The sequence below is a fragment of the Amborella trichopoda genome, chromosome 4 (assembly GCF_054954075.1).
Source record: "Amborella trichopoda isolate Santa Cruz 75 chromosome 4, AtrichopodaSantaCruz75HAP2 v2.0, whole genome shotgun sequence".
NCBI classification, from domain to species: domain Eukaryota; kingdom Viridiplantae; phylum Streptophyta; class Magnoliopsida; order Amborellales; family Amborellaceae; genus Amborella; species Amborella trichopoda.
Window position 1 is genome coordinate 7,844,259 of NC_142339.1, and position 71,874 is coordinate 7,916,132.

Here is a 71,874-nt window from a genome sequence, read left to right on the forward strand (position 1 = left end):
ACGGGAGTCTTAGCTCATCTAATGATCCAAGAAATGAGATTGTTAGAGGAAATAGTGGATTGGCATCCGGTTCTGTCCATTAATGGTGTGGTAAGTATGATTGCCAACATTAAGGCATAACGCCAATTAATCCAACAGATTTTACAGGTACAAAAGAAAGATCCTCAGCTTGTAACAATTGTGGAAGAGGTGAAGCTGGGAAAGAGAGAAGAATTCTCTATATGTAGTGAGGATTTGCTAAGATTCAAAGGTCGGGTTTGTGTCCCGAATGATGAGAGTGTGAAGAAAGCTATCTTGGAAGAAACACATCACTCTCGTTATACGATACATCCCGGTAGTATTAAAATGTATCAGGACCAAAAGAAAATCTTTTGGTGGAATAATATGAAAAAAGAGGTAGCACTATTTGTGTTTAAGTGCCTAAGATACCAGCAAGTAAAAGCTGAGCATCAAAGGCCCGCTGGGTTGTTGTAGCCTTTACTCGTGCCAAAGTGAAAGTGGGAGCACATCTATATGGATTTTGTCTTTGGCTTGCCTAGAACAAATTTAGGACATGATAGCATTTGGGTTATTGTGGACCGACTGACCAAAGCTGCCCACTTTTTGCCAATTCGCACGACGTATACTTTGGATTGACTGACTCAATTGTACATTAAGGAAATAGTGTGGTTGCATGGGGTTTTGGTCAGTAATGTATCAGACAGGGATACTCGGTTTACTTCTAAATTTTGGGCTAAGCTACAGTCAGCCATGGGGACGAGACTCACCTTTAGCACTGCCTTTCACCCCCAAACGGATGGACAATCGGAGAGGACCATTAAAACCTTGGAAGATATGCTAAGGGCCTATGTCATTGACTTTACAGGAAGCTGGGATAACCATTTACTTTTGATTGAGTTTGCTTATAATAATAGCTTCCAAGCAAGTATTCAGATGGCACCATATAAAGCCCTGTATGGAAGAAAATGCAAGTCACCCATCTGTTGGGACGAGGTTGGTGAAAGAGAGCTTTTGGGGCCAGAAATTGTCCAGGTAATCACAGATAAGATAACATTAATTCAAGAAAGGCTCAGGTCAGCTCAGATTCGACAAAAGAGTTTTGTCGATAACCGAATGAGAGATCTTCAATTTGAGGAAGGTGATCGAGTTTTCCTAAAATATCACCAATAAAAAGCATTATGAGATTCGGGAAGAAAGGAAAGCTGAGCCCACGTTATATCAGACCATTTGAAATCTTGAAAAGAATCGGAGGTGTCGCTTATAGACTTGCCTTACCACCCGAATTGACAAACGTTCACAGTGTCGTCCATGTATCATCACTACGAAAATATCAGCCCAACCCATCCCATATATTAAAATATGAACCTTTACCGATCAGGAAGGACCTATCCTTCATTGAGCAGCCAATTTTGATACTGGATAGAAGGGTATAAGTGTTTCGCAACAAGGAGATTCATTTGATCCGTATATTATGACAGTACCATTTAAGAGAGGAGTTGACTTGGGAACGAGAAGACGATATCAAAGAAAAATATCCCTATCTTTTTCAATAATCAGGTACATAAACTTAGAGGACTAAATTTCTTCAAAAGGGGAAGAATGTAATAATCCTAAAATTTCAAAAAAAAAGAAAAGAAAAAAAGAACTTTTAATAAGTGATGCTTCATATGAGCATGATGGTCCTTAGGGACCATCACTACTTTCAAAAGCTTTTGGTTAAAGTTTTTGCTGCCTTGCCACGTCCTTTAGTGGACGTGGGCTTTAAACGTTAAGGTGTAATATAATTGTTACACCTCATGTATGAGGTGTAACTTAATAAGATGATATAATAAGATATCTTAAGAATTTAAATAGGAGAGGCGAGGACTCCCACCCTAGAAAATTTTTGAGATCTTTCTCTCTCTAATTGAAACGCAGTGAGCTCTTTCTCTCTAGCCAAATTTTTATCGGAAGCTCCCTCGCAAATATTTTAAGTAAGTGACTTCATTATCTTGAAAAATAATCCGTTCTTTTTAAAAATAAAATGAAATAATTATTTCTGCTTATTATCATGAATTTTAGGCGCGATAAATTTTATGCGCAAGCGACCTCATTATTTTGAAAAATAATCTTTTTAATAAAATTATGATATTAGAAATTTTAAATGCTCTAAATTCTTAGAAATAAATTTATTTATTTATTTTTCTTGCCTATTGTTAGAAAATTTTAGAAATAAAATTATTAGAAATAAATGTGATAGTTCTGCTTTTACTAAAATTGTGAGATTTCTTTCTACTGTTTTTGAATATTTAGACATTGTAAAATTCATGTGCAAATGACTGCCTTATTATCTGAAAACTGATATTTTTGTATTTGATTATAGCATTGTCTGTGAAATGTTTATTTGCGAATTGACATCCCATAAATTGTGATAATTTCGTATTCTCGAATTTTTATAAGAGTTTTTCTATACATATTAGATTAGCAATTATGTTATAATGTCTTTACGAACTGCTACCTTTCTAAATTTGAGCCCAAAATATTTGACTGGTTAATTTTTGAAATGTTATTGAAAGCGAATGTTATTAATGGTTTCAGTGAAATTTATATTAATAATTTCAATGATATGTTGAGTACATGATATTGCTGCTTTCGAATGTTTAAAGAGATTTAGAAATACTTTAATTATGCAAGTGGACTCATCCGGCTCGCAATAGAGGTATAAGTGGACCTATCCGGTACGGCGGTAGGGATTAAGTGGACTCATCCGATATGCTGGTGAGGTATAAGTAGACCTGCAGGGATTAAGTGGAGCTATCTGGGACGCCGATAGGGATTAAGTGGACCCATCGCTGATGGGGTATATAGGTGACGTACTTGGGATGCCAATAGGGTATTTTATGAAATCCTTTAAATTATGCACTATTGTTAAAATGTTACATGTATTTCAATTATTCGGATTATACTTAATTATGCATTTTTGAAAGTGAAACTGTTAATGCATTTCTTTTAATAGATCTCATTTTCGAAAATATTGATATCTTTCAACCATGATTATTTTTAGGATTATGATGATCACTTACTGAGTAGCCAAACTCATCAAATTATGGTAAACATTTTTTTTCAGGATAACTGCAGTTTCATTTTGAGTGCTCGTCAGGATCAACTCTGGAAGATATTGTAGTTGTACTTAAACTTTTTTTTGTTACTTTGTAAGAATTCGCCACTGTAAATTTGTCCTATCAAGAGATGTATATATGTTTTGACTGTCACATCTCAGAATATCAGTATTGTAAATTCTTGGGGCGTGACAACCTGTATTTGATAACATGCTGAAAGACTAAGAAGTTATGGGTATCTGTGTTGGATTAACGTTAAACTTAATAGGCAAGATGTGAAATGTTAAGACTGAGATCTAGATATTAGTTATTATTAATTAATTTTTAGATTTTTATTTTTTGGGATAAAATATCAATTGAAAGTAAAGTATGTTGGATTGAGAGAGAGAGAGAGAGAGAGAGAGAGAGAGAGAGAGAGAGAGAGAGAGAGAGATTTTTATTGATGAGTGAGAGAAGCGTCCTAGAGAGAGATATATATTTGTACAACAATTGAAGCAAATGTTGCATGATAAACTTCATTGCACCTCAAAATTCAAGCAGTCTCTAGACAATGTCAAATACAACCTCAATTAAATATTGTATAACCAAATCACTAGTTTCCTAATCCACTCTCTTAAAATAGAAATCCCACTCTCTTAAAATAGAAATCAATATATTGGTTAATCTCTTATTTGATAGCTTAAGGCCCTTTAATACTAGCAACATGTTTGTTAAACCACTTTCTGCCCCATTTTGTATCATTTTTATAATAATTGCATCTTATGTAATTTTTATCCAAATGATTCGGGTTATATCCATATTTCCAACCCCGATCACTACTTCGACTAGATCCTGAAAAAGACATTTTAAAATAATACAAGCATTTTAAAACACAATGTTTTGCACTTACATTAATTGCTCGATCACCAAACTTGCACATATGTTTTTTAGTGCAAAAATCCTAAAAAACACCCTATCCTAATAAAACTCCAAAATTAAATCCAATCTTAACCTAAAAAACTCCAAAATTAAATCTAATCTTAATGTAATATTTGGATTCATTTTCCATAACTTTGAGAAAGACTTCAATCCAATTAAAATTGTAAAATCTAGGTTTTTTTTGTTTTTTAGGTTTTTCTCTCTCTCAAATAAGCTCTGGTGGGTTTAGTTTTCCTTTGTAATTACAACATAATTAGTGAGAAGCTATATTTCCATCAAACAAATTTATTGATAATTGCAATGAAGGGGATACTTTTATAGCTTGTTTTGAACTCTCTCTCTCTAACATGGATATAGATATGAGCTCTTTGTTTGTCTCCCCCAATATGAAGGCCCTATGAAGCTCACCCTCTCTCCCTCTAAAACTTCTTTGTCCTTGAAAGACAATTGAAAACCCTCAAACCATTGTTATTTTATGCTCTTCAAAAGGCCAATTTTATATCTTTGCAATATTCGCAACCCATTATCTCCGTTTTCTCTTCTCGTGCCTCCACTCTCGAGGAACTAACCCCATCTGCCCCCTTTTTCTCTTGGCTCTATAAAGACATTGTTTTGGTCATTAATCCTTTTCATATGCTAAAAATAAATACACATCAAAAGTAAGTTTTGATTTGAGGATAAATGCATACGCAACTTGTGATTTTGTATGCATTCATGCCTACACCAGGAATTAGAAATTATGTTTTAGTAAAAGAAAGAATTAGTCATTGATAAGCATGTTTCATTTCTCGTAACCTACTAGGTATTTGAAGTTCATATATATTTATGCCCATCAATGATCAACGATGAGTGTGGTCTCTTTATATCAAAAGTAAATGATTTTATTGTATACATTTCCTATGAAATTTGGTAAGGCTGTCGTAATTTGATTATGATGTTGCCAAAATACTTGCTCTCTACTATTTTTGTAATCCTCATTGTTATCGTAAAGGATATTTATCTCTTGATTTGATGTCATTGATATGAATCTCTTGTTTATGATAAGATTATGTGCCCTTGATATGTATAATAAGTGTCATTGTTATCTTTCTATAGCTGCCATGATTGGCTGTATATTTATACTAATCTTGTATATTTTTTATTACGGGAAAGCTTTTTATGTTCCCTTTACAACATAGAAGTTCTATCCTCCCCCTACCATCCAGCCGTCCATTTTTTATCAAGAGAGCCACTCACCGTTTGATCTTAGATCCGACGTCTCAAAGTATTTTATTTTTATTTTTTTTAATACAATTTTTTTGAATATAAAATTTGGTACGTTCCATCTTCTCATTGAGGTGCACCTATAAAAAATATTAACAATAATTTTTCGATAAAAAATAATGACCAAAATACCCCTTGAATCTTTTAGGGGTATTTTGGTCATTTTATTTTATTGAAAATATTTTTTTTTTATATATTTTTTTGTTAGTGTGAGTTTAATAGAGGAATGAATGTCCAAATTTTGGTGTCAAAATAGTTTATAGAAAAAAAAATTAAAAATAAAATAGTGTAGAGACGTGACATTGTGATTGGGGCAATCTTAACCCTCCATTAAAAAATGGATGGTTGGATAAGGGGGAGGATAGAACTTCTATGTTGTAGGAAAAACATAGAAAGCTTTCCCTTTTAATACATCAATATACATAGAGTTCTCTAGTAGGGGAACCTAGAAAGCTTAGATTTTTTGATATCTACAGTCGAATTGTGAACCTCTGATCTGAGCTCCATTATCGAATCATGTTTTGACTCTCCGCCTTCTATACTTTTCTTAGTGCAGTTTGTTGTTTTCTTTGCCTGCATCATTGTTTATTGACTACATCAGCAGGGATCTGGTCGCTCATAGTTATCAGTCCCAAGATCCGCAGTTGTTCGCTATGTTGCTACCCAAGATCTCGTCGCTCAAAACTGGAGTGGTTTCTTGCTATCGAAGATCAGCAGTTGTGTATTGGACGGCCCTTTCTATGTCTTGGTATTCAGTAGTTGTGAGTTGCCTCGTCTTTTCTCTCTCTTGGTATTCAGCAGTTGTGAGTTGCACCGTCTTTTCTCTCTTTTTCTTGGTATTCCATCGCTTGATGCCCCCTACACTCCAGGCCCTCTCTTTCTCTCTAAAAAAAGCTTGATGGTGGTCCATTCCTCACTGTGATTGTCCATAGTTGAATTTGATGAGGAGAAAAAGGTTTAGGGCCCCTGGCTCTATTTGGAGCTTTTACAAGGGGACCCAATGCTTTGTAAATTCGGAAGCCTTCAACAATATGCATAAAAAGTCAGGTCTGACCCACGTCAGAGAGACAGACGAGGGGTGGGTAATCGTAGGCCATGAGAGGTAAAACAGTGCCCATCACAAGAGAGGTTAAAGGTCAATATTAGAGAGTTTATTAAGAGAGAGCCCTGAGATTTCTTAGGTACGGGATGGAAACCCTGTAAATCTCTTTTTGTGATCTGTGAGCCATCCCTCTGTGAGCTCAACCGAACCCACAGTAAATTTATTCTGTATTGCTGCCTGTCTCTGTTTGAGTTGTCGACATCGTAATTACATAGAGGCCAACTTTGAAGTTGATGCTCTTGTGAGTAAATTTATTCTGTATTGCTCCCTGTCTCGTTTGAGATGTTGACATTGTAATTACATAGCGGTAAATTTATTCTGTATGGCTCCCTGTCTCGTTTCAGTTGTCGACATTGTAATTACAAAGAGGCAACTTTGAGGTTGATGCTCTTGTGAGTAAATTTATTCTGTATTGCTCACTGTCTTGTTTGAGTTGTCGACATTCATTCTGAGGCCAACTTTGAGGTTGATGCTTTTGTGAAGGGTGGTGTTCATCGTTGGTGATTGCATCCTTCACATGATTGTACCTCCTCTGAATTTTTTTGCTTATCTTATTCTTTAATAAAATTTATGACTTAAAAAAAAAAAAAGAAAAAAAGAAAAAAAAAGGAGATGTTAATCGATCATTATTGGTGATTGCATCCTTCACATAATTGTACCCCCTCTGAACCTTTTTTCTTATTTTATTCTTTAATAAAATTTGTGGTTAAAAAAAAGAAGAAGCAAAAGTTGAAATTTCCAATTCAAGTACTAAAAGATTACCATATCTTTATTCTCTTTAGTATTTTTGATAGCACTCTTAATATTCTAATATTTCTAGATGATATAGAATTTTCTATAATTTGAATTATATAAGGTTGTATGCCCTGTTTGATAGGATCATATGGTATCTTCTAATATCCCAAAAGCCCACAAATCTAGGCAATTGGGTTTCTGGAAAGAGAAACAAAGTATCAGCTACACGAAAACCCTCTTCTTCTGATAGCCACCATTGATTCAATTAGGTCAAGGTAAGAGTCTCTAAAGTCCATTAGAATCACTGGATCTTTTCTCTATCATTTGATCAACGAAAGACCAGAGATTTTGATCGTTGAGGTCTATGCGTTCTTCAATTTCGTTACAGAGAACTTGAAAGGAATCAAACCAGAGAGAATTGAGCATCTTTTGATTGGAGCTGAGCTCGATTCTGTCTCTGATATTTCTAGAAGTGTTCGATCATTTATCAATCACGGTGTTCCCCATGAAAAACTAGAGTTTTGAGCAACGTCAATCTAAAAATGATTGCTGATGAAATTGTTGGTAATCACATTTTGGAAACAGTATACAACCAAAGGTGTTCCGGCATAATTCAACGACCTCCTCGATCTCAAAATTATTATCATCCCTGGAATTGATTTTATCTTGAATTTGTCCAAAGAATGGAAGCTCAATGAGAACGTCAATCAATCAATTCCCCCATGTCTTAGGCTACACAGTCGAGCATTTGGAAATGCACTGGAATTTTTGCAGAGGAGAAGGCTTCTCTAATGATGAATTCTTCAAGATTTTAGAGGTTTATCCTCGTATTATCAGTATATACAATTAGGATATACGAAAAACAGAGCAATGTGTTTATTTAGATTTTTTAAAATTTGAATATTTAGATCCTGTTTTGTCAAACATGTAGTGCAGTATCACTTGTTCTATGCAAAAGAGGGGCCATGCGAATAACCAAAAAAAGGAACCATTAAGCTTAATAAATTAGCTATTAGATTTCATTTTTCAGCTAAAAATATAGCTCCTATGCAATCTTAAAACCTCACCTACCTTCTATTACGTGGCAAAAAAGAAAATAGTCAAGAGAGAGAACCAATTAAAGGAATAGGCTTGGACATATGTTTAGAATATTTATTAAGGAAAAGGGAAAATTAAAAAAGAATCTACGTGTGTCTCGGTCGGAATGCTAAAATCAAAATTAAAGATTCAAGAGGTGTAATATAATAATAAAATTAGGAAAAAAAATTATATAAGGTTACAATTTTAAAATGTAGAATTAAAGGTACATGAAAAATCCATCATAAAAGGTTGTTTGAAATACATTATTTAGATTGTCCATTTTCAAGATTTTCATGCGTTTATAGATCTACTTTATTTGAACTATGTTTAGAATTTAAAATTTTATAATTAAAGATAAAAGTAGATTCTCAAGCCATCCTAAAAAAAAATTTATATCAAAATTACATTTATGATAAAAGTTAGAGGTACGTTCTAATAGGATTAGGATTGTTCAAGGCTGCAACCTTATGCAAACCACTCCTATAACTGTTTTCTTAAAAATCCCTATTTTAAATAAAAAGGAACCAAAATAGTGAACATACAATGGGAAGAAATAAAGAAATAAACATTAAAATTCTGTCAAGCAGTCAGTGGCCAGTGACTAAGCTTGACATCTTGAAGAGGTGTAAGCTTGGCTCTCCCACCATATTCCTCCGGCAAAGTCCCTTCTCCTATATCTTCCAAAATTGTCCTCTTGCCTTCTTCATTTCCCACTATCACAACCTGCTTACATTAACTTTGTCAATCTCTCTCTCTAGGGGTGGCAATGGCCCGGTCTGGTCAGCCCGGCCCTAAAAAACTAGGGTTTGGGCCAAGAAATGTGGCCCTAGGGCTGGGCTAGGCCAGAGCAACTATGTCTCTACGGGCTGGGATTGGTCGAAGGCCACCCCGGTTTGGCCCGGCTTGTCTTTTGTTTTTGTTTGATTTTATTTGGCCTGGCCCGGCCCGACCCTGATAGGGCTGACTAGACTAGGATATGTCTGACTAAAAGGCTCCTTGCCAGGGCCCTAAAAAACTAGGGCTGGGGTAAACCCTGGCAAAGGAACTTTTTGGTCGGTCAAGGCTGAGCTGGGCTTGGGCCGGTCCTATGGGGACTAGGGCTAGGGTTTATCCCGGCCCATTGCCAGCCCTATATCTGCCCATAAATTAAAATTGTAGGAGAGGTAATAGGGACAATGAAAGCTTACTTTCTCTAGTGTTGCTTTCTCTAAGAAACGCGATACCATCTTCCAAACACTAACAAAAATCCATGGCATGTTTAATAGGTATAATCTTGCTAGCCGCTCAGGGTAGTATGCCTGCATCATTCCATACCACAGAAAAATAGCAAATAGAAAATGCTTGTTAGATAACATGTTTGGTTGGGTAAGAATCATTCTCAATCGTTAGTACAAAATCCGAAAAATTGAAGTACGTCACAATATTTGAGAAATTTTATTTTAAACTTTGTAAGCAGTCAATGATACATCCCTAACCACCTAATTTCACATCCACTAGTCAATAATGATTGTAATATTTTTGTGCCAAAAATAAATAATCTTACTATATGCATTTCTATTTAAAGATATTAGATATAAAGGACTTCATCATTCATATAAAGGTCATGGCACAAAGTTTTAAAAAATGGATCAACGATGACCCTCTGGATTTTCAATCCGGTTTGGGGTATTGACGATCTAAAAGAAAAATTTGAATTTACAAAATTAAGTGGTGTCGGTTTTGATCACTTCTCTGACACAATCGACCATTTATGTCAGAGAACTGGTCGAAACCGGTTAAAACATGCTGTCTAATGATTAAAACAAACAACATTAAAAAAATATGGTTCTGTAAGAGAACCGGTACGAACTAATCAGTTCATAGGGGAAACCAGCCGATTCCCAATATTTTAAGTGATCCATATCGGCCTAATTGATTCTTGATGCGGATTGGGCAGTTCGATCCATATTACCAATTTTTTAAACCTTGTGATGCCCTTTTCATTCATAAATGTATCAAAACGTATATTCAATAGGCATTTTTCATAGAATGCATACATAATGGAATTTAGTGCCCACTTTTCAATAATTCAAAAAGGCACATTGAAACGAAAATGGCATGGGGCCTTGGTGTTAGTATTGCCGAGCCCCATGAAGAGGTCTTCCATTCTCACCAAAGGGTAGGGGCCCAAATCCTTGCTAACTCATCACTTTTTTCCGTTCTCACCATTCCAACCGAAGGGTTGGGGCCAAATCCTTTTTCTATTCTCCCGATTCCAACCGAAGGGTTGGGGCCAAATCCTCATTGACTCACCATTTTTCCAAATTTTCAGGATATCCCGTCTCTGACAGATGGCCGTTTTAACTAACTAATCAGAAATACAAAGCTAGCTGAAAGAGGAAGGAAAATCACCCACTGCACCAAACCATCAAACCATTCTCAGTAACGTAACTTGTGGAGCCAAAGCCAACGAGAATGAGTGGAGTTTAAACGAGTTTCGTTCTATGCTAGTAAGCTCGTTTCTAGTAGCGCTCAACGAAAACAAGTTAATTCCTACGAAGGGTAGGGGTCCCCTCTCCACTGACACACTAAAAAACGAAAAAAGAAAAAAATGGCATATTGGATATTCTGACAATATATAACAAACGTTGTAAAACTCGAATCACGAATATTAGATTGTAGGCGATTTGATGATATAGATGTGCCAAATGTTTTCTTCATAAAATCAATTTTTATTTTTTAAAATTCATTGATTTTTTTTGTATTTATGATCTCCGTGTTAGAGATTATGTCCTTAAAAATTGGGTAAAAAATCAATCTTAAAAATAGAATTTTAAGAGTCGACTCATTTATATATGGACTCATAGAAACCATGTCCTTCTAGAAAACAAAACTTGTCGTCCAATAGGTTCAAATTTTGCATTTGGTGCTACGGTCCTGGAATTTGGGATTTTTATGATCTGAATTTTTTCAAATAATTTTTTATTCACCTTATAACTAATAAAAAATAAAAAAAGAAGAACAAGATTTTGAACCCCAAACAATCCCATAAAATGTGCCGTCCAAATTCAATCGGATTCTCTTTATGAATTTAGAGATCATCAAATCAAATATTTTGTTCTTCTAAATTGATCTTAGAATGAGATAAAGATGATATGCGATTTCTAGGGTCCAACAAATCCCTAACATTTCATAATCAAGTGCACAATTCTTTCCCAAAGGACCGCCTAAAATTTCCCATATTAGCTCGTATTACCTGTGTTGGGAGGTGTGAAATGAAGGATGTTTCTCACAATTACAGGAAGGTTGGGTTCTGTATAAGGTTGAGGCTCCGAACAATTAAAGTAAGGCGTGCTTCTAAATGGTATCAAATATGATTTTTCAGTACCCAAAATCTTTGCAATGACCTTCAAATCTATTTCATCTCTAATTACAAAGTTTAATGTTTCAAAAATGGTGTAGATTGAGCTGATGTGTAAACACTTGAAAATATTAAAAATTGACGGCCTATATAATGTATTACAAGAAGCACTATTTTTCAGACTTGAAGTCTATTTTTTTTCACGGCTATGCATCTCGAGGTGATCAATTTGAGATTTTTTTGACATCAAAACAAACTTTTCTAATAAATTTTTGAGGTGCGCCTTAACTTGATTGTTTAGAGCCTCAACCTCGTATAAACTTTTTTTTTTACAAAAAAACATTTTCAATTTAAGTTGTAAGTTTCCCATAAACAAAACTAGATGATAAACAACGACCTAATACGAGATACCAAAGAATCAAGTTGAATTATTATGAACTGAAGAATTTAAAATAAGGATCACCCACTTGCCGACCTCAATGTAGATCAACTGGGAATTATTATGAACTGAAGAATTTAAAATAAGGATCACCACTTGCCGACCTAAATGTAGATCAACTGGATTAACAATCTGGACGAGTGATCTAGAAAGCTTAAAAAAATAAAAATAAAATAATAATAATAATAAAAATCCTAAGTTTGTGCCGTTAGAAGTGGGCTTCGAATCTCCAAAGTACAAACTAATGCATTGCAACTACATGCGCTATCGAAAAAGCCGCTATAGTCATATGACATATGATTTATATATTATATCTTATATTAAATTTGGAATTGGTCTAAGCATGGGGTGAGGATGTTAAACTTTTCTTTAATCCCTCCCAAGCCTCGTTAAAGGACATAGGCTGTGTTAGTTAGGCAATTAACATAAAATTTTATCAAAACTTATGCGAGTTGGTCCAAGAGGAAAGCTAAAAAATGACAAGGTCTATGCCCAAAAAGACATATACAGACTAAAAAGCCTCATTGAGGATATGATTTTTGATAAAACAGAATGACGGATCCTGATTCATATAATCGATCCCAAATAGTTGAAAAAAAAAAATGGTAATAATAAAAGCAATCCGATATTAAATTCAGAATTGCGGATTCCTAATAGGAGCAGACACCATACTTAATCGTAAGCAATTCAAATATCTCCTTGTCAAATCTTCTGGTGGAGAGGGCTAAGGCAAACAAAGTTATATAACCCCCTCAAGTGTTTCAAAAATCGAAATTGGGTCAACCCCCTCGGCATCCGATTCTCTCTCTTGGGGTCAAACTTGGGTTATTATTGAGTTTAATCGGGTTATATGTAACAACAAAATCAAAATAAAATTAAAAAAAAAACTAAAAAAAGGAAGATCCGACCCTAGTGGGCCTCCACAAAGAGGAGCCTCCTGATGATGAGTCCGATTAGGTGATTCCAAGTCAGCTCGGGTGATTAAAACTCCTATCTCATCCATTCCATATGGTTGTGAAATTGAGTGTTTGTGCATATCTAAGAGTTTTATGATAATGCTTGATAGTTAATAAGAAACCTCATTGCTGACGAAAAAAATTCATTGAAAAAAAACTTACCTGTAAAAATTGAAAACCAGTAATCAATGCGCGAGGGTCAATGTTCTGGAGAGTGAGACTCTCGAGGTCAAGGATTGCTACTAATTTTTCATCTCCCTTCTCTTCTCCACTAAACGAACTGAAAAAAAAAATTCACCCAAAAGTATATTAGGAAAAAAAAAAGGAAAAAAAGTAATGTGTCAAATAAAAAATAAGATTTTCAAACGTGATTTTATTTTACCTGGCAATGGTCTTGTCGAGCAAATGAACCACAAACTCTGGTGTCAAAATTAAAAATAAGAGAAACTTTATACAGTGCTTTCTTCTTGAAAGGATGAGAAAAAGAAAACAAACAATGAACACACACACACACACAAAATAAAAAAAATAAAAAAAATAATAATAAAATTCAAATTAAAGAAAGCAAGAGAAATAAATGGAAAGATGGAAGGAAAATTAAAAGGATATGTAATTTACTCTTGAACTGTAAGTGATCTTTTGAAGGGAAATGCTTTCTTGCAAGAACAATGAGGAGAGAGTAGCCATTTTTTGAGAGGCCCTGCAAATAGATTTTCTTGCTCTCTAGTTCTTGGAGAACCTCGTCATCTGGTATATGACCACGTGGCACAAAATCAGCCCTCCATTTCGCCCACTGCACGAACATACGAGCTGCCTTCTCAGGGTCCATTGACCTTGCCACTAAGAACCTCATGAGAGTTGCATCTTTTTGTTTCTGAAAAGTGGTTTAGAGAGAGAAAGAGAGATTTTGATGTCGGAGCATTGGTGAAATGGCTATGAGAGAGAGTGTGCACATTCACATTTCTGTAAAAAATCCCATTTTTCTCGATTGAGTTTCTGGTGTGGTGCAGCATGAATTCTAGAGAGAGAGAGAGATCTTACCTCTACTGAAGAACCTAACTTCTTAATTGAATTTCTCATGCGTTGAACTGCAATTTGATGGCTTTCTTCCATCTGAGCTTGAGGGCTGTGTGGTCTGATTGATCCTCAGTAATGTTCGTTGACCTAAAACTCCCACCCCTATCTCCATTTATAAACACCTGTTTAACTGGAAAGTAATAATAAAATTATTAGGAATGGGGATCAAATATACTATGCTCCCTTGGGAGTATATACTATACTTCTAGTCCCTCGGGCAAAACACTAATTTGCTTGACCTTTTTTATTTGGAATATTGGGATCCATCTAATTACAAATTTATAACTAAATGATTATTTTCCAAAAAAAAAAAAAAAGGACTATGAACTCTTAAACATCTAGATTGTTCCTCCCAAAACTTGGATGGTTCGAGAAGAATCTTGGGATGCCACTTTCTTAGGCTGATAGAAATATACCATATATACCACTGTTGTATCGTAGTATAATGCAATCAAATTTCTAGAAAACCATTTTTGTAGTATTTGCATGACTCAAAATTTTACACACACACTCTATTCATCTCAATAATCAATCAAAAAAAAATTCAATTTGAATCCTAGATATGATCAAAATGAGTCATCTCCAACAACGAATCTATACCATTCATTTGGTGAATTTTTACAAACTCAAAATCATTTTTCTCTTTTTTAACATTGTTCGTCTAATGATAATAAAGCCATTTAAAAATTTTAGAAAAAAAAAAATCCTTCTAAGTCCTAGATCCAAGCATCTTATCAAAATGGATGGCCTGTGTTAATTGGGCTAGAAAAATACTTTCTAGGTTTCATATCAAATTTTTGTTTGTCGTGATTGTTCATTAGAATGTAAAGAGTGTATATTTTAAAATTTGAATAAAACAAATGACCCTAACATGGTTTTTGAAGATTGTTGCATTATATTACTATATAACTGTTGCATGAAAGCATGCCTATATATATATATATATATATATATATATATATATATATATATATATATATATATATATATATATAGGATTTTGTTAGGTTACACCACTGGGTGGTGTAGACCCTTAAAGTGCTCAACATTTTTATACACTAAAATCCCCCTTGAATTGTAATACAAATTTTTTCAAGTAGAGACATTTTTTTTCATTTAGAATGGTAGAATTGATATTTTTATAAAAAAATAATAACATTATATTAGTAGTTAAAAACAATTAATGCATCTTGTGGATGATGTCATATACCATATCAGTGATGTCATTATCCACTATTGTTAATAAATGCTTTTGTTTCTATTAGAAATTTTTAGTTAATCATTAACTAATTACTTAAAATATTCTTAAGTAAAAAGTTACTATACTATAGGATAAGGGTATCTAAATATCTATAAATATTGAACATTTTAAAGGTCTAACAAAACCTATATATATATATATATATATATATATATATATATATATATATATATATATATATATATATATATATATATATATTGGTTGTAGGGTTCTAAAGATTACATCCCAAATTTTGGTGCGTAAAAAAAGGTATTTGGTAGTGTAATTTTTGACCCAGTCGAACAAATGCACAGTATATTCTTTGGCTGGGATAAAATAAGAAATAGGACAAAGAAAAAGTTCATTTCACATGTGACTTAGATTAAATTAAAAATTTATCACTTGGTCAGCACTACATTTAATAAACCAAAAGATTTGTGTTCCCTATATAACATATACTAGTTTTACTGTTACAATTAAGGAAAAGTATACAATGAGAATGCTTATCTTTGGTACAAGATGGTCACAATTAAATTTGATTATTGGATTGACTGCATTTATTCTCTTGACTAAGCTCAAACTTCAAATTTTTTTTTTTCGAACTTTACGACATACTCAAACTATTAGATTTCTCTAAGTAAATGTGACATCAAAAATAAATAGTCTCATTAAATATAATCCCTACAATTAAAACCCTAATTAGACGTATCACTAGAGTTTAAACTATGAGAATTTAACCTACTCAATCAGCTACCAATTCATAGGTCTGTGCATTTGCTAGATGAAAATAACATCCCAAGACATGATCCGAATTTTAAATAAGGGAAATTTGTTATATTACAGTTAAGGTATTAACAATTTGACATTCCATCCATATGTTTTAGTTTAATTTCAAAATACCCACCAAAACACAGAAAAAAAAGAAAAGTTATAAAATATAAATAGTTGAAAAATGAGATATATTTTTGATAAATTTTCCTTTAAATAATTATATATAAGTGTTTGCGTACTCAAAATCTTATTTTTTTCCAAAAGTACTTATCAACCGTTCTAAAATAAGAGATTTAAAAAATCTCCTTAAGTTGGTCTTTTGCTCTGGGAAGTAGAGGTACAATGTGATCTATGGGAGCACACTGTGTGCCTCACAATTTGAAGGGAAAGAATCTGGTTGATGAGAAGCAGACAAGAAAAGGCAAGCAAAAGGAATCAACTCGTGGTAAACACAATTTACGTCGACGAAAGTACCCCTTGAACATTTCTTGAATGCATAACGCATCCTTTTCAAATTATGAAGTAGTAGTACACTTTTCTTTCTCAATGTAGTGGTCTACACTAATGTTGTCGTTTGGAGTCTTTAATAGTTTTAATAGTTTAGGGAGAAAAATAAAGTAATTTGGTGTTTCGAAAGATTCAATAAACAACGATTATGAATTTTTTTAAAAAATAATTAATATAAATAAATTAAATATTTATATATAAATATATTAAATCATATAAAAAATTAAAACTAAAAAAAAATAAAAAAATTTATATAGCCATTTCTTTGCTAGCCGAAGCATACCCAAATATGGTCGAAGCAGTCCGAATCTGACTGAACCAACGGCACTAAGTTTTGCTTCACTTCGATTTATTCCTAAAATCCAAAAGCTCGGCCTCTTTGGCGGAAGCGAAAAGAATTTGATAAAATCAGTCTACACTTGTAAATTGCCACTCATAAATTTATGCTATCTCAAATCATCATCATAGCCTTCTCTATGATTTTCTTTTGAATTATTTTTGCCTCATACAAATGTGGTTTTTTTTATTAAAGTTTTTAAAACAAAAAGTTTTAGAGAAATTTCTCTTATAACTACAATTAAATATTTTCAAACAAATATCTACGAATAGTAATCTATAGAGGTCAGCTTGTATGCATATTGTTCTTACGTGCTGTTGCACTGAGAAATCGGCATGTTACAAATTTAGATTATTCTTTTTGACCTTTCTTCTCATATCTCACCAAAAAAGTACTTGTGAGTTGTGACACTTAAAATTCCACCTCCCCATCTTTAAATAATCTACAAAAGCATCATGGAAAATATCTATTGAGATTTTCATTTTTAACTCTCGTAGCTCTATCAAGTTGTGACATTTGTATCTATTTACTTTGTGAGCATAAATAAATATTTCTATAAAGAAATTAGATACCAAAGAGACCTAAGTCTTAAAACAATTCAAAATTTATTTTTTTTCTCTTTTAAAAAGAGTCATCAAATTCTTAAATAACTCCCAAAAGGAAAATAGTTTCATGTGGGCTGAACTGTAATTCTATAATATGCGGTTCAGAGGTATAAAGCATCCAATTTAAAAATGGATGTAAATAGGTGGTCTATCTAAAAACAAATGTAACTAACGGTCAAAATGTTTTTTTAATATAATTATTATTTTTAATTTTTAATTTTATTTTGTTTTCATACTCATGATCTCCATGCTAAAGATTATATATTCTTTAAAAATTAGGATAGAAACCGTTTGCTTCCTAAAAATCCGGATAAAAGAATATTCCCAAATTAGTCTTGTGTCTATTGGAGTAAGTGCATAGTACACTCGTGGAGGAGCATAGTATACTCTCCCATGACATTGACACGACTTCTTGTGGGGATACCATATCGTTTTCGTTGTCAAACTTTATGCAAGATATGAAAAGGTGGTCCCATTCTTTAGGTTCGGACATATGGAGGTTTGGGATTAGGTGTATCACTAATCCACCCTTTAAAATCCATTTTGCAAATAGATATCTAGTCCAAATTTTTGGAGGTGTTATCACCTTAAACATCGCTGAATTTTCAAAGAGGGAAAAAAAAAGGAAGAAAAATAAAGTAAGAAATGAATTTTAAGTCTTACAAATGGTCTATTTTGTTCATTTTAGTTCTTCAAAGTTCATTATGAATTAATTTGAAGTTTCAAATTCATTGATCTAAAGTGAAAATGGATCTTATAGTTATCTCAAATACGAGAAACCTTTTCTTTAGCAAAAAGGAGCAGGAGCATATTATTCGTTTACTCCCTTGAGTACCCCAATATGTAACATCTTCGTCAATCTAGTGACCAGTCTTAAACAAAAAAAAAAAAAAAAAAAAAAAAAAAGAAAAGAAAAGAAAAGGGCTACTCCATGTATACCTAAAAAAAATATCGTTCTAACACTCAACAAAGACGATTATGCTATAACTTAAGGGGAAAGGTTTCTATACTTCTCCTACAGCATAGAAGATCTATGCTTCCCCTACCATCTAGCCATCCAATTTTGATTAAGAGAGCCACTCACCGTTTGAAGTTAGATCCGATGTCTCAAAGTATTTTATTTTTAGTGTTTTTTATAAAAATTTTATGATTATGAAATTTGGTACATGCCTTTTTCTCATTGGAGTACAACTATAAAAAATATTAAAAATAAATTTTTGATAACATATAATGACCAAAATACCCCTTGAATATTTCAGGGGTATTTTAGTCATTTTATTTTATTGAAAATATATTTTTTATATTTTTTGCTAATGCAAGTTTAATAGAAGATTGGATGTCCAAAATTTGATATCAAAATAGTTTATAAAAAAAAAATTTAAAATAAAATAGTGTGGAGACATGACATTGTGATTGGGGCAATCTTAGCCCTGCATTCAGAATGGATGGTTGGATAAGGGAAAGCATATAAGTTTTATACAGTAGGAGAAGCATAGAATACTTGCCCTAACTTAAGAGCATGTAAATTTAGTTTTTTAAATACACATTTGATAAATTTTAGGTGGATCCCAAAAATATCATAGCGTCTAAGTAGTTCCTTTGGCAAAGGGAACACGTGTATAATGTGATCACAGTGCAGGTCATGTTCATCATTATCATTATCATCAAAGTTTTTTTTCAACTATTTGAGATCGGCTGTAGGAATCTTGGTCCGCTATTTTGCTCTATCAAGGGCCATACCCTCAGTGAGTCCATAAATCCCCATATTTTTTCTTACTACTTTCAACCGTTTCCTTTAGACCTACCGCTTGTCCTTATTGAGCCTTACACTTGAACCAACTTGCACCTCCTAACAGTTGTTATATTGGGTCTCGTTACATATGGTTAGCTTACCTAAGTCTAATTTATCTCATCTTATCGCCTATTGGAGGTCCACGAAAGTTATCTCAAATGTATTCATTTCGAATTTTATCCGCTCTTGTCTTGCCACTCATTCATCTCAACATCCTCATCTCGTACTGCAGGCTCAGTTGTAGACCCAATATTGAAATGAAAAATATAGGTTATAAAAAAGGGTACAGTTTGTATAGGGCCTAGGCTCTAACCAATCAAATTAGAGCCTACCTTCAAATAGTGTCCAAAAATGTGGTTTCATTACTGTAATTTTTTGTGATAGCCTTAAAGTATATTTTTCTATTTATTTATAAAGCTCAAAGCTTAAAAAATAGTGTAGATCGATAGATCTATGAAAATTTGAAAATCTTGAAAATTGACCGTCTAAAAATGCGTTATAAAAAACACTATTTCCAAAACTTGAAATCCATTTTTTTCTCATGTCCATGCATCTTGATGTCGAGATGATCAATTTGAAGATCTTTGAGCATCAAAACAAACCTCTTCTAGTGAACTTTTGGAGGTAGGTCCAAATTTGATTGTTTAAAGGTAGAGGTAGGCTCTATATGAACTTTTCCCAAGGAAAAGTATCCACGAGAGATGCAATACTTAGTATACAAATCGCACCCTTTAGTATTTTACACTTTTGAAAGTGCGGGTGTTTCAAAATTAAGTCAATCAGTAAGGGTGAGGCCCTAAACAGTCAAATTAAGGCATACATCCAAAATTTACTAGAAGAGGTTTTTTGATGTCCAAAAATCCTCAAATCGATCATCTCGACCTCAAGATGTATGGCCATGAGAAAAAATGAATTCAAGTCTTGGAAATAATGCATCCTGTAATGTATTTTATGGACCATCAAATTTTTAAGAGTTCCAAGTATTCATAGATCTATTTGATCTACACTATTTTTAAAAGCTTTAGATGAAAACAAATTTTCAGGCCATCACAACTATTTCCAATACTAAAATGACATTTTTTGTTTAGGGTCTCAGCCTTATACAAACCACACACAATTTAACCACACACAATTTTAAATAGCTCATCTCACATAGGTATTTTAGTTTCCACGGTATTTTCAGTTTTGGATTGCTTCTTGTTTCTTTTTTTTCTTTTTTCTTTTCAATCTCTTGCTTCAACTTTTTTTTCCTTTCTCATCTTACATTGGACCATCTCTCTCTACGTTTTCTTTTCCTTTTTTGCTTTGCCTCTTGTTTGATGACTGAATTTTTCGATCCTGATTGATGATCAAGTTTTTCGTTGCTCGATCATGTTTAATGATTGAGTTTTCCGTTACTCAATCCTATTGGATGATGAAGTTTTTCGTTATTCCATCATGTGTGATGATCGAGTTCTTTTCATAACTCGATCCTATCTGATCCGGAAGCCTGTTGATTTATTGTTATGTGAGACTACTCTGTTCGAGGTGTCGGTTTTTTATGATCGCTAATTTGCAGCTGCTCAAGCTTCTTCTGTTCTTGATTTGTTTCTAAGGCATGCTTTCAGTTGTTCAAACTCAAGTTTGACGGGGGGTGTGGAAATTATAGAAACCTACACCTATTTTTTCATACAATATTTTTCTTCTTTTTATGCGTACCTATATTAGGAAGGTGCTTCATTGCATATGTTATTTTCTTTAGTAGTCTACAATTTTGTAACCCTATAAATTGGAACTCTTGTTCATATCTTTAATTAACTTTGAAACACATCTTCCATCCGAGGTTAAAGCCCAAATATATAGAAATGCTGTTTGTCACGGGTACTTTCGTGGTTTCAACACCCAACATCAAACCAGCATATCCTTTGCAAGCCCTTGCAACAGTGTTATTTTAAGATTTTACGTTCCAAAAAGGCATCTATAATGACAAATGCTATCAACCTAGTATGACTTAATGTATTAGAAGTTCTTAAAGCATCATAGCAAACATAATCCGTTGAAAGTAATATTTAAAAAATTGTCGATCCCGATTGGAATCAATCAATCCAGATTGGAAAGAACCATCCTATCAGAATCTATTCCTGTAATATATCGGGAACTGGTTGTATCACCCTTAGAATCAGTGATTCCACTGTAGTGGATCACTGATTCGCTTAAGTGGAATTAATGATTCCACTTTTCAACCACAACCAATGCACTTTGTTCACTGGTTTTCATTGTTCCGTCAATTTTATATCCACACACGATACTTTTCGGAGAATTATTGCTGTCAAATTAATGAAAAATAGTTATAAAGTCTATACTCAATTAATTATGAGTAACAATATGAGATTTGTGTATTGAAAATGGGGTTTTTTGAAAGTTTTGTAGAAATCCGCCTTTTTTGAGATAGCATCGATTTATAGCCAAATTTTCTGAAAAGGTATTTTTATTTGAAGATAATTGAATCCTACATAGTATTCTCCTTCAATTTTGTTCGATTAAGCAACAATTCCCCATTGATTTTGCTTCCAAAGGCAAAAGAAACTGAAAAGTTGCTAAATTTTAACAGTCAACCAAAATTGATGATGTGCAGATTTGGGTTATTTTGATCCAATTTCAGAGGGTTTATGATCTACAGAGATTCAGCTATGATATGAATGTACCACATGTTTTAGGGTTCCGCCGTCCTAATATTTTCCTCCACAAATTTGAATCAAATTTCTTGAAATTTGATTAAGAATGATCATAGTGAACCTGTATTCCTAATTACAAATCCAATACAATCGATAAAAATCGAAACGAGCATGGATTTTGAGCCATTACTGCGGACTAGTTTTTGGGGATTTTGAGAACTTGTGTTTTGAAAATTAATAATTTTTTAATAAAATTTGGGGCATATGATGCATATAGATTTATTGATTCATATGGTGTGTGTTGCTTTTTTTATTTTGATATCGTTATTTAATATTGATTCATAAGGGGTTTTATAAATCTTATACTATGGAAGGGTTTTTTTAATAATTTTTTAATCATTTGGATGCAATATTATAAAAGTAAAATATAATTAATAATTACACCTACACCCAAACAAGGAAACAACATTTTAGTAATCATATATTTTTATAAATAATGAAAGTACATAATGAACCACCACCAATTTTAAAAAAAAAAAACTTAAAAAATACTACTTTTGTAAAGTTCTAGTGATTTTTTGAGGCTAAAACTAACCGATCTAATCGATTCTCCGATCCACATACATAGTTTATGGGGTTCCGATCTGTTTTTTTAACCTTTATTGAAAGCAACAAATTACACACTCACATCTGCCAAATACGAAATAGGCGAACAAGGCAGATAAGAAAAATTCAATCAAATGAACCACATCTGTGCAACAAACAACTTATACAAGGAGACTATTCTCAAACAGGACATCACTGAAGCATTAAGGAGTTAAATTATGTTCGACAAATTGCACTTGGGGTTCTAACACGCACACATACTTATCAAGCATAAAAACCACAACTACAAACAGTACTAAACCATGTATAACAATCGTAAGAACAACAGTGAGGCATCCCCAACTTCAAAGTTAAAAGGTAAACGAGAACATGCTCGTCAAAGTTCACTTGTGCAATTCATCTTTGTTAATTGTCTAACATCATCATAGTTTTTTTTTAATTAATTAGGATCGGCTACATTAATTTTGATCCGTCATTCTGCTCTATTAAACGCCATATCCTTAGTGAACATCTTGATCAATATTTCTTTATTTGATGGTGGTGACGTCCTTATGTTCGAATCTTGTAAGCTCCTATAATAATCATCACCGAAACCGTACCATCCGCGACATGACTCAGCATTGCTAGTTGATGAACTAGTCATTTTTTTCACCTACAAGAACACAAGAAGTCATGTTTATAAGCAAAACGTTAATGGTTTCTTATCTAGAACAACAACAAATACACTTAATTAAGTATAGCAGACATTGAGTATTCAAGAACATGCATGATTCTACTTGTCACAACTGCCACTTTATATAGAAACCCAATCAGGAAATGTGCTTGGGTCAAGATGGTAGAGGCTAAATTTTTATAACTCAACATCTTAAGTTTCATTCCTATGTAACCTTGTCAAAAAAAAAAAAACAAAAAAAAAAAAAAAAAACCCGATTACACCACATATACAAGATTATACTCGCCCAATCATACACCACATATAGTGTAAATCAAACACATATCCTATGTAAGAAACAAATATACGAGATATGTGGAACAAGTAATATCACAATAGAGGTGGCAATGGACCCGGACTCAACCCCGGAACCTGAGGGGGTAGATCTGATCCAAGTCTGGATATCGATCCAAAAATGGGACCCCGGCGGATCGGATCCGGGTCCAAATCTTAGAGACCTAAACAATATTCTGGTCCAGGTGTGCATTTTATCAAGGCAATAATCTCTTTTTCGGTATCTCAAAAATGGGACCCCGGCGGATCGGATCCGAGTCCAAATCTTAAACCTCAACACTATTCGGGTCCGGGTGTAGGCAATAATCTCATTTTCGGTATCCAAAGTAGGCTGTTTTTATCCATATTCTTTTACCCTGTCCTCTTTCATGGACTTCTGGTTGCATGTTAATGATTAGTTGTATACCCTGTCCGTTGCATTGTTTGTTTCAGTATGATAGCGATTTGTCTTTGGGGCTTCTATTCCATTTTCTGAGTTTCGGAATGGAAAAGGCGGCACCTTTGTTTTCTTTGAATGCATATACTGATTTTTTCTGTATTTCTTTTACTGCAAGCGTTGCTTCAGTGGATAGGGAATGATAATTGATTCATAGAAACTTTCTTTCTCCCCCTTTCTTTCTCACTCTCTTTTTTTAGAGAAGATAATGGATGAAAATTGGTTCTTTTCTGGTTGCACTAGATTTTTCTTGGTAGTTGCTGATTTTTTTTAAAAAAGAGCAAATTTATGTATAAGTTTCTTGTTGATTGGAGATTTTAATACAGGTTTTTATAGTACATGTACAAGTTGTTTGTTGAATTGGAGATTTAAATACAGTTTTTTATCTTTTATTTTCATAAGAATTGCTTTTTTATATGGCCATACTCATTCCACTATAGATATGGGGCAACAATGGATCATTTAGCATTGAATTTTGAACTATATTGACACTATGCCTTTTTAATGGAAATATCTGACAATTAGGTTTTCTGGAAGCTCTTTTATTGTTTGCTAGAATTGATGTCACGTTACCCATGTAACTAAATTTGATTCCTTGCTGCATTTAGGAAAAAATTATGCAGTTCAATCAACTGTTGGCTTTTTAGTACTGGGATAGTGGAAACTTTACATCGTGTGGTTTCAACATGTAAGGAAACCAATTAGTCCCATGTCTAGTTAGCTCCTACTTGCTTGAAGGCAGCACCATTATCATGTCCCATAGAATTGTAGAAAATTGAATTCGGGCAATCTGGTTTTAGACTAACGGCTTGAATTTTCAAATATGATGTTTCATACTTTTTTCATAGACCTTTGAATTTAAATATCAAGGTGTGAACAGATTCTTTTGTTTACGGATTACTTTCTTTACCAATTTCAAAAGAACAGAGGTGTCGATCGATGAAAAGGAGCAAACTGAAGTAGTTACAATACCAAATGGAGAATCAAATATAGTATAAGAATGCTATATCCCCAACCCCAAATTGACTTGAATTTTATGGCGGACTAGGACTCAGCATCCAAAACTTTATAACTGGGATATCACATAGTCCGGAAAGTAATGAAGATATCTTGAATTTCCTCAAAGGCATCCTCTGAACTTCCCGAGTTAGGACTTGTCCTGCTTCCCCTGCAAATCACTATCAGTGGATCTGTGAAAGACCAAGAGACAGAATGTGAGGATATTTGTTATCCAACCAAGGTGAGCTTTGGTCCTAACTTCCAAAGAAGCCATTGGTCCTGATCAAGCCAGGACACCACACAAACATCATCCAAAATCAGACCCTCCATGAAATCAGAGGTTTACCTGAGATAGAGTCAGGGGTTAAAGCCTGAATGAAGAACAGGGGCATCACTGTGATGATTGCAATCCATATAAGAAGTATGTGCTCCCAAGAAAGGTTCCCAAAGATGTTAATATATTGGATATATTTAATAGATTGGAAATATTGGCCACTTGGCCAACATTAATAGCACTGCCTTGCCTGCACCAATATATGGCTGTTATGTAATGGTAAACCACAAAGTCAAAATCCCCCATATTGTTAAGTATTTGTAGTGTTCATTATGTATCAATGTGATGGCTGATATATCAATTTTCTCAATGTATGAAACAAGCGAGCTATATGAACACCATTATATTTGTTTGTGCCTGGAAAATCCATTATAAATCCATTGTTTCTTGGAGATATTAATAAATAAAAATTACGCTATAATTTTATGCGGTATAAAGTTTCTTATGTCCAATATTTTCCAAATATCGGTCATTACACTGGTACATTCTGAAAAATTATCATTATTTTCCAATTTTAATCTTCGAATACCATAAACTATTGGTTTAGGTCGAATACAATTAGAACCTGAATGCTGATCTGCTGAACATCGCTCCCAAGTGCCACAAACTGGGCCAACTGTTGAAGGTCTTTTGGAAGTGGAAAATCAAATGAGCAAGTTGATCTTGAGGTCTCCTTTGGGAGGGAACCACATCTGAAGATAGTACTTAATTCTGTCAACCAATTCTCCATTCTCTCTCATTTTTTTCTCCTCAGATTAGCTTCCAAGACATAATATTGAACTCAATTTTCTTTCTTACCACCAGTATCTTTTCACCCTCCTCTTAAGATGCGATGATATTACCCCTTGAAATTCATTGCCAGATTGCCAACAAGGTAGAGAACTATAGAGAAAATTCGCCCACATGACCATACCTTCCTTTCTAAATTTGTTCGTATTGTTGCTCCAATCCACATTCCCTCTAACAAGTGACAATCCACATAGCCAGTTTCTATCCCCCCTAACCCAAATGATCGCCTCATTTCCCTCTCTAGTCTTATTTTTGGTTGTTTAGTGCTATTATATTTAGGATTGGGCATTTGCGGGCCTGGAGGGAACTTGTGTATGACCAAAGAGTTTGAAGGGTTGGCTGTCTTTAAGGCAATTCACAATGGGCTCTCAGATGGCCTGAATTTCTTTGATTCTATGGAGCTAGAAATAACTATTTGAGAATTTTCTATTATTGAATTGTCAGAGAAATTAACCTTGTGTATTTTTATTATGTAGTATGGTGGCATACAGTCTAGCAAATTTGGACATACCTAGAATAGAATACGACATTTGGATATTTTTTTGTGAATAGGGGTACCATACTTCCATTTTGTATTTTCACCGCACTTTAGTTTTGTTTATTAGAGTTATTTACCTATAAAGAAGAAGATTACTCATAGATGATATAAAGTGGATGTATGGCTATTGGTTAATACCTTTAGACTTAGGGTTGGGTATGGAACTCAAGGATTTCTTTGGGTAATATCTGCAATTTATATGTGAAATTTTCAAGCTTAGCTATGCATGCATGTGTCATGCATGCGTGGCTGCATGTATGTGCCTGTACACACGTGTGGGCATGTATTCTATCCCATTTAATAGGTATGGACTGTATTTCATAATTTTAGGTTTTGCTTCTGTTTAGTAGATATACGATCAAACATTTGAAAATTTTATTCTTCGCTAATTTTTCACTTTAAAAGTTTTTTTGTTTGCATGTTCAATATCATTTCTACTACTTTTTACTTACATTGTACAGTATTTGATGACTGGGTATATATGATTTGGGTTCTCTTGATGTTTAGGTGACTTTCACATCAGAGTTTTGCTTGAGTAACACTGGAAGGATGCCATCTAAGTACCCAGTTCTTGGCAATCGGCCACTTGAACAATGGAAAGTGACAGAATTGAAAGATGAACTTCGGAGACGTAATATCATAACTAAGGGTTTAAAGGAGGATTTACTGAAGCGGTTGTCGGAAGCAATTCTAAATGATGAGAACTGTTCAGGAAAATGTGGGCGATGGCTTGGATACTGAAGTTGTTCCTCAGGTTCAGCAGAATGATGAGGAGCTGACAGATTTGGGAAATGCACAGTATATCAACCAGGTGAAAATGAAGCTAAAAAGAACACTATTGAGTGCATCATAGGTGATACTGAAACTAAGGATAAGGATACCACAATGGTTGACAATGATAACAGCAATGCCATTCCCAATCAAGGGGTTGAAGCTCAAGATTGTGAATTGACTGATTCTATGAAAATTGAGACCTCTGAATTTATGGTTACATTTCCAACAGGTTCTACAGAAGTCAGCATTTCGGTCAGTCATAGCCCTGTTAAACAGATAGAATCCGTTGAGAAACAGTCTAGTCATGAAAGTCTGAAAGAAGACAAGGCATCAAAGAGTCCCAACAAAAGCGAGGAGCCCAACCTTGTAAACCGGATAGAGTCCATTGACAAAGAGTGCAAGCATGAACGTGTGATAGAAGGTGAGGCATCCAGGTGTCGTATCAAAAGTGAGGAGCCCAACCTTTGCAACCCAAATTCTCAGGTATCTGAAACGGGTCCCAACAAAAGTGAGGTGCCCAACCTTGTAAACCAGATAGAGTCCACTGACAAACAGTGTAAGCATAAACCTGTGATAGAAGATGAGGCATTCCGGAGTCCTATCAAAAGCGAGGAGCCCAACCTTTTCAACCCAAATTCTCAGGTATCTGAAAAGTTCAGCCCTATTTCAGGGGTTCTGCTAAAGTGTGATTCTGTTTCTAGCGATTCTGTGTCAATTAATGAAAATGAAAAGAATGAACTAAAGGATAATTTGAATGCTGATAATTTACATTTAGAATTAGAAGTTAGTAATCCAGAGGGGGCCTACAAATCATCCACTGAAGTACCTCCAGTTGGTGGTTCTTTGGATGGTCAAGAGCCAGGTGTGTATCAGCGCTCTATGGAGATTGATGAGACCCTTGCTGCTAGTACCCATGCAGACCTTATCAAGAAAGTTGATAGTGCAGATGGTGGTTCTTCTAAAAAACTGAATTTAGATAGAAGTTCGGGGGATGAATCACTGGAGGATGATGGATTAGAGAGTAAACAAAGTGATGTTATTTAAAATACTGTTGAAGTCAGAGACAAGGATGGAGTATCAAAATTGTGTCCAATAAAAGAGGACATTGCTGTTGTTGCTGCTGTGGCTGATTCCTCTCCAAATGAGAAGAATGTTATTGTAGACAGAAGCAATGACTCAGTGAATATTGGGGAGAAAAGAAAAATTGAAGGTGGTATGTACTATTGCATTGTCTTGTTTGCATGCATACTTAGTTTTCTTTCTGTGATTTGGATCTATTTATTGCTTGTACTATTTGAATAAGTTAGCTTGAATTGTGTAATAAGTCACCATGATGTTGGAGTAATGCTCTTAGGTTTCTAGGTCAAGTAAACAGTTGTGGTCCAAGGCTGCCAAAATTTTGCAAAAGCACATTTACAATCTTGCTTTTTCTCAGTAACATGAAAAGTTGCCTATGAATTATATAAAAAAGTATGTATAGTTTTCCTCTTTGGAATAATCTAATGTTCTCAACTCTCCTATACAGTTCTACAATAGTGGGAAGTTTTTGTTTCATAGATTTGGGTACATGGAATGTAAGTGATAATTAGTGTATTTCCCAATAATAGTAATTTGTATGTAGTGGGTGTAGTGTTACTATGCTGCACCTTGTGGTTTTTCACCGAAGAGATCTTTGAAATTGCCTTCATGCTATCCTGCACCTCGTGGTTTTTCACCAAAGAGATCTTTGAAATTGCCTTCATGCTATCCTGCACCTTGTGGTTTTTCACCAAAGAGATCTTTGAAATTGTCTTCATGTGCATGATGCAAGGGTATTGAGGCAATAAACCTTTGTACAAGTTTTTATGCAAGCCCTTGATAAATATTTGGAAACCGTAAAGTTTTACACAACTTCCGCATGTTAACCAATAAAAACTAAAAGCTACATAGTTACATATACTGTCATTTAGATGTCTTTCCGTTGGTACTTTGGTCCTTTTCTCATCAGTGTAAATTTCTTTATGGCCTGTTCCCCAAGTTTACTCTAGTTGCAAGTTGCAACAGACCATATGTCATGCCGCTTCATAATATTTCTGGGTATAAGGCGTTCAACTTATACCAGGGAGAAAGAAAAACTTCCCTCTTTGAAAGCCAAGTGCTTATTGGAAGTGTCTAACTTTCCCTTTTATTATATTTACCCTTATTGTACTATTAAAAGGCTGAAAGAGGTAGTTCATTGTGAAATATGACTTCTAACATTTCCATGATTTTGAGTTTTTCCTTTCTTGTTTTCAAGAAAAATTGCTATTTTTATTTTCTGAGAGTATTAAAATAATTGCTACTTTACATGTTTTATTATTGATTTTTCCCCTTTTATTATGTGCAGATCAGGAGGCACCCAGGGTCAATGACCCTTCAAAGAGGCAGCGTAGGTGGAACTCGGAGCCACTCAGGGTATCCGAATCTCAAATTCTCTTCGTTCTGCTCCTCCCCTTAGTAATTCTTTTTCTGTGCCTAGAGATAGATTTTCATCCTTGCCTAAGACCACGCTCAGTAATCGCGACTCTCCCGATGATGGAGGTGCCCCTAAAGATCGCATTGGTAAGCTTCATTTTGTTCTTCTTCCTCTTCTTCTTCTGGTTGTGCAAGTTGGGCTTGCAATAGTTCTTTTCCCCTTGCTTTTTTAAAGTGGGTAAATTGGTTCTTAGACTTGACTTTACCATGCTTTTGATTTGTTTGAGTGGGTGGTATGGTAGTAGTTTCAAGAATTACTGTATTATACTTGGAATCATGCAACATACAAGTCATGCGAAATGCAAATATCTTTTTAAGAAAATGTGAAATGCAAGTTGGGAAATAGAGCTTACAGATAAGCATTTGGGTATGCATGCCATGAACACAGTAGAAGCCCAGGAAGATTTACAAACTTCTTTTGAACTTTCTGTGGGACAAGTTTCTTTTATTTGTAGGTTGTTAAATGAGTAACTAGTGTGGATTCTTCTATTTTCTTTGAAAAAAAAGGAAGAAAAAGAAAAAGAAAACTAAAGTGGGTTCTTAAAATTTTGTTATGCAGTTCCTCCATCGGAAAAGCCTGCAACTACTTCTTTGAGGATTGACCAATTCCTGCGTCCATTCACTCTAAAAGCTGTTCAAGAGCTTCTGGCAAAAACTGGGATTGTCTCTAAATTCTGATGGACCACATCAAGACCCACTGTTATGTCACTGTATGTCTTTTTATACATAAATACTCTCTCTCTCTCTCTCTCAAACACGCACTCTCTCCCTCAGCCATAAATTATTAAATATCATATGCTTGGTGATTGAAAAGAATAATAGTAACAAAAAAAAACGATAAGGAAAATGCCCTTTCAGGTTTCCAATTCAGCTGCTTTTCTCTAAATAGCTTTCATGGGCTATAGTGAATCCTTTTCATATTATTTTGTCATTTTTTAAGGGAAAATGATTAAAATACACCTAACTTATCAACTATTTAAATCAAACGAAATAGTTCATCATCATCATCTAAATTTATCTCAACTATTTAAGGTTGTCCCAACTATTTAGGATTGGCTACATGAATCATGTTCTGCCATTTTGCTCATATGTTCAAGATTCATGATAGGATTTGGCAAAGTTTTGTGCTGGCTCCCTACCTAACACAACACTCCTCCTTTACCTGGGCTTGGGATCGGCTTAGGACCAGCCAAGGCAGAATTATGTAAAATCAAAAGAAAGAGGTACAATATTAAATAGTTCATCTCTTGATAAATTTCCCTTTTTTTAATTATGTGTTTTTATTGTAGTATTCATCAGGGGAGGAAGCAATGGCAAGTCGAAATGCTCTCTACAGTCTACAGTAGCTTTCTAATGGTGGCTGCTATATATATATATATATATATATATATATATATTTGTTAATCCTGAACAGATTAAGGTCAAATTGAAACTCAAAGGGGATGTTACTTTTGTGGGCTGCTTTTCTATTTTATGGATGGGAAATAACATTTAGAGATGAGATATATGTTTGGTCTGTACAGCGATGAGATTCCTTGTTGTTTTAACCTTGTATTTAGGGTCTAGAGGAGAGTGCACCATCGTTATAAACTTAATTTGGCTATTATACCTCAAGAAGTTTGTCTTTGCCTTTCTGCCAGGCTTGTTTCTATTACTCTACTAAGAGATTAGGAGCTTTCATGTAGAAGACCTTTGGGTTTTTGTATGTGGATGACTATGGAAGTTGTAGTTTGGAGTAAATGATGTCATCTTATGTTGCAGGTTTAATTACAATGCCTATGAAAAGAAAAAGAACTAATCTAATCGGAAATGTTTTGTAATTCTATAATAGGAAAAGTTTGTATTAAGGATGAGGCCTTAAATAATCAAATTGCGCACCTCAGAATTCACTAGAAGAGGTGGTTTTGATGCCAAAAAATCCTCAAATTGTTTTCTGAAAAAAAATGGATTTGAAGTCTTGGAAATAGTGTATCTTTGCCAAAATGATAAAAAAAAAACATTTAAAAACACATTACAAACAAATTTCTTAATTTTTAGCTGGGTTCACATTTGACCAGCTGGGTCCGAGTTGAACCGGCCAAGTGTGCGACCACTGCTTTTAAGGTTTCATATGATTAGCAATAAAAGGTACCTTATGCAATTACTGTTTCAATTGGATTTATGCACTCCAAAGTAGACATATAACTTATGCAATTACTGTAGAGAGAGAGAGAGAGAGAGAGAGAGAAAGAGAGATTACAGAACTCCATTAACTCTTAGAGAAGTGGTATAAACAGGAGCTCCCATTGAAAATGAGAGACAAAATTACACAATGAATCAATCACGGCCGCTAATCTATCTATAATCGTGTCATTCCTCGATCGCTAATAAATATACCAATTAGAACCACAGAAAATTAGTTAAATGCAAGACAAACAGACAGACACAGTTAATAAGGAGCCCTTCAAAAACGCCAGCCATGACAAACCCAAAACTTGGCTTGCCAACGTGGCACCCTCTAACACAGGTGGACTAACTGGAATGATGATGTGTCAATTACCCAAAGGCGAGCTCCAATCCTGGACCCACCTCTCAACATTCATGGGCTGAGGGTCGGCGACTTGTTGGAACTCAGGGTCCCAGTATTGTTGATGTGGCAAGTTACATGGCAGCTGAGTCACCTGCTGATGTGGATTCAGGTCGCCCTCCATATCAAACAAGTCGGGAAGGTGCTGATTCGGCAACTGTGGGCCCCACCTACCCTCGACCACATGCTGACTCATCTGTTGATATGGCAGTACAGAAACCTGCCACGTGCATGGAAAGCCCTCGCGTGTGGGCGCCAGATACAGGCCATACCTGGCTAATAAATCGCCTAGATCAGCCTGAAAATCTCCTGAAATGGCCGGAAAAGTAGCCGGAGAAACACCTAGAGTTGCCGGAAAAGTGTCGAGACATGGAGTCCCCGGAAAATTGTCGATAAACTGGCCTAAACCAGCCTCATGTTTTGGAGCAAATTTGATCCCATTCCCAAGTTCTGGAGTCGCCGAAAAAGCGGCTGCGAAATCGCTTGCAATTTCCTGAGAATTCGCGGATAATTTTCCCCCATTCTCAACCTTCAATATCTCTTCTGTCACACTATGTTTCCCCATCTCTAAAAACTGATCGCGTTCTGTGATCTTGTGCAGGAAGACATCGATATGACCAGAGAGCTTCTGAAGGTCATCGATAGATAATTCATCAATTCTGTGATGGCCAGAGAGTCCATAAACCATCGCTCCCAATTTAGCCTCCATGTTTTCCTCTCTCTTTTTATCAATCTGTTGCTTTAAACTCTGTATTTTCTCCGACAAGAAGTGAGAGCAATCCTGGAGTTTCTTTTCTCTCTCGGATTTGTCGAGACCGAGATATCTTTCGCAGAGCGAGAGACAGTAATTTGTGTCTTGAGGCGAAATATCCGGAACACAGGAAGATGAGGCGTCTGAGAAAGATATGATGCAAGCATCAATTCCACACAGTACTGAGAGTTCGTGTAATTTCTTCTGTAAACCATTTCTTCGTTTGACATAGTTGGACGAGTTATGGATTTGAATATCCTTAGCCTTTCTTTTGGTTGGCATTCTTTCGTATCCCTTCCTCTTTCTGGACCTGCAATATTTCAATCAACTGTTAATAGATTCAACTCTCTCTCTCTCTCTCTCTCTCTATAACCGTTTAACCCTTCACCTCTTCCCTCTCAATTTATATCGTTTATGGTTCCGTATTTCTCAAGATTTTCTACGATCATTATGATGAATAATCTTCTCTTTAATTAAGAGAAAAATCTCCAAAAATTTATCTTTTAGTAACCATTGAGCAAAAATACGGGTAAGATATTCCAACGAAAAACTACGATTTAAGCAGAACAAAAATTTGTCTTTCCTAATCTTTCACGAGCATAAATTTCGGTGTTGTGGCATCGGATTCTCTCACTTTCCTCTTTCGCTTGGGCAAGTGTCCCTGCTCTGTCTCAAAACAAATATATTAGGGTGAACGGGTTCTAGTGTTTAAAACAAGGAGAATGGCTAAAATTATAATTCAACCGTTGAAAATTCTTTACATCAATCATTTCCACTTGAACGTTATCGTTGTGAAAAAAAGAAAAAAAAAAAAAAGATTTTAAGCTATAAAAATAATGTATACCGTAACAAATTATCTAAACCATCCAATTCGCCCTTAAAAGTAAATATTTACAGATCAGCAACCTCTGTACTATTTTTTTAATTTCAAATTTTATTATTGATGTTGAAAATTAATTTTAAAACCATTAAAATTTCTTTGATGAAAATGCTTTCTGGGTGAAGATTTGAGGTGAGGTTTTACTGTCTTATAATCTCTATTTTGCACAAAAGTCCGGATTACTATCTTATATAAACTTTTTACTACCTTTTTTTCTTTATATTCTCTATTTTGCACAAAATTCCATTAGATCTCTCTCGCACACAGAATTCATTCTTCTTAGATCGTTCTCCCTCTCTGAACAAATGGTTTCAAAATTGGTTGTCATTTCAAAACTCAACCTTCGAAATCTTAGAGCGAGAAAGAGAGAGTACCTCAACGAATTATCTAGTTCCCAAGCAGTAAATAAAAAACCCAGAGCGATGGTTCCGAGCAATCCAAAAACCCGAAGTACAGGTAGAGATAACAGATTGATAAATGGAAGAAACGCAAAATAATTGAGCTTGTATCAATTTCCTATTTATCAAACATGGAAAAATCATAGAAGATTGACAAAAATTATGCAAAATTTTAATACATAGAAAGAGCTTATTGTGTTTCGTGCAGAAAGGGAAAACAACCACCAAATCCACTTGGGTTGTAATTGGGGCAGGGGGTTAGAGAGAGCCTTGAAGGAAAAAAAAAGGGCTATCATTTCAAAATTTTAGAGCAAGAAAGAGAAATTACCTTAAACTGATATGCAATTAAGAAGAAGCAGTAGCCACAAAAAGCGTAGAGAGATGTTAAAAAAAAAAGCAGAGAGATTTAGTATTATAAGTTTAGTGAATGGAAGTGAAGGTAGGGATATAGATTTATAAATGGAATAAACACGAGACGAGGTAATTGAGTTTGTATCGATTTAGAGAGAGAAAAAGGAGAGAGAATCCTATCGATTTAGAGAGAAACAAGCTTGTAACGAGAGAATTTTATGAGTTTACGAGATGTCACATCAGCGTTAGAATATCGTAACAGGGGTTTTTAATTCTCCCTGTCAATGCTTTTTGGAAACTTTAAAGAAGTGGTAAAATTTATGCATAATTAAAAATCTTGTGCTTTAGGGATTTAGTAAAAAAAATTGTTTCGTGCAGGTGGAAACGCATTTCTAGGTCCAGAAAGTGTAAATCATCCATCTTAAAGATGGATGCAAGTAGGCATTCTATCTAAAAATAATAAAAATTAACGGTCCAAATGTTTTCTTATTAGAATTATTATATCTAGTTGTAAAAATTTACTTATTTTTTTATATTCATGATCTCCATGTTAGAGATTACATGTCTTTAAAAATTACGTTTTTAAAATCCATCTCAAAAATAGATTTATTAAGAGGCCTCCATTTCTACATATGTGGACTTAGCCGCATAGAAACGGGTCCATTTAGTAATCCACCAAAAATATTACATTGCCATGCCCAAAATAGGAGTGGAACTATTGCATATTTACGTAGCCCAAAAATACCCTACTGCTCATTTACTCCCTCGGGTAAAACCCCACTTGGAATTAATTTTAGGATCCGAAATTTTGGGGATGTAACATTTTCAACTCATTGATTGACTACACTAAAAAAAATCCCTAATTGTACTCTCTATACACTTGAAAAAAATAGGGAAATTATCAGAAATATACCTTAATTTTTGTCTAATCAAAGAAAAAAAAAAAACTCACTTTTATAAACCTCCTCCATACTTTTTTTCTCAATTTTAGCATTTTTTTTTATCAAACTAGCATTCACGATCGTCGTATTACTGTGAAGGCTCTATCATTACGGTATTTTAAGTAATGTAATGCGGTAGTCATTACGGTAATATGACTACTGTGAAAGCTATTTTGGTAAAAAAAAAAAGTCAAAATTAAGAAAAAAAGGGTGTGGATGAAGCTTTTGAAAGTTGAAGGTTTTTTTTTTCAATTAGATGAAAATTAAAGTATATTTCTTATAATTTTTCCAAAACATAATGTCTCTTGAGATTGAATAGAGACCTATAATTTTTAGATGGTGAAATCTAAGTAACTCAAATTTCAGATTTTTTTTTTTTTTAAAAAAAAATGAGTAAGATGCCACATCAGCATTAAAAATATTACAATTTGGAGCTTTTTATTCTCTATATGAACGCTTTTGGAAACTTTAAGGAAATGGAAAAATTTATGCCTTTTAGGAGTTGTAAATCTTTTTTTTTAAACTTGTGCAAGTACGTAATGACATTTTTTATTTTTATTTTCCTCCCTTCCTCCCTCTCCCTTCCCTTAATAAGAGCCTATTGTGTTTCTTGCAAATAGGGAAAACAACTACCAAATCTACTTGGGTTATTCTTAGAGAGAATTGGGAGAGGGGTTAGAGAGAGAGAGTTTGGAAGGAGAGAGAGAGAGCTATAATTTCAAAATTTAGAGAAATTATCTTAAATTGTTATCCAATTAAGAAGAAGAAGCAGAAGCCATAAAAAACGCAGATATATATTAAAAAAAAACTCAAAGAGATTGTAGTACTATAGGTTTAGTGAATGGAAGTGAAGGTCGAGATACATATTTATAAATGGAATAAACAAAGGACGAGATAATTGAGTATGTATCGATTTAGAGAGAAAGAGGAATGAGAGAATCCTATCAATTTAGAGACAAAAATAAACTTGTATCGATTTAGTGAGAGAAAGAGGTAAGAGAGAGAATCTTGAGTTTGCAAGATGCCACATCAACGTTAGAATATCGTAACAGGGATTTTTTATTCTCTGTAATTGCTTTTTGGAAACTTTAAAGAAGTGGAAAAATTTATACATAATAAAAAATCTTGTCTTTAGAGATTTAGTAAAGAAAATTGTTTCATGCAAGTGGAAACACATTTCTACATATACGTTCCAGAAAGTGTAAAGCATCCATCTTAAAGACGGATGCAAGTAGGTGTTTTATCTAAAAACAATGGAAACTAACGGTCCAAATGTTTTCTTATTAGAATTATTATATCTTGTTTTAAAAATTTACTTATTTTTTCATATTCATGATCTAGTGTTAGAGATTACGTGTCCTTAAAAAATACTTTTTTAAATCCCTCTCAAAAATAGATTTATTAAGAGGCTCGCATTTCTACATATGTGGGCTTGGTCGCCTAGAAACCAGGTCCATTTAGTAATCCACCGAAAATATTACATTGCCATGCCCAAAATAGGAGTGGCACTATTGCATATTTATGTAGCCCAAAGTACCCTACTTTTCATTTACTCACCGGAGTAAAACCCCATCTGGAATTAATTTTAGGATCCGAAATTTTGGGGATGTAACATTTTCAACTCATTGATTGACTACACTAAAAAAAAATCCTAATTGTACCCTCTATACGCTTGAAAAAAATAGGGAAATTATCAGAAATATACTTTTTAAAAAAAAAAAACTCACTTTTATAAACCTCATCCATACCATTTTTTCTCAATTTTAGCATTTTTTTTAATCAAAATAGCATTTACGATAGCCGTATTATTGTGAAGGCTCTATCATTATGGTACTTTAAGTAATGTAATGCGATAGTCATTACGGTAATATACTACCGTGAAAGCTATTTTGGTAAAAAAAAAAAATGTCAAAATTGAGGAAAAATGGTGTGGATGAAGTTTTTGAAAGTTGAAGGTTTTTTTTTATTAAATGAAAATTAAAATATATTTCTTATAATTCCCCAAAAAATAATGTCTCTTGAGATTGAATAGAGACCTACAATTTTTAGATGGTGAAATCTAAGTATTTGAAAACTCAAATTTCAGAATTTTGATATTTTTAAAAGAGAAATGAGCTTGTATCAATTTAGAGAAAGTCATAAGTTTGCAAGATGCCACGATAACGTTAAGAATATTGCAATGTGGAGTTTTTAATTCTCTATATGATCGCTTTTAGAAACTTTAAGGAAATGGCAAAATTTATGCCTCTTATGATTGGTAAAAAAAATCTTTTAAACTTGTGCAAGTAGGTAACGACTTTTTTTTGTGCAAACAAGCACTCGAATTTATGTGGGAACTAAGTCGAAGAGGGTATGAAGGAGAGAGAATTATATGGGTACTAAGTCGAGGAGCGTATGAAAGAGAGAGAAGTAGGTACTAAGTCAAGGAGGGTATGAATGAGAGAGAAGCATCTATTTTAGATGTCGTGGGGATGCTCTGGGTAGGTCTACCTCCCCCTTGGTTCGGATTCAGAGTGCTGAATGGGAGCAGCTTAATATTAAGTTTGAGGTCTTTGTGATAGATTTCTTTTTTTTCCTCCTATCTCTGAGTTTTTTGGCCTCTCTGATTGGGCACAGAGGGGTTGGAATCTTCCGTTTCGTCTTGATGTGAAGGTTATTGGTATGAACAAAATTGTTTTCAAACTTCGATATAAGGAAGAGGCCAGTAGAGCTCTACGAAACAATTTTTGTAGAATCAGGGAAGTCTACTTTTATTAGATTTATGGAAGCCTGCCGATCATGTTTCCTTTGTTTAGAAAGAATTTATTTGGATTGGTCTCTGTGGTATCCCACTGTACGCTTGGAACTGGGCCATCATAAAAAAGATAGTGGATGGACTTGGATATGGATTGGGATTCTTTTTTGAACCTAGTAGGTAAGATGGTGCAGGTTAAAATTTCGAAAGCTAAAGGTTTTCCTCTCCCTGAAAAAATTTGTCTGGTTATTAGCAAGGATTTGTCTAGTTATTGGTGAGGAGTTTTTCGACAGTGTGATTAGTGATGTTTGCTCTAGGGTGGCACCTGTTGGTGGTAAGCCTGTTGTCGCTTTGCAGCAGGACATCAGGACCGACATAAGGTGCAGATGCCGGAGTTAAGGAAATCACCGGAGATTGGGAAATTGTAGGTTGGTGGGACATTGAGATCTCGCCGGAATTTTTCTTGAAAATTTGAATTTCAAAAAACAGTAACCCCCAAAGTTTCAAAAAGATGGATTCCTATGGGTAGATTTCCAAATCATACGGAGGGTTGTTCGATTTCTACGCGTAAGCCCCAAGATTTAATTAAGGGAGATAATGGTGGTATGTAGTTTCTAAGAATATAGATGGTTTGAAAGAGGTTGTGAAAATCCCCAAGGATTGGATTTTGGATGACTTTTCAAGGATTCAATTTGGTGGCTTCTTGATTTGGGGACTGGTAATCGCACCGGACCACCTCTTTCTCCAAATATTGATTACCTGAAAGTTTCTCTCAAGGCGGCGGGTTGCTGTCCCGAGATTTCCTCGGGAAGGAAAAGCCTTCCATGTCGGTTGAATCTGTGTAGGGAAGATATTCCTGGTAGCTGCTTTTATCCTTCCTGATTCGCCTGTGTTTGGAAAATCTGGTGATTAAAAAAGGGGAAGCTCTTTCCTAATCTCTCTTTCCTCTTCGGTGGTGTCACTAGTGTATCTTCTTGCCCATCAGAAAGTTGTTGGCCATGCTTGGTGTCTTATACTAATTTTAAGCCTTTTCACCTCCAAAATGCATCCCTTATTGTTTTGCCTGGCTGCAGCCAAGAAAAGTCGCTCACGTCTCGACCCTCTTCTAATTGATCCCTTGGCTATCGTGGTTGTGGAGCCAGAGGAACGCTAGTTACTTCTGGAGAATGTAGATACAATGATGGAGGCATTGGAGATGGCTATGCCTGAGATACAAGTGGTTGTCTCCCATGATGCTAGGCCGGAGGAGCCTCGGTTACTTCTGAAGAATGTAGGTACAGTGACAGAGGCTTTGGATATGGTTGTGCCTGAGATGCAAGTGCTAGTCTCCCCTAATGCTGGGTTGTTGGGCGTTGATCATCCTCATGCAATCGAAGCCTCTCTATCCATTTAAGGCCCTATAGATGATTATGATAGAAATATGCATGAAAGATGTCCCTCTTGCTATGGTGATGGACGAAATTAGGAAGCGTCGTAAAACCAAAGTTCTGGTGGAGGTTAAGCAAAAGCAGGCGGTGGCTGTTGGGGATTCAGAAATGGTCAGGGCTCGTACTCCGTTAGGCAAAGCATCTGTTTTTGCGAAGAAGAAGCTATTTTATAGATGAGTGCGTTCATCAACAAGATTGAAGGCACGCAGTGTTCCCAAAGGAGGCTATATGGTTGCTGCACTTACTTTCCACGACCCTGTGATGGTGGACATTGATTCGGCTTCTTCATCCTCGGATGATGAAGAGCGCTATGAGTCTATGATGCTCGAAGATGCTTTCTTTGGGGGTGGTCCTTTTGGACCGGGTTATTTTTCTTTTCCCTGTCCTCTTTTTTTATGAATATCATGTCTTGAAATGTTAAGGGATTTAGTCATCCTAGGAAAAAGATGGACGTTTTGTTTTTAGTTTCAAAATACAAACCAATTATTTTGGCTTTACAGGAGACCAAACTTCCTAGCCATACTCTTTCGAGTGTTAGGAAAGTTTGGGGCTCAAGGGCGGTCTGTTTATGTGGAATTGACTCTATTGGAAATTTTGGTGGGGTATGGATCCTTTGGTTGTTAATAATTTTGAGTCTGTGTCTTATCCAGTAGTGATTGGAGGAGATTTTAATCTTATTAGGTGGCTTGGTGATTGTTTAACAGGCTATCCAATAAATTCTTTTATGAGAAGGTTTAACAGGTTTATAGAAGATAATGTTTTTTTGGACCTTCCTATTATTGGGTCTAAGTTTACTTGGTCAAATAATAATATAGGTAACATTGCTATGTCCAAGCTGGACAAATTCTTAATTCCTGCTGAATGGATGAAATCCTTCCCACTTGCTTCTATGAAATCTTTGGTACGGCTATCCTCTAACAACCTTCCTATTTTACTTAATACGGGGTGCCTCAGAGGAGGGCCAAAGCCTTTCAGATTAGAGGTAAGATGGTTGGAGAATAAAGATGTGGTTGAACTCATTAAAAGCACGTAGATGAACACAAAGGTTGTCGATCCCATGGATTTTCAAATTCATAAAAAGTTGTTGAATGTCAAACATAAGTTGTTAGAATGGAAGAAAGAAAATAAGGTTGACGTAAAGGCAATGATTGACAGAATTTTACTTGAGATTGAATCATTAGAGGTTATAATCCAAGAGAATGGTGTCCTTACTGAGGAATTGGTAGTTGAGCGCAATGTGAAACTTAAAGAGCTCGAGGAATTACATAGATTTGGAGAAATTTATTAGAAACAAAGGTCTAGAAATAAATAGTTGAAGAAAGAAGATCTTGACACAGTTTTTTCATGCTATTGCTAGTTTAAGGAAACGACAAAATGATATCTCCGATCTGACCATCCCAGGGATAGATTCAGAGGATAATGCTGCCATGAAAGGGGGAGTTCTTAATTACTTCAAGAATGCTTTTACTAAGGAGGTCATTTTGGATCCAAATTTCGTAAATGTTCCTTTTAAGGAGTTGGAGGGAGAAAGAGCGGGTTTTATGGAAAATGATATCACCATTGAAGAATTAAAAAATGCGCTCTTTGCAATACCGGGTGATAAGGTGTCAAGTCCATATGGTTTCCCGCTGTTTTTTTTCCATAAATTTGGACATATTCTTAAGGATGACTTATTGCATTAACTCAACCTTTTTAGCTTTGATTCCTAGTCTGAGATCAGTGAACTCTCTGATATCAGACCTATCAGTTTGTTGATGAGTATTTATAAAATCATTGCCAAAGTATTATCCGAATGCCTTAAAGGTGTCCTACCATTCTTCATTTCAACATCACATTCGACCTTTATCCATGATCGACAAATTACTGATAGTGTCTTGGTGGTACAAGAATGTATACACTCTCGTGTACTGAGTAAGAAGGATGGGGTTTTGCTGAAATTGGACATGGAGAAGGCAAATGACAGAGTGGAGTGGGGGTTGTTGTTAGAAATTATGAAATTGATGGGTTTTGGAGTTATATGGAGAAGTTGGATTTATGGTTGACTTTGTTTTGCCGATTTATGTGCTTTTCAAAGGGAGTTCTATTAACTTTTTCAATGCCTCTAGGGGACTTCGTCAAGGTGATCCACTATCTCCCTTCTTATTTACCATTTACACTAAATGTTTTAGCCTAATGTGGTTGAGAGAGGTGGAGCCTTTTCGGGTCTCAAAATTACAAATTCTGATATAATTGTCCCTCATTTACAATATACTGATGATACTCTTATTTTTTATGATGCGGAGGCAATACAGTTGGAGAATATTGGAAGGCTTTTGGAAATTTGTGAAGTGACGTTGGGGATTAAAGTTAATTTCTATAAATCCTTTTTGGTGGGCATTAACTGTACATGATCAGTGGTGAAAAATTTGGCATGTGTTTTTGGATGTAACGTGGGTGCTTTTCCCATTTTCTATTTGGGATTACCCATCTCTGATTCAAATTCTCTATTGCGATATGAGATAAGGCTATTGAAAGGGTGCAAGTTAAGCATGATTTATGGAGACATAAATACTTATCTTTGAGAAGTAGGGTTACTTTGTTAAGATCCTGTTTGGCTAATCTTCCAGTCTATCAGATGTCTGTGATCCAAATTCTAGCCTCGGTGGGAAGGAGAATTGACAAAATGATGTGAGATTTTTTGTGGGGTTCGTGTGAGGATCACAAGAAATTTCATCTTTTGAGGTGAGATAGAGTTTGTACCCTTACGGGCGAAGGTGGTCTGGGTATTCGGAATGTCAAAAAATTTAATTAGGCATTGCTGTGCAAATGGTGGTGGCGTAGTGTTCACTTTAAGAACCATCTTTGGTACCAAGTTCTAGCTTCTAAGTATGTGACAGATTGCTATAATTTGTGGCTTGGTGGTAATAGAGGAAATGAGACTTCTTCTTTGTGGAAAGCTATCTTCAATTGTAGACTTATGATTTCAAGGTACTTTAGATGGAATGTTGGAAGTGGTAGGCAGGTCTTGTTTTGGCACCATAAGTGGATCGGGGATTTTCCTCTTACAGTTGTATTTCCAAATCTTTTTCGGGTGGTCGCTAACCCAAATTTGCTGATTTGTGAGGCTATAGAAAGGAGAGGTCTTTTGATATCCTAGAATATCCCTCTCATATATATGTGTTTAACTAACTTGATGTTGTCCCAATAGTGTACACTACTGGAGCTCTTGGATAAAGTATATATCTCACAAGATGTAGAAGATTTGCTAGTATGGGAGCTTGAGAATGATGGTTTGTTCTCTGTTATATCGCGCTATAATTTGTTCTTCCATGACCGCTAGAGATGGTCTTGCCATGAGTTTGTTCAAATATGGAAATGGCCTATTCGCCATAAAATTCAAGTTTTCATCTGATTGGTGGCGCAAGATAAAATTCCAACTATAGATAATCTTATGAAAAGGGGGTAAAATTTGCCAAATATTTGTTTGTTATGCAAACAAGATGGAGAAGCAGTTGCGCATCAGTTGATCAATTGTCCTTTTACCTTTAGTATTTGGCATTGGTTGTTTAGCATGGTTGGTATATCTTTGTTGCAGCCTCAGGGTGTGGGTGGTTCTCTCTCAGTTTACATTTCCTTTTTTGCCTAAGGTGGGTAGTGTGATTTGAAAGATCGCAAAATGAATGATTTTGTGGGAAGTATGGAAAGAGAGAAATATTAGAATTTTTGAGCTTTTGGCTTTGCCTTTTGAAAAAGTCACTCATTTAATCAAACTGTCTATATGGTCAAGCCTCTTTGTAAAGAGGGTTGGGGAATCACAAAGTAGATGTTATGGTCAATCTTTCTAACTTATTTTCTCTTGGGGTGTAGAAATGTCGGCCTAAGGGATTATGGTATGCTCCACCTACAGGTTGTTTGAAAATGAATTTTGATGGGAGCTCTATGGGAAATCTTGGTCCAACTGGCATAGGTGGTGTTATTCGTGACTGTTATGGGAATATTGTCTTGTCATAAGCAGGACCTATTGGTGTGGCAACAATGAATTTTGTAGAAATGAACGCATTGCTTAAGGGGCTAAAAACTTTCATAAAGTGAACTTGGGTACCACATGCGTGGTTGAAGGAGACTCACTGAATGTTATTAGTTAGTGCAGGAAGGAGAAAAAAGTACTTGGGAAACTTCGGTCTTTATGGTTACAGATTATGGACGCTTCCGCATCCTTATTTGTTTCTTTATCCTTATTTGTTTCTTTCTCCCATGTCTATCTCTCTATTACAAAGACCTTGCAAAAGATTGTGATATACTCCTAAAGCTTTTAAAATTATAGAGACTGATGCATTTGAAATTGGTTTTGGAGGTATTTTTAAACAAAAAATGCCCGACTTAAAAAATGAACAATTAGTAAGATTTATGTCTAAAGAATGGAATGACACTCAAAAGAATTATCCTACAATAAAAAAGGAAATCCTCTCTATTGTTTGTTGTGTTCTAAAATTTGAAGATGATATTTTTAACCAAAATTTCTTAATCAAAACAGACTGCAAAACAGCCAAAGATGTTATTGAGAAGGATGTTAAAATCTTAGTATCAAAAAAGATATTTGCAAGATGACAAGTCATACTAGCCACCTTTGATTTTGATATTCAACACATAGATGGAAATACTAACTCTCTACCTGACTTTTTAACACGCGAATTCTTACAAGGAGTCCAAGGGAAAGATACATACTCCAGGCGAGGCCCCAAGACACGCCAACAATAAAGAAAATAGCGTATTTTGTAATGCATTTTTGGACCGTCAATTTTCAAGATTTTTAAGTTTTCATAGATATGTCGATCTACACTATACTATTTTTGAAGCTTTAAACTTTATAAATAAATATGAAAATATATTTTGAAGCTATCACAAAAATTTTGAATATTGAAATCACATTTCTCGACACTATGGCAAGGTCCTATAAGAACCAAAAAAATAAAATCCTAGCCATTGAGTTTTCTTGTATTAATCGTAGTCGTTGGACATGTGGCAGGGTCCTCTAGGATTATAAAGTTATGATCCTATAGGACCCTACCACACCTAATGGCATAGGACCCCTAAAAACCATTATTAGATTACAACCTCAACCTCAAAATTGGGATTACACCGGCTAATTTGCTCTGAAGTATGTTACCAATAGCACATGCCTAATCGCTACGATTAATATTGGAAAAATCAACGGCTAGGATTTTATTTTTTTTCCATTTCGCTCTCTCAACACTCAAGAACCTATTTAATGCCCTCACACGCTATCTCAACACTCAAGAACCTATTTAATGCCCTCTCTCTCTCTCTCTCTCTCTCTCTCTCTCTCTCTCCTGCTTTGAACCTCATTAACAACGTCAACCCTCTTTCCTTCGCGCCTTCTCTGGCATCCTCTCCCTCTCCAAAGACTCTCTTCCCTTGGCGCGTTCTCTGGCATCCACTCTCTCTCTCCATTCTTTGGCTTCCTCCCTCTCTGTCCCATTTCTCTCACCTCCACGTCTCTCTCTCTCCATTAGCTTCTCTGTCGGCTACATGTCCACAGAACACAAGCCATTTTAGACAAAAAGGGTGAGCTGCCATCGTGATCAGATTCATATACCTGGAATCCAAAACCCCAAATTCTGATTTCACTTATTAGGCCTACAAAAATCCCATCTCTCTGTCTAACCAGCAATGAGAGAAGCTATTTTCCCTCTTGCCCTTGTCTCTCTCTTGCCTATATTTAAGAACGTGCTAGCTTGAGCCTACTGCACCACACCACAGTGAGGGGCAGGCATCTTCTGCCTCCGCTGTAAGGAGAAGCTGCAATCTTCTGCCCCGTTCTTGAGGACGTGTTGGATGTATCATGACCAAAATGACCCTTTACCCACTCAGAACCAAATCCAGAATCGCCACAGATAAGCTTAGTCCCTAGCTGGAACCAAGATCTCTCCGAGTAGGATAAAAATCACTTACTTCAAGGAATTGGGTGAGACTACTAAAGAACCAAGCAATCTGTCTGACTCAACGAGTTCCTACATATTTTAATTTTAATTCTCACACCAAGAATCGGTCAGATCCTTCTCGGATGGATCAACTATCCAAATCAGTCTAACGGGCGGGCGGGCGGATCAACGACAAGAGAGAAGGCAATTCTCCCTCAAACACCCAAAAAACAGAATGCGCCACATAAAATTTCAAAGAAACTCTCATATGCCCAAAACCAATAAAGTATTGAGCCCGTTATCTTATAAATTTCCAAAAATGCCAACAAGTCACCTTTGGGGGGGCACCATTTGTAAATGACCAAGATATCCCTCAAGCCCATTATATTTTTTTATTTATTTGGGTAATTCAATGGGGAAGACCGGCCCTACCTGTCACATAGATTACGAGTAAACTTTTTTTAAGGTAGTGTTAGTGGTGAGAAAGACTTTTTTTAAGGTAGTGTTAGTGGTGAGAAAGGAAACCACAATGTCGTGACTATAGATGGTGGAGCTACCACCACAACGGCAGCCCCTTTCCAAAAATGAAATTCCAATGCCCAACTCAGAAATTTATTGAGAAGACAACATGGGCAGTGAGAAACAAGGTTTTGAAAGGACAGTTTCATATTACAATCCTGAGCAACTTGAACACACCTTTATTAAGTCTGCTTTTCACAAGAGAACTAACTAATGCCACGCTCCAAAAGACGCACCAGAATTGGTGGCCCTCCCGAAGTAGAAACCAGATTTCAAATTTGGAGCAGGCCAGCAAAATTTCCAACACATTCTCACATCCCAATGATAGATTTATGGAAAAAATGGATTTGAAGCCCCTCACCTAGAAGCTTTTGTGATTTTAATATCGGATCTGGAGCTTCCATTTCACTTGTGATTTTAATATCAGATCTGGACATTCCATTTGACTCAAGTAGATGTGGAGGTTTTCTGGAACTCCAAACTAAGTCAAACTAAATCAAATGATTGTAATGGGGGTTTGAGATTATTTTGGGTGCTCTAAAACAGGAAATTGTGGTTTTCCCGGTGATGGACAGCACCGGTTTTTGTGACCCACCCAGAGGATGCCATCATTTCCTTCTTCATAATCATACAAAAAGAACTCAACTTTCCCTCTTCATGATCATACAAAAATCCGGTAACTGGAGCTTACAAGTGTGTGCTTCAGAAGTGCCCATGCAATTGAGGCATAAAGATGTGATTTGAGCAGCGCCAGCCTTTGGAAAAGAAGGAAAAAATAAATAATTTTTTCTCCGAATCGAAGATACCATGTAACGCGACTATTATTATTTTGATAAAAGGGCACTTTTCGACCCATCCCAGCACTGCATCTCAATATCATACAACTATATTCTTGAGAAAAGAAAGGACCTTTTTTTTTTCTCTCCTTTTCTTTCTGGTTAGAAACCAGGATGCGTCCACAAAGCACTAACTGCACCTCTTCATGCAAGAGGAAGCCACATTTCACAAGCATTGCGAATATTCTGGCACCTTTACACAGCCAGCCCCAACAAACAGTTCACTAAGACAATTAAATAAAGAGAAAAAATTGGCTACTTACTTCACATGTATGTTACCCAACTGATAACCATCTATTCCAAACTCACAATCTAAGTTCCCAGTGCTCGCCTGCTGCTGCAAACATAATCAACACAATAGTATGGCATGAGAATATCATACAAGAAGACAATGCAACTGATCTTTAATGAAAAACGAAAGCAAATTGCAATAGAAATCAGGTAAAGCAACCCATCTTTAGTGAAAAACGAAAGCAAATTGCAATAGAAATCAGGTAAAGCAACCCAAAATTTTCAAAGAGAAACTGAAAAGCAAATATAATGAGAATGAACCAAATAAATCCAAAGGTCAAAAGGGTTATTTGATCATCAGAACGCAGAAATGCTGTTCTGTGAATTTTTATTGGAAATCATGAATAAAAAAATTTGCTTATAAGGGAGACGGAAAAGAGAATCATCAAGAACAGTGAAATATAACATCTCTAAATGGGAACACCAAAATTTTCCCACTTCATAAAGAATAAGGAATTCACAACCAAGCAAACAGGTGACACGAAAGATTTAGTAGCTCAAGTGATAACCAAAACATCGGACATCCAGCACACATTCATCTATAACAGCCATTTCAAAAATGAATGGTGAGATACTATGCACCATCATATATTAGAATAATATCGTAGTATGCAATTGGGTCTTATAGAACACAAAGACCTAAAGATCCAAGGCACATTACCTGCTTCGAGAGAACACTCATGAGATCACCAGAAGCATAATGCTGCACACCAACTGGTCCAACCTTCAAGGAATCAAAGAAATCAGGGTCAACCTCCTGCTTTGGAAGAGTGCACTCTTCTCCAACGCCAGTCGGTGAACCAGAGTCTGGCATGAACCTGCTAGGTATGCTCACTCCCTTACCCACAAAACCCAGGCTATTCCTATGGGTCCCACCGTCCACCATGGGCAACCTCCGTATAGTGGGGGGACCCACAAACTGACCTGTGGGTCCCATGCTCATCCTGGGACCAGTTCGAACCTGAGAGAAGCTTTGCCCATTCTCTGTCTTAGTTGAACCAGCAGACACAGAAGAAGAAAGAGGGTAACCACCGAGAGAACCCACGTTCCTCAACTCCATGCCCTTAAAACCATTGTTTTGAGTAGAGACAAGATCTGATGTACTTTCTAGTGAGACTTGACCCATGTTTCTATAATCCAAGCTTTTGAAGCCACCATTGCTCTGTACAGTGGTTGCGAGATCTGACCCACTCGCCTGCGAGATCTGACCCACATCGCCCTGAGAGGAGAGAAGGCTATTATACTCCACTGAGCTCGCATTTGAAGAGGTTGGGTTGTTTCTCATGGTGAACCCACCATTTGATGGAGCAACATGGCAAGACGGTTGCACATTACACGGTCTATTTGATTCAATAGTAAGCTGTTGTTGCTGTTGCATAAGCAAGCCATTGTTTTGGGGATTTAGCCCACCCAATGGCATCCCAGAGCTAAGGTGGTGCTGCCATATGCTGAGGCTTGATTGGACGTCATCAACTGGTAAGTTTGGTTGGGGAAACTGTTTAGGTAGATTGGGCTGGCATTTAACCAAGGTTTGGCCATAAACTGGCATCGCCACGTTGTTAGAGGGTCGGCCTAGGAGCTCAGCTTGCAGGGCAGCTAGCGTTTGAGAGGGGATCTGCCCTGAAGCAGTGAGTGCTCGGATGTCAAGTTGACTGAGAGGACCAAGCTTCGAGTTTGGATCTACAGACCCACAGAATGAGCTTGAAACACCAGCTTGGTGCCCGCTTAGCCTTTTCAAATATAGCCGGAATTTCTGCATGAAAACAATCGATAAGACACTTTTGTATGAGTGAGCATATTTGTTTCACGAAAAAGAGAACAATAAAGTTCATGGTACAAAACTACAAACATAATCAATTTGACATTCATGATCTGATTGGCAAAGTTACATCAATGAATTGCTAAGTATGGCTTTGGCACTGTTGGAAAAACCAGGCAATCCAACCGGTAACCGCCCGGTTAGATCTTTTAACCAGCCACTAGTCAGTTCCAATTTTGGGCGGTTTTGGATATCAACCAGAATTTAAACAAAAAAATTCAAAAAAAATGTATATAAATTCCTAAAAATAAGGAATTTGGTTTGTAGTGCATTTTTAAAATATTCTTTACATTATGGTAAAGATTAAAAATTGTTTTGGTCATTAATACTCACTTTTATATTTTCGCATCTTTTTCATAAAATTTTAAAAGTACCCCTAGGCACAAAACAATTCGTAAAAATCCATTTTTTTCATTAATTTTCAACTTCACTTGAATGTGTTTTGTTTTAATCATTCCTTATATGTTTTTCATATTTTAGTAGGATTTTTTTTTTGCATCTTTTTTATTTTTTTCAACACTTTTTTGACCTCCCGGGACTTGCCCGGTTAGAATGGTTGAAACGGCCGGTTTACCGGTTAGGTTGGTTAAACCGCTTCCAAGCCCATGTCCTGTTAACCGTTCCAGTTCGATTTTGCGAACACTAGGCCTTAGCCAGCATCTTAAAGCCTTGAGTTTTGGATATATACAGCAGCTATTGTGGGCTCATGATAAGATTGACATGTCTACAAGTTCTATACATTTACAGACAAATAAAATTATGGATCCGAGGAATCAGAGAAATTTCATAACACTAGGTTGCGAGGTTTGATATAGAGCTGCACTCATGATACAGAGCAAATACCAGACTTCATGATAAGGAAAATCATGAGTTATGGAGTAGATACAAAGACACAGTCACGCTATAATAAATATGAATGGTTCAAATTTTTCAAGAAACCATACAAATCCAATAATTTTAAATTTAGTCATTTAAACAGAACAGATTCAATAGATCAATAACAAGAATTCATATGCCATTTCCCAACACTGTCATCTAAGGAAGTTAATAATTCTACAAGCCTAAGCTATGGGTCTAGAGCAGAAAACACTAAGGCCACGTTTGTTTCGTGTGAAAATATTTCACAAGAAATATTTTCAAGTGAAAGAATTCCCGCATGTGGTTAGGGGTGGGAATATTTTCACACCAATTAGTCCCAGCGCATCTTTTCACACCAATTGGCACCAAATTGGTGTGAAAATATTCCCACACCTAACCACAAGAAGAAAGTTTTTTATGTGAAAATATTTTCATGGAAATATTTTCACATGAACCAAACATGCCCTAGATAGTCAAATATAAGCCTCTTAGCCTCTATCGATTGTTCATTATCCCGGAAGTTTTACTCTAGATCATAAATTGACAACAAGCCTGACCACAAAGATATGTAAAAGCCTCAATGAAAGAAGAAACAAGTATGAATGCACATACAAATACAACAATCTGAATGCAGATGAGTAATGGTGAGCATGCAGCATCATTTCTTGATTTCAGTATTTGGATAGTATTATGGGCAGTCCTTATGCATGTATTCAGGCTTTCACATAAGTTAGACACGAACATATTCCAAAATTGTTAAATGAAGTTTCAGTGTCCTATTTTCAACTTTCATTTCTAAGTTGATGAAGTTGTGACCAGGACAAGGTAACAAAAAGAAAAAACATATCACTTTTTTGAACTGAACATTCAGTAGCAATAGATCTTGTTCCTTAAAGGTCAATCGAGAGGCCTAACACAGCAACATGTACATAATAAGCAGGCAATAAAAAAATTATTAAGGAGCAAAAAACATTTTCAGAAAGAAAAACGAAAGGCATATCCACCAAAAGCGAAATTACGCATTGTTATAGATCAAACCTGAAGATGGCTTGCAACATTTTCCCTTGTCAGACCTTGAACATTCATCAACTCAAGTATCCTCTTGGGAACAGCTTCTGCAAGAAGGGAAAGGAGATCAGTAATGAAAGACGGAACAACGCAATTTCTAAATATCCAGTTCAAGTAGGACTTTCTTTGAGTGGCATATCTCACTTATAAATATTTGTGAATCTGATGATGACATAAATGACTAGAATCAGCATATGATAAAGTGATAAAACTATAGAGTCCATACTATCAATTCCGAGCTGGTTCACCGCATTGACAAACTGCTGATGGAGCTCCACCGACCATACCACGCGAGGTTTCTTGGCTGCAGAAGGGTCCTCATTCTCCTGTTCACCATCGTCTTCCTCTTCTTTAGAATCCTTCCTCTTTTTTTGAACCTTCCAGTTACCATCTGTTCCTTCATTAACTGATGAAGCATACTCAGCATCATCAGAACCTCGTTTATGTCGCTCATTATCCTCAATACTACCTGATTGATCGTGTTCTTTGGTCTCATTCCACTTTTTCCTAACAACATGTTGCCATATATTCTTCAGCTCCTCGATTCTTACAGGCTTTATCAAATAATCACATGCCCCATGTTTGATTCCTTTCATTACAGCACTAAATCGTGCATCAGCAGACATCACTGCACAATGAAAGTTAAAATAAGTAACCTAAGGAGAAAAAAAAAGAACTCAGTGCCAGGAAATGTTACTTACTAATTACAGGCAGATCCATTTCTAGCCCAACATGTTCGAGAAGCTTGAAGCCATCCATGTCAGGCATATAAACATCACTTATAACTACATCAAAGCACCCTTTACTCCCTCGAAGAGTATCTAGTGCATCTGTAGCTCGACAACAAGTAGTAACTGCAAACCATATGAAGCACTTACCATGAATAAAAGTTGAAATTTGCTACATGACATTCGCACTTGTAAATGAAATTGAAAGCGGAAAGTACTGCACGTAATATTTTATTAATCATGACACAAGTAATGCTTAGCATCTATTTGTCAAACATCACTATTGGAGAAACAGAAGTCAATGGAAAGGCCAGAAGTCGACACTGCTAATAGGGGAAACATTCAAGTTCCTATTATTCAAAGCAACATAAGGGTGACATATGCTCCAAACTTGTTCCTGATGCAGATAGGGGCTCATAAGACCCTCCCTTAAAGAAGTGACAGAAACTAATAACAAAACAAAATTTGGTTGTTGACTCAATATTAGGTTCTACATTATAAAAATAGCAAAATAAAAAAAAATTTTTTTGGGAGGGGGGGAGGGGGTTGGTTCGAAGAATTTCATCATGAGGGATTGGGGTCTGTCTTAATACATGCCTTTGAAAAGAAACACCATAAGTTGAAAGTGGATCGATGGAAAGAGTTTCTCCCAAGTGCATGCTGAATCACTCTTGCTTCCCATTTGTAGTTCTTCTAGGCATACTCTTCAAATTACTACTTTACATATATTTTAGAGACATCAATAAAATAAAACAATTCGGTCACTTTACACTTCACAAATCTTTCATGTTTTGTGGGTATACTTCCTGGGAAAGTGATAATATTGCTGATATCACAATTTTGGTCAGCCCTAATTCACGAAAGTCAGTCAGTCCCAATGGGTTCTTGTCGTGATTACAAAGGAACATTGCAATTTTTGACATGTGAGATCCCTTCAACCCCAAATACCCTCACAAGATCCATTCAAATATTGGACATCCCACTCACCACTAGTTCTGCCATATATATCCTCCACAATCCTAGCTCACAAATCCCTCTCTCACTCACAAAACATGAATGCCACTTTCCAAACAATGACCCACTCATCCTCTCAGTGTTTAAAAACTCGCTGGGCCAACTCCGGACTTGCTCGAGTCGGCTCAGTTGAGGACCCTGGCAAGTCTGAGCTCCTTTCCTGGCTCCTCCTTTTGTTATTTATATATGGACTCAGAATCTCGTTCAAACTTGACCAAGTTGAACAGGCAACCCATGGCCAGGCCCTGCCAAGATGAGACCCAGTTGACAGTTCCATATTTTCACCATAAACCCTTGATGCTCTTTCGAATTGTAGACCTTCTTTTCGCCAAACTAAACTAATGAACCTCGTTCTTACCCTGCCAAAGGAAGCCTCTCTAGATATTTTCTAACTCGTTAGCAATAAATACTGGCATTTAGAAGAGGAGCTTTAGATATAAAAAAGCATGCTCCATAACTTGTCCACTACAGAAGCACCAGATACATTCTCAATAGTAAAACTAGCATATAAGGCAACAATTTGAACTACTCTATGGACTAGCAATCCAAATCCCCAAAACAGCTCACTTGATCCAATTGATTCTCCAACCAGACACCATCCAAAAACAACAGAGTACCGATTGAGGTTAGTACACATTCTAACCACAACCTCCTAAAAGACAAAGCGTCATCCATGAATTTAAGGCGATGATGACCACATTCAATGGATCAGTTTTGAAACCTTCAAGTAGCTTCCAACTTCCCTTGCGAGTATCCAATCAAAGGTCTCCATTAAACAATTACAGACAGGGTGAAGCACCATAACTGAGAGCTCAGCAGCTACAGTAAGAGCCCCTTCGGAGCCTTTGACCATTATTGAGAAGGAGATCGAAGAATCAATGCCAGCATGCATCTAATCCACCTGTCACTAAACCATACTACCCATCAAATTATCCATAGAGTTTATATGGTCATAGGCCTTCTCTTTATCAGCCAATTAAAATAACCCCAATTTACCTTTGTGTATAGAAAATGTATTTCATGGGACATAAATGCACCATCAAAAAACATGCTTACCCTCCACCAGTGATTAAAAAATCGTTGACTCAAGCTCGGACTCACGTGAGTCACTTGGACCTGCCAGGGTGCCCGGTGCAGATGACACCCCAAACATCGGGTGAGCATGATTCGAGTCCTAAAATTTTTAAGCTTTTTTAATTTTAGACTCGGGTGAAACAACTCGATCCAACTCGGCCAAGTCAACCTCCGGCTTGCGCTTGGGGCCCTGGCATATCAAAGCTTGAGCCCGGTTTTTTAAACACCGCCCTCCACAAAAGGCACATGCTTTCGGAATATGATAAAACCAAGGATTGGACACAAGACAGTTGGAAGGGACCTCATCCACATTCTAACCCAGGTTGATTAGCCTAAACTCCCAAATATGCTCACATCCACAATTTGGAGAACAATGATGGTGAAGGTAGCACAAACAAAAGATAGCTCTCAATCCTCTAGTAGATTTCCATCTCTAAACATTTCCCATCAATCTCTCAGTGGTCCTGAAAAAGCTGATTGAGAGATCCAGTCCAGGATCCTTTCTCTCTCGAGGCTAAAGAATGCCATTTAAATGCCATCCTCCCCTAAAGGCCCTCTGAACTCTACATGCTTGTCAGAACGAAATATGCTCCAAGATAGTCGCGATAGATTATTCAAAAGCTTTTCTATCACCTTACACAGTTATTCGCGGAGATTCTCTAGACTTCTAACAAGACAGAAAATGGAGCATAATTATTAGATATCTATGTGCACTCAGACCTAGGTGAAGAGAACACCTTGTGTGTTTTTCAGCTCTGTACCATGAATCACTTGTTATGGGACTTCTTCGTTGAGTGAAGATATCAGAGTTCCTGTCCTTCAACTTTCTAGAATCCCATCATAGGGAAGGCTATAAAGATGGAGAAACAAGGAAATAATTGCCCCAATAATTCCCATATCCTCTTTGTACCAGAGGCCATCAACACATATCCCAAATATTTCATTGCCGATGCTCTTTGCAGTTGTTATACTATGGCATAGACAAAAAGGCCCATATTTTTATCCCCCAGCCAGAGCCACTTGGACTTGGATTTTGGCGACAGCTAACTTCCACTTCTAAGATGATAACATGAAACTGCTTCCTCAGGTTTGTTCTAGAAGTTCTTTCAAGTTCAGCAAGCAAAGTAGTCATCTCATTTAAACTTGAGAAAGCATTGAGGACCTTTCCTCTGTCTCCCTAGGGTGACCATAAGTAGCACCATTTAATTCCTTCGGTTTACCTTCATAGTTCTCTTTCTTCCTTTCTTTTTTTTGATTGATAACAATGTTCAAATTTTATTGTACGCACGCACCCAGTCTCCACTAGCTCCTAGCACCATAATTTTATATGCTTAGCCACATATCTTTGAATTACAATTTAAAGCGACCACTACTCCCTGCAACTGGCAAGTCAAGAAGCACCAAGTAATGTTTGAATCAGTTATAAGATGGTCCCATTGGTTCACCACAGCATACATCACTTATTAGTTCCCTAATCTTAGGATAAGGTTAAGGTAGACGTTTGGACCACATAAGATCTACACCATACCAAGGAAAAATCCATCAAGACATTATATGTACAGACTGAAGGATGTAGAGATGCTGGTATAAGTCTGTTGTTATGGATTTTATACTTCCCCTCCCCACATCCACCCACGGTGCCATCATTGCGACACCCCACCACAAATAGAACCAAAGTGTGCTCATCTTAACCCAAATTAGTAAGTGACTCTAAAAGGAAAGCTCGCCTAGTAGGTGGGAAAAATTGCCATATGGAGCACAAGCTGCCTGGCCACATTTCCCTCAAATAGAAAGGCACCAAAATGCCTTTCATTAGCTTCAGATCACACTTAGCAAGCATACAAATGATATCCGTCGTTCAATTGAGTACTCACACTAATAATACATAACTTAGAAAGAACATAAAAAATGTGCAAACTAATAGAAATGGCCATTTTCAAAGCAAAGTTAAAATGTTCTAAATGTTTCAAGGAAGAACAAAATATACAAGTAGATCTCATGAGAAATTAGCATCTCTTGAGAGAACAGGTATTTCCAAGAGAGAGAAGATATCAGAATGTACGATGGGGTTTTAAGACGTGTAATTCCAACATTTTCTGATGCAATCACATTATGCCATTGTCTGGAAAAAGTTCAAAGCTTTAGGCGTGCTTTAAAAGCATTTCCCAACGGTTTATACATGTAACTATACCTTATTTATAAATGATATACAAAAAAGTTTGGTCTATTTTTTAACTTTCAAATAGGGAAGAAGGAGAAACTTGCCACATCATTATTAAACTCTTTCCTCTAACAAAGAGCACACTACAGCAGGGCATGCATCAATGCTGGAGAGAAAATGAGATGGCTGAGGAGAGAGAGAGAGAGAGAGAGAGAGAGAGAGAGAGAGAGAGAGAGCATATGCAGCTACCCATGCAATAAGCTTGCATCTGCAACTTCTAAACATTAAGAGAGAGAGAGAGAGAGTATATGCAGCTACCCATGCAATAATCTTGCATCTGCAACTTCTAAACATTAAGAGAGAGAGAGAGAGAATATGCAGCTACCCATGAAATAAGCTTGCATCTACAACTTCTAAACATTAAGAGAGAGAGAGAGAGAGAGAGAGAGAGAGAGAGAGGAAAGATAGATTTTTAGTATCTAGCCATGCAGCAAGCTTTCAACTGAAACTTACAAAGATTAAGAGAGAGAGAGAGAGAGAGAGAGAGAGAGAGAGAGAGAGAGAGAGAGAGAGAGAGAGGAAGCCAACTAGCCGTGCATCACACTTCAATATCAGACAGAGATTACATAACAACTGGCCATGGGTCAAGATTTTGCATTCCCCTTACAAAGAAGGGGCCTTATAAAAGAGATCTTAGAAACCAGAGTAAAAATATGTTACGAAACATACCTTTGTACATGCATTTCCTAAGCATCTGCTCCAATATCCTCAAACAAGTGGTATCATCATCAACCACAAGAACTCGAAGCCCCGCTGGGAACTGATCTGGAACACCTTCACCCCTACAAGAACCATAACTACTAGCTGTGCTAATACTAGAATGAGGCAACTTCTGAACATTAGCCATGGCCAAAACCCTAAAACCTCTAAACTCTCACTCCTGCTATGAAAAGATTCAATTTCACTCCTTTTGCCCTAAACTGACCCAGTAAATAAAGTCAATAGCCCAGGCTAACGCATAACCATCAGATCCTGAAAAAAATCCAACGAAACCACAGATCTATCTACCATCCAAAAAAAACTAAATCCACTAAAAATTAGGGATTTGACATATGAGAACCATAAATTCTGGATCCTGCTCCATTTTCAACGAAGCTTCCTTCGATCTAAAAATAGACCATAGATTAAGAAGCTTTCCCAGATATACATCGCTTAAAACCCTAGAAAACCAGATCTACTACGATAAATCAATGGAATTCCTGTATTTTGGGGTCACTCTGCAAGTCTTGCTGGCATTTGCTTCAAAAAAGCTTCCAACGACATTAACTTCAGCAATACGTACTCGTTTTGGCCCTTTTTCGCCGGATTTTTACAGAAACGGAGAGGTTCGCAAGCTTTACGCCGGAATCCGCTGTTTCCCGGTCGTCTTTATCGGCGGTTGAAAGAGAGAGTGACAGAGACGAGAGGGGTAGAGAGATAGGTTTGATCGGGGTTGGGTCATCTCCAGGCACAAGGACAGAAGAATTTATTTTAGTTACTTCGAAGAGTCAAAAGACACCTTAATTAGGAGACAGGACTAAAGCGAACCCTATGTTCAGCTAGAATTACAGTGTGGTCCTTTGTAGTTGACAAAATATGCTGAGATGTGACCGAAATAACCCCAATTATTTGTTCGAAAGACGTGTGAAGGACCTGGAAGTACTCATTTTTTTATGTTGAATAGCTTGGAAGTACCTGGACCGCGCTAATCGAGCCGTTGGTTGGTTGGTTGGTTGGTTGATGTTTCCCCTTTCTATTTTTTTGTTATGATTTTATTTGTTTTATGCGATGATTAAAAAACTAAATTGGCTTATTGAACTTACCATTCAAAAAATGCGGTCCTATCGCTCATCCCCAATTTGGATCACCTATCGCTCATCCCCAATTTGGATCACCATATCATAATTGAGCTACACGGACAATCCAAACCACTTGATTCTCTAACAGACATGTCTAGTTCCCAGATAAAACTTGGCATGTCGATAGAAACCAAACAAATTCAAACAAAAAAAACAGGTTGATTGGGATTGATTCCCCCATTTGAATCAACGGCTTATGATTAAACAAACTCACAAATAAAAAAAACAAGTTGTTCTGGACAAATTTTCCATTTAAATCGACGATTTTCTATTTAAATCGACGATTTTCAATAAGGAGCACAAGATTTTCAAATAAGAGGATGTAGTTGTCTTTATTTTTTTTCTTGAAGAAGGGTACAGTGTGTTCTCATGCGGGAAGCAAATATCAACGAATTGGGGGGCATTTCGGGCATTCTTCTAGTGGTGGGTGGATGCGCGTGCGCTGTGCATCGATAAAAAAAAAGACTCGCTCGCCAATGATAGAAGGCACGGCGCGGTTAAAGGCCGGACGCCGCAGGGCGACGTGTCGCTCAAGTATTGGACTTGGCAGAATAATGCCCCGCCCCTTACTTAACGAGCTTATCATAAGTGGCGTCACTGTGGGCCCCACTTTGGGGCGCAGGCCGGTGCTGACTTGGCATCCACGACGGTCAATACCGGGAAGTGGGGTGGGGCTTTTTACGCGCACTCCGGATATGGGGGTAATATGGTCTTCTTAAAAACCTCGAAGGTTATTCTAGTCATTGTGGAAGAAAGTGAGGGTATTATCGTCATGTGAGGAAAAATAGCGGGTTATTATGGTCATTAGGTAGGGAGCAGTGTAGTTATTGCGGGGAGGGGGCACAACCATCTTTGCCATAGAAAAAGGAGGAAATGGAGATGCACTTTGTCGCTTGGGAAAATGACCAAAACGTACGGTCCACCAACCACGTAGCAGCGGGAAACAACCAGGGTAAAACAGTAAATGTTTGCCTACAGGCGCAAAAACGCAATCGTAAGATTGGATGAAATCAATGTTCTCATATTCGCTTTCGAGCTTTCTTTGATTCAATGTGAAAAATAAAACGATTAGGTGTTTTGGCTATCTGGGAAGAAGATTTTGAATTTTTTTATTATTTAATAGAATGAAATTATATATTTATAAATAAAATATATACAAGTAATAAAAAATAGAAAAAAAAAACTTTTATATAGATTTTACTTTGTTTAGATCGAAGCTTTAGCTGAAACGGCTTAAAGCAGACCTGAATCGACCTAAGCGGCTCCCAAGTGGCTCGAATCTGACCAAAGCGGTAGCACCAACCTTTACTTCTTTTCGGTTTAAGTCTCTAATCTAACCAAACCGGTAGCACAAGGCTTCGCTTCTCTTCGGTTTAAGCCTCAAATCTGAAGGCTTCGACCTCTTAAGCCGAAACGAAGTGAATTTGACAATATTGTTCCATTCTACCCAGTGTGTGTGGGGCTATCCACATAGAAATGTGAGGTCTCTAGTAAATAAAAGAATTTGAAAAAATAGAAACTAAAATTTATAATAAAAAAATAAAATCAATGGGAACCAGTCATTCCCTAACAGAAACTGCAAGTTATGCCAAAGAACAGGCTAGTTCCTACCAGCAATCGCTTGGTTCCTGATATATAATAGAGTAAACCCGACTGGTTCCTTAAAAATCGATTCAGATGATTCTTATCCAAATTGACATTTATCTTATCCGTATTTGCAGTTTTTTAAACACTGAATAAAACATATAAACATATTGGCTAGAGACGTATTTTAACCCAACCTTTGTATTTGGTATTTTGCTTTATTTTAAATAAAGAGAAATCACGTAAATTCCCTTGAGCTATATTACAGTTTTCTAATATTTTTTAAAGGACACGGTTCTTATGAATCCATGTAGAAATGAGTCACCTATTAAACATCTATTTTTTAGATGGATTTTTAGACTTAATTGTTAAAGACATGTAGTCTCTAATGGAGACCGTGAATATGAAAAATAAATAATTTTTAAAAATTAGAAATAACAATTGTATTAAAAAAATGTTTGGATTGTTAGTTTCAATTGTTTTTTGATGGACCACCAATTTGCATCCATCTTTAAGATTGATGCTTTATACCTTGGACTACATATTGTAAAAATGCGATCCAGCCCGCATGAAATAATTTTCCATTTTTTAATTCACATTATTGATTTTGTTACTATTTTCTTTTGCATTGACTCCAAAGTGAAATTTTTAGGTTATCTTGTATAAAAATACCTTTATCAATCAAACACAAAAGTTTTAAATTTAAAACCAGTTCGACCCGTGCGGACATAATGGAACTCAACTCCAAGAACTTCCTCCAAAGTCAAAATGGGCTTAGAGTTAATTTTTTTGTATTTGACCGACAATGACATATTTGTTCAAGACCTAAAAATTCACCCTAGCGTCAATGCAAAGAAAAACAATAACATGATTATAGCACAATAATAAATGTTAAAAGGATCGAAAATTCAAGGTAGGGGGTTCAAATGGTTTTCCTTCGGATAACTTTCCAAACATATACGAAGTTATACATTGTTAATCTGGATCCGAATCGGCCAAGTGATATCCCAAGTCTTTGGGAATCATGCGTTGGATGTCTGGATTTAGGTTATTTGCGAGTAGGGGGCCATTTTTTCTTTCTTATTAGGTGCCTGCAGGGTTGAGGCTGTTTTTTTTTTTTTTTTGCTTTTTTTTGTATTTTCCTTTTTCTCACCAAGTGATTCATGAGGCTCAAAATTTGGCAATCCAACTCGAATTGTCTGATTTGTTTCTTACAAAGTATTATTTCTAGGTAGGAATGGGCTCAAGGATATGTGATTAGGATGGTCGGTCATTACAATATGATGTCTTTGATTTCTATTCTTATTACGGTAAGCATTGAAGGAAAAATCATGCGTTCTAATCGGTAACTACTCATTTAGATTCGGTTTTGGCCGGTTTTGATGGCTGACCAGGTATGTTTAACAAAAAATTAAAAAAAATTATATAAAATCCCAAAAAATAATATAAAATCCCAAAAAATAAGGGATTTTGTTTGTAATGTATTTTTTAATATTTTTTTATCATTATGAAAAATATTGGAAATTGTTTTGGCCATTAATACTTATTGTTACATTTTCCCATCTTCTTGAAAAATTTCAAAAATACCCCATGCATAAATCGATTATTTAAAATCCATTTTTTTCATTAATTTTCAACTTCATTTGGATGTGCTTTGTTTAATCACTCTTTAATACTTTTCATATTTTATTAGATTTTTTGTAATTTTTTTAATAATTTTTTATCACTCGAGACTTGTCCAGTTAAAACAGTTGAACATGCCGATTTACCAATTAGGTTGGTTGAACAGCTTTCGGGCCCATGTCTGGTTAACTGTCCCCATTCGATTTTTCCTACACGGATAGTGAGAGACCCCATCGAACCAACCAAAAAAAAAAAATCAACATTTATTTAAAAAAGAAAAAAAGAAAAAAAAACACGGTTTGCTATGTACAAGCAAAAGGGGAAATATGCACCCCAACTTATTTCAAGAAAGGGGTCCATGGAGGTTACAAGGACTAAAATGATAGATTCTATGCCCATCTGTGTACTAAAGGACCACTAGAATTTAACGGTTTAGTCAATATTAAAAGGTTATGGCCTGGCATGAAACTTCGATAATATGCTAAATATCATAAGTGCATATACCATGTGTCCCCTTCATTCATTGAGGATGGGTGGTGAAAATTTGACTCCTACAATTTCTCTCTTGTCTCTCTCATCACTAGGGTTCCTTCCACGGTTCTATCCCCACCGTCCATTTAGGATAAGCATTTAATGTAGAACATGCCTACATTATGTGGTACTATACTGTAGAAAGTCTTATGTAGGAAAACTTTCCCCATGGTCCAATGATTTATTTCGAATGAAAAAAACAAAAATTCCCTAATTAGTTAGTAAGGTTGTATATGTTCAAGAGGTCTTTAAAATACTATTTTGGGGTAGTTTCTTTTCTCCTTGAACTACTTAATGATGTTCCATCCTTCGGATAGTTTTTTCTTAGTGTTTTTTTTTTTTTCCTCTCTTTGATTTGATTATGTTTCATTTGAGGAGTTGAGGTTAATTAGATGAGTTCACTTTTCCATATTCAAGCAGTTGGATTATGTTAAGAAAAAATGTTTTGTGAGTCAGCGGACTCACTAGCCTGCACAATCACAAACGTCCATCTTCAAGATGAACATCTACGACTAAATATTATTATCCAATGAAGAGGAAAATATTCTAATAATGTTTTAAAATTTTATTTTAATATATTTTAATTTTTATATTTATGATCATCATAGTGTAGATCATGGATCACTGCAAATTTGTATCCAAGATTGATACAAATAATGGATGTTCAAGGGAGCCCACATGGAAATAGTATGAGTCAGGGAACTCATAAAAACCAGGTCCTTATGTTAATAATCAATGCCTACTTTATTTATTTACTAAATGGGTGTGGTTTCTATAAGGTTGCAACTTTAAAAAATCCAATTAAGGCGCACCTCCAAATTTTATCGTAACATGTAATCAGCAATACTGTCATTGCTTTGTCTGTCGAAAATATCAATTGTTCAATTTAGCACTTTCTCAATGATGTTTAGTTTTAATATGCTTGGTCCATGTATGACAAATTGGATTTGTTGCAAGCATGAGAGCACTTTGGTTGTCACAATGAATGATAGTCGATTTTTTAATTGGTGAATAAACATCGATAAGCCTCTAAGCTGCACACATTCTTGTGCCGCAAAAGAATCAGCCTTATATTCCACCACCGTTGTGGAGAGAGACACTAAATTTAGCTTTTTGCTACACCGTAAAACACATATCGAACCGCCTGAGAAAACATGATCGGATGTAAACTTATGATCATCTAAATCACCACCAAAATCGATATCATAAAATCCATTCGATTCAAATCCAACTCCCCCATATCAAGAGTGAAGAGCACATATTTGGAACTCCACTTTCTTGTGTCCAAGTGCAGTTTACATGGGGCTTGCATATAACAACTAACAAGCCCTATGAAAAATATAATTTTAAGTACTGCAATATGAGACTACCAACAAGAGTATGATAAGGTTGAGGATCTGGAAGAAGCTTGCGTTCTTCATCCCTTAACTTTATCCTGGCATTGGGACTGGTAGAACATTACTTACTTTAGCTCAAACCAAACTTTGAAATAACTTTTTCAACATAACCCTTTTGAGAAAAATATGTTCCATCCTTTACATTTTCTACTTCAAAACCAAGGAAGAGATTAAATTCGCCTAGGTCTTTCATTTAAACTGAATGGAGGGTTTAGCCCGAAGCTCCACTAGGTCTGAAGCTTTGCAACTTCTTCATTATCATTGCCTGTAATTATCATGCCATCCACATATAAAAGAATAATAACATGCAATCCTCCATGAGTAAAAAGCAAAATAACCGCAAAAAATTCAAATACTCTTATCGTACCATGCTCTAGGGGCTTGCTTTAGCCCATAATGAGCTTTCTTAAGTATGCAAATATATTTCGAATGCCCATGAAATACATAACTAAGTAGTTGCTCCATATAAATATATTTATCAATATCACCATATGAAAATGCATTTTTAACATCATAACTTCCATTCGTAGCAAGTCTTCCCTTAAATCTATCTGGACTTCCATCCACCTTATGCTTTATTTTGTAAAACCCACTTAAATATGATAGTATTTATGTGCGAATCTGTGCTGATATTTAAGTAAGATCCGCTCAAATTCATGTAAAACGAGCTAAATTTTGATGAGATCAATAGAGAAGTGGAGCTACTCAAAATATAAATTTAGAATTATAACAAATCTAGTAGATCTGGTCCTTTTCCAAACCTACTAGTAATACTAGATGTAAATTCCACTGCTAGATCCTTAAAAGCTTAATTTTTTTTTACTAAAGTTCCTAAAATATGCAAATAAGTTTAAATAAAAAATCAAAATAGAAAGAAAAAAAGTACTTATCTCAAAGGACCCAAAACCCAAAGTATCGGGCTCGAATCAAGCCATTGTTTGCCACTATCTTCTTTTGTTAAATACTATTTGTTGCTGGAAATTTCTGTAAATTGGCTTAGATATCCTAGACTTAAAGTTCTAGGGTTGAAGAAGCCTTAGGGCCCCTAAGTGGAGTGTTTCCCTAAAGATTTCTAATGATATACAGTGGTTTTCTAAGGTTTTCTAGGTGTTTTTGGGCTTCCTAGATTTTCTTATGAGTTTCTATTATTTTTTTGGGATTTTTTAATTTTCTAATATTTTTCTAGTTTTTTTTTTTGGTAGATCATTTTTCTGGATATTTTTTAGGGGTATTTATAGGTTTGGCCTAGGGTAAGGTTGATATTTTTAGAACTAACCTTAGAATTCCAATCCAACTGGGAGGAGAGTACTTTTGTCATTTGTTTTGGATTTATCACATCCAATAACCGAGTAAAATAGGCTTATCTAAGGCTTTCTCGAAACTTTAGACCACCTCTAGGTCCAATGGGCTCCGTAAGGCATGGCGACTTGCCCGACCCGTGGGGTTGTGCGAATGTCCACGACTCGTTCAGCCTGTTCACTACTAGTAGAGGCCCCTGCCTAGGGAACTGTTGGTCATTTTGGTCGAACAATCTTGGCCGAACAATCTTTTCCCCAAGCCCTACCTTTCGAATGACAGGTCATATTTTGATGATTCTTGTACCGTTAAAAAACACAGGGTTTACTATGGCTTGGGATAGGTTTGACTGGTTTTGGGACAGTCCTAAGGTATCTAGATTCACTATGGTTTATTAGTCTTAGTGTAATCTTTATAACTTAGAACCAAAAATTCCCTTAGTCAAAATTTTTGGGGAGGTGTCTACATAAAGGCTTCACATCCTTGGGCTAAGCACAAGATCTCAAGTTTGATTTTTTATGAGTGCTTGCATCTCCTCATCCATGACACAATTCCATTATTTGATGCCTCTTGCTTCATTGAAACAAGAAGGCTCACTGTCATTAATAATGTTAGCATAAAATCATGAATGCAGACTTAACAAAGTTTCCATCCCTATAATTAGCACAAAAAACAATTTATCTTTTAGACCTCCCAAGAGGTGGTTGACTTTCAACATCCTTTGCAATATTATGACCATATTGCTGCCCATGCATTTCATGAAGATGAACTCTACACCCCTATCACATCACTCCCCCATAGATGAAGAAGAGAAACCAACAGTCAATATGATAGCATTTGGAGTCATATGTAAACTAACTGCCCTTTGCTTCTCATAATAAACATGAGTGCTATCACTAACACTCCCCATGGAAGCACCATCTATTAAAGTATGAAGATACTTCATCAAATGCTGCATCCTTAGAATCATTAAAATTATGAGTTTTGAGATCCATGCGCTTCCACCCTTTCTTTCTTTCATCAAACCAATGAAAATGTATTTCTTTGCCTTAGCATCCAACTTGGTTCGGTTTTCATCCGGTACATAATTATAGCAAATTGATCCAAAAACTTTAAAATGTTTGACATTAGGCTTCTTCCCAAACATCATCTCAAAAGGGGACTTCATATTAATTAGATTAAGGGGGATCAGGTTAATCACATAAGCTTCGCAAGTCATTTCTTTTGCCCCATAAAGCTTTGGGTAAAATTCTTTGCGTGAAGCCATTTTTTGCATATTTCTACAATGTGCCTAATTTTCCTTTCAACCACACCATTTTTTTGCGATCTGAAAGCACAAAAAACTCCGTTTTAATGCTCTGTACATGACAAATTAATGAGAAGTGAATACAATTAAACCTCCCCTCCCTACCCATTATCAGCCGTCAACCTTTTAATCTTTATGTTTCAAATACTTTTGATGGTCATTTTAAATTCTTTCAATTTTGAAAACACATCCGATTTCTCATTTCCCAACATATCTTTTAAAGTTATCAACAAACAATAACATGTCCCAACTACGAAGGTGTAACACAACATCAATCACATCAAATCACTATGGTTGAGCTCCAATAAGACCTTGTACTTTGAAAAGGACTTGTCAAATGGAAGACAATGTGCCTTACCATATTAACACTCTTTACCTACTTCACTACTAACAAATGCAATCAATTTAGGTAGTCCAACTGATGTTCTTCACCAAGGGAGTAAAAAATAATATCACCGTCACCCTTGTGATTGTGATACCATGTGGAGAAAGATGGATGCCACAATATCGAAACAATCCGTGTCTCAATTAGTGTAATAATATGATGGAAGTAGAACAAAAGCAATCAAATAGATGAAGACGAGGGGGAAGAAAAACAATTTTTCATTTAATGATGAAAAATGGGCATACAAAAGCATTACAAATTTGATACATTAGAGCACCACTTTTTTTCCACCACACGCCTATTTTTGAAATAGAGATTTGTACATCCAGATTTACTACAATTATACTTGCTACAATAATTACCTATTTACAGTAATCACTACTACCCGTCTATTAGTTTTATAACTTCCCATTGCACAATTACAAATAGAACCTCACTCGCTTAAAGAGACAATGCTAATATGATTTTTAGGAAATACTCTTTAATAATTTGAATAGTATGACTTCATTTAGGCCCTGTAGATCAGTAAAAATATGCGTATCTGCCATTTACTATGAGGGCAAATTTCATATACGCCTAAGCTGCTCAACAAAGGCAATCAGAAGGGCACACTCGATATTCCTTGAAATCTTTCAATATATGGTTGCAAAGGCATATTTGGTAGGGTGCAGTTGGCATACGGATGAATCCGTAGAGATAAGGTGCACCTTCAAATTTTATCATGGTATATAATTTTGATGTAAAATGCTTTTAGGATTATCTCGAAATCTATTTTTATATTTAATTATAAAATTTTAAATTTTAAAAATGATTAAAATCAAGTAGATCTATAAACATATAAAATCCTTGAAAATGGACGGTGTAGATAATATGTTGTAAAATGTACTATTTCTTAAACTTAAAATCCTTTTATTTTTCATGGTCATACATCTCGATGTCGAGATGATCAATCAAAATGTTTTTCAACATTAAAACGACCTTTTCCGATGGATTTTTGAGGTGCATCCGTTGTTGTTCAAGGTTGCATCTTTATATAAACTTTTTCCTATTTGGTATATGCTTAATCCCTTGAGGAGAGGCCATCACAGGGGCCTATATGATAGATATATACACCCAAACTTCGAAGGCCACTGGTGATACATTATTGACAGATACTCATAGAGGTACTTTAGAGATATTACGCTGAAAAGTGCAACAACACATATCACGGTGCTCAACAAATGATTCATAAGGCCTACTGGTGTTAAGCGGCCCCTATCTTGTGAAGGTTTCATAATGCAATATCAGCCGTTGCTTGGGTCATTACTTTGTCTTTGTCAGCACCTTAATCAAATCGCATTATAAGCTGCTGAAAGAGGCAAGTTTTTTTTTTTTTTTTTTTAATAAAAAAAGGGGTTGAAACCCCTTTTCTTCTAATTGTATGACATGCACGTGAGGATATTGGCCTAAAATAGTCACAAATATTTTATTCAGGCAGTTGCAAATGGAGCCATAGCTTACCGGGAACCATTATAATATATTTATTGTCTATGATAAAATATTATTTTTTGATAAATATTCTATAAGTCAATGGGCTTATTGATTCAAAATAAGTTGTGCCCCCAAAAAATAGCTATAGGGCACAATGTATTTGATTGAAAAAATAAATAATTAAAAGGATGTTTTTGAGCTGTTAAGGGTGTGGATCCATATTGGACAAATGGATGGCTTGCGTTATCGGTAACAATTCAATCATCCCCAATTTTTGAGATTTTTTTTTTTTTTTTGGGTTTTGAAATTGATCAAACATTGGCGTATGATCTCTACATTTATTTATTTTTTTGGATTTTTAGTTTTCATCCATTATTTATCACATTTTTCAAATTGTTCTTTTTAGTATTTGTTCAATTTTAAGATTATTTGTTTGCACCTTGTTTCTTTTTGTATCATTTATGTTTCTTCCAATGAACATGTCTTTATTGATGTATCATTTTTCATTTCTACCAAGTTTATTTATACCTTTATTTATTCCAAATATGACATGGGAAAATGTAAAACAAAGGAACCAAATAGTGAAAGTCAGGAATCAAAATAATTTCTAGAAACTTATCTAAGCATGCAAATCGAAGATAAGTTATTGTTCTTCGTTGGGCTTAGTTGTATCCTAGAAGTGTACTCGCCAGTAAACTTGAATGCATTTGGAGATGAATCCAAGTCAAAAGGCATCTAATACCTTGAAGGTTGCGAGAGTATCTTATGCCTTTGGATATATTATTTAAGCATAAGGAAAAGTTGGTTGTTTTAGAAAAAGGTTCTAGTATCATGCTTGTTTGGAATAAAAGCATTGTGTTCGTAACTTCGTACTCTAAAGCTCAAGCTTTATGCTTATTTTTTGAAACATGTGTTCATTTTGAAAGTGTACTAGTTCTATGCTCGAGTTCTACCCTCCATGCTTTTATGTTTACGATTCTCATCACTACTAAGAGTTTGTTTTTTGACAATAAGTTATATTCTCCTTTTTCAAAATGAAATGAACATTGTTTTCGAAGGGTTTCAAAATGTAGTATTGGTCTTTGAATTATTTTGTTTTGGTGGTCAATGCTCGGTGCTTGTCAACATATAAATCACATGATATGTGGGTGTGGTTTGCATATGGTTGCAAACTTAGACAATCAAAGTAAGGCTCATCTCTAAACTTTGTTATAAGATGCAATTTTGATGTCGAAATCTCTTAAAATGGTTTGAGAATCTATTTTCACATCTAATTATAAATTTAAAAAATGGTTCAAATGAAGCAGATCAATAAACACATGAAAATCTTAAAAATGGATGGCCCAAATAATATGTTGCGAGATGTACTACTTTTAGCACTTTGAAATTTTTTTTTTTTTCCGTGTTAATACATCTCATAATCAAGATGATCAGTTAAATTTTTTCCCAACATCAAAATAACAATGTTCGGAGGATTTTTGTGGCGCACCTTAATTCTATATTTTAAGGTGTCAACCTTACAAAAACTTTGTCATATTATATTCCACTAAAAAATGACATCTTATGGGATGGTATACTTATGAGACCATTTTAATTTTTGTATAAAGAGGTTACATCCACTGTTAGTCATTGGATGTTTGGACTTTGTACCTAAACAATCATATATCCTCAACCACCGGATTTCAAATTTAACAGTCAACAAGGATTGTGACCTCCTTATATCAAAGGTAAATGATTTCATTGTATATACTTCCTTGTATTATTCCTAAAACGGGGATGGAACTCCTATTTTTGCTAATGTACAATATGTAGCATACTAGCAAAATTAGATTAGAAGAGTAAAGGATATTTATTATATATTAAGCGAGAAAGGGACCACACTGATGTTTGCAACGTGTTTCTTTCTTACGTCTAGATTTTGTAGTCTTAATTTTTAATATATGATTATACTCCCTTACTCAAAAGACAATACCTTACAATTTTAGGAGTTACAATAGTGACTCTTCGCTAATTATTTAATCATAATGATGCATTTATAATCAATTATAAAATATTTCTCTTTTGGAGAAAGATTATGTAACACAAGGGGCTCATAGCTACAAAAATAAGTGAAGCCCCAAAACAAATAGATAACATCTTTTTTTTTTTTTGGGTAATCCAGTGAGGATGACGAGCCTTTATTCATTTTTTGAAATCATTGGTAGTTAATGGAAGCCTAGACCTTAGCTGGGGTATAAGTGGTGCGACCACCATGACTACGACCCCAACCCCATTCTCAATAGCTAAAGAGATTTATTTTTAAAATTCTGCATAACATAGATTTGAAAAATAAACATTTTACAAACATGATTTTGAGTTATTGAAGGCCTAGATCTACCATCTACCAAATGGACAACTTATATTCATTGTTAATAGCAGTCGTATTCTTTTCCCAATATTTATGTGAATTTAAATAATCTTTTTTATTTTTTATTTATTAATTAGACCGCGATGAGTTCTACATGCTCACACAGCTTAGATCCAAGGAGCCAGTACTTTTCAAAGTGACTCATCATATCATAAAATATGGCAGCATGTAATATTTTTCATTCTTTCTTCAATTATTTCTACCTTTGTTCAGCTTTATTATTTTTATTATTTATTAAATTTCAAAATTATTTTTTTGCGTGCATTTTATATTTCTACCTATCATCATTGATATCTCCTTCTACATTTCTACCAAGTTTAACTTCTTTCTCTCTTTTTTGTCCTCTCTTTTTTTTTTTTTTTTTTTTGTTTTTTTTTTTTTTGGAGTTTAACTGTTGTTAGGATCCAAAGTCCAAACCCATGTTCATAGTGATGCAGCCTTTATCCTCTTAACTTTTTTTAGAATCTCTTTGATCATTTTCAGAACCTGGAGCCACCCAACCTTTGGGAATCTCTAGATACTTTTTGAGACGCCATCCTTTAATTTCACCATCTACGAAGATGGTCTACCTACTATTAAATCATTCCCATGAAAAGAAAACCACATGGTTCTTTAATATTGCCCCTTCAAGAAAAACAATGTTTTCTCTCGTCCTTCCTGTAAGGCATGAGAAAATCATGGACATGTAATTTGTAATGGATTTGTAAAGAAAGTGGTTTTTATAAGCCTTAGGCCTTGTGAATAAATAATAATAATAATAATAATAATAATAAAAGCTTAGTTTGACCTCAAAATTTTATCCAGAAATCTCAAATGTGGTTCTAAACTCTATTTCCACTACTAATTATAAATTTTTTAGCTCAAGAAATAGTACAGATCTTGTGGATCCAAAAAAAACTTGAAATTAGACGGCCTAAATAGTGTGTATGTATACTATTTTTAGGGCTTGAAATACTTTTTTCACACTTATAATTATCAAGGTCGAGATGATTGATTTGAAGATCTTTTGGCACTAAAACTATAATATTGGCTGAGTTTTGAGGTGAGGCTCTACGTTTTGTCATAAAGCCTTGGCTGTATTTTACCCTTTTCATTTGTAAATCATAAACTTATGATTGAGGTTTTTATAATCCATCAATATTAAACAATCAAAGTAAAGCATACCTCAAAACTATATTCGAAAGAAGCAATTCAGTCCTGGAAAGCCTTATGATGGCATGAAAATCTATTGTCATCCCTAATTATAAAATTGAAAGCTAAAAAAGTGGTGCAAATTGAGTAAATCTATAAACAATTAAATTTTTTGAAAATGGACAGTCCAAATATTCGTTACAAAATGCACTGTTTTGAAATCATTTTTTTTTATATATATCTATACATCTCGAAGTCGAGATGATCACTTTGAGGGGTTTCCAGCATTGGAACGACTTTTTCTAATGGATTTTTGAAGTGTAACCTACATCAATAATATAAAGTTGACGCCTCATATAATTTTTTCCGTGAACTTACCACTCAAGAACTCCATTCATAATCTTCATACTATTTATTAGCTTTCCATTGCCCAGCATAACCACCAGAAAAAATTCCCAACAAATTTAAAGGCTTTAGTTTTGCCTTTTGTTTTTTTTTCCTAATGTGCACTTGAAGTGAGCGTCATTGCTATTGTCGCTTTATCATTACATTTTGGGGAAAAAACCTAGCTTCACTAGAGACAAATGAATAAAAAAAACAGGGCGAGGTTTATACAT

The 71,874-nt window shown here is 35.5% G+C and overlaps 4 protein-coding genes and 1 long non-coding RNA gene across 19 annotated transcripts in view; 2 read left to right on the forward strand and 3 right to left on the reverse strand.

Annotated features, from left to right (window-relative positions):
- The window catches only part of LOC148782235 (uncharacterized), a 15,118-nt gene extending 11,760 nt beyond the window's left edge, over positions 1 to 3,358 (forward strand). The window contains exon 2 of the long non-coding RNA XR_016054036.1: positions 3,107 to 3,358. This is a non-coding gene — a long non-coding RNA (uncharacterized LOC148782235). The remainder of the gene's footprint in view (positions 1 to 3,106) is intronic.
- A 5,217-nt stretch (positions 3,359 to 8,575) lies between these two features.
- LOC18439561 (Sec14p-like phosphatidylinositol transfer family protein) lies at positions 8,576 to 14,133 on the reverse strand. 3 transcript variants are annotated; one of them, XM_006849733.4, is made up of 6 exons: positions 13,973 to 14,133; positions 13,550 to 13,805; positions 13,314 to 13,350; positions 13,094 to 13,211; positions 9,384 to 9,494; positions 8,576 to 8,919 (listed from the first exon to the last, which is right to left on the reverse strand). In XM_006849733.4, the coding sequence occupies exons 1-6, from the start codon at positions 14,042 to 14,044 to the stop codon at positions 8,776 to 8,778; spliced, it is 738 nt and encodes a 245-aa protein (XP_006849796.2). In that variant the 5' UTR covers positions 14,045 to 14,133; the 3' UTR covers positions 8,576 to 8,775. The 3 variants fall into 3 exon arrangements, with proteins under 3 accessions (XP_006849796.2, XP_020526238.1, XP_088720881.1); XM_020670579.2 differs by having other exon boundaries at positions 13,550 to 13,724; positions 13,973 to 14,114; XM_088864755.1 differs by lacking the exons at positions 8,576 to 8,919; positions 9,384 to 9,494 and adding an exon at positions 10,149 to 10,590 and having other exon boundaries at positions 13,973 to 14,119.
- Positions 14,134 to 23,492: 9,359 nt separating this feature from the next.
- LOC18439575 (uncharacterized) lies at positions 23,493 to 33,587 on the forward strand. 12 transcript variants are annotated; one of them, XM_088864760.1, is made up of 6 exons: positions 23,493 to 23,855; positions 27,133 to 28,609; positions 29,765 to 29,979; positions 30,452 to 30,602; positions 31,001 to 31,115; positions 31,182 to 31,615. In XM_088864760.1, exon 2 carries the CDS (start codon positions 27,511 to 27,513, stop codon positions 28,441 to 28,443), a length of 933 nt encoding a protein of 310 aa, XP_088720886.1. In that variant the 5' UTR covers positions 23,493 to 23,855; positions 27,133 to 27,510; the 3' UTR covers positions 28,444 to 28,609; positions 29,765 to 29,979; positions 30,452 to 30,602; positions 31,001 to 31,115; positions 31,182 to 31,615. The 12 variants fall into 12 exon arrangements, with proteins under 12 accessions (XP_088720886.1, XP_088720888.1, XP_088720885.1 ...); XM_088864757.1 differs by having other exon boundaries at positions 23,500 to 23,855; positions 27,133 to 28,612; XM_088864762.1 differs by lacking the exons at positions 31,001 to 31,115; positions 31,182 to 31,615 and adding an exon at positions 33,060 to 33,587 and having other exon boundaries at positions 27,133 to 28,612.
- LOC110007738 (uncharacterized) lies at positions 32,138 to 33,491 on the reverse strand. Its single transcript, XM_020670564.2, has one exon. It carries the CDS (start codon positions 33,489 to 33,491, stop codon positions 32,424 to 32,426), a length of 1,068 nt encoding a protein of 355 aa, XP_020526223.1. The 3' UTR covers positions 32,138 to 32,423.
- A 13,685-nt stretch (positions 33,588 to 47,272) lies between the features above and the next one.
- LOC18439566 (two-component response regulator ORR21) lies at positions 47,273 to 57,728 on the reverse strand. 2 transcript variants are annotated; one of them, XM_011627083.3, is made up of 6 exons: positions 56,959 to 57,728; positions 51,954 to 52,106; positions 51,479 to 51,880; positions 51,223 to 51,299; positions 48,169 to 49,260; positions 47,273 to 47,550 (listed from the first exon to the last, which is right to left on the reverse strand). In XM_011627083.3, exons 1-6 carry the CDS (start codon positions 57,134 to 57,136, stop codon positions 47,476 to 47,478), a joined length of 1,977 nt encoding a protein of 658 aa, XP_011625385.1. In that variant the 5' UTR covers positions 57,137 to 57,728; the 3' UTR covers positions 47,273 to 47,475. The 2 variants fall into 2 exon arrangements, with proteins under 2 accessions (XP_011625385.1, XP_006849799.1); XM_006849736.4 differs by having other exon boundaries at positions 47,273 to 47,553.
- Positions 57,729 to 71,874: the final 14,146 nt, after the last annotated feature.

What these genes read in the sequence shown, in the direction of transcription:
- LOC18439561 (XM_006849733.4), bottom strand. Translation starts at nt 14,044, where the DNA reads ATGGAAGAAAGCCATCAAATTGCAGTTCAACGCATGAGAAATTCAATT. An exon ending in AGATCACTTACAGTTCAAGA is followed by an intron (nt 13,351 to 13,549) that starts GTAAATTACATA and finishes TTTTGACACCAG; the next exon opens with AGTTTGTGGTTCATTTGCTC. An exon ending in CTGGTTTTCAATTTTTACAG is followed by an intron (nt 9,495 to 13,093) that starts GTAAGTTTTTTT and finishes GGAATGATGCAG; the next exon opens with GCATACTACCCTGAGCGGCT.
- LOC18439575 (XM_088864762.1), top strand. Translation starts at nt 27,511, where the DNA reads ATGGTTGACAATGATAACAGCAATGCCATTCCCAATCAAGGGGTTGAA.
- LOC110007738 (XM_020670564.2), bottom strand. Translation starts at nt 33,491, where the DNA reads ATGCCAACCAAAAGAAAGGCTAAGGATATTCAAATCCATAACTCGTCC.
- LOC18439566 (XM_006849736.4), bottom strand. Translation starts at nt 57,136, where the DNA reads ATGGCTAATGTTCAGAAGTTGCCTCATTCTAGTATTAGCACAGCTAGT. An exon ending in GAACCAGCTCGGAATTGATA is followed by an intron (nt 51,300 to 51,478) that starts GTATGGACTCTA and finishes CCCTTCTTGCAG; the next exon opens with AAGCTGTTCCCAAGAGGATA. An exon ending in ATGTTGCAAGCCATCTTCAG is followed by an intron (nt 49,261 to 51,222) that starts GTTTGATCTATA and finishes GTTTTCATGCAG; the next exon opens with AAATTCCGGCTATATTTGAA.